Here is a 72,089-nt window from a genome sequence, read left to right as displayed (position 1 = left end):
TTTGAAGTGGATGAATATCCCTTATCCTTATAGGCATTTGGAACATCAATTTTATGTTTCCTCATTATGTTTAGCAACTCATCAATTTTCTTACCCTTACACTCATGTTCATTATGACCATTCTTCTTACAATAGGCACACGTTTTCTTCTCCCTTTTGTTGAAGTTTTTTCCCTTCTTATTGTTTTTGGAAAAAGAATTGCCTTGTTGTGTGGAAGATTATTGTGTGGAGGAAGATTGATGTGTAGAGGAAGATTGTTGTGTGTCATCTTATGGCTTAGCCTTCATTGCTTTTTCTTCTTTTTGGAAATTTTACCACCTTGATTCCCTTGATTCCCCTTATTAGTCACCAAGGCTTTGGACTTGGAAGATTGGAGAATTCCCATACTCACTAACTTTTCATGTTCTAAGACCAACATTCCTAAAAATGACTTGAATGAAGGCTTAGTGAAGGCACTTCCCATTGTTAACTTTTAAATATTATAACTTGAAACAAAAGCCGCATATTCAAGAGGTAGATGAGTCATCACATGTTTAATCAACTTTCCATCCTTGATGGGTTCACCACAATCCTTAAGTTTTTCCCTATGCATGTCTGCTTGGGTAAGATAATCTTTGATGGTGTCAAAATTCCTAGGATCCAATTTGAGAAGATTTTCCTCAATGGTGTAGGCCATATTTTCATCTACTATCCCATACAATGCTTCAAGTTTATCCCAAACTTCTATTGGATTGGTAATGTTCCTTATGTGATATTTAATAGGACCTAAGATATTATTTATCAAGGTTCCTAAAGCCATCTCTTATTTTGATTCCTAGTCTTCTTTACAAGACTCATTAGCATCACCATCAAGTTTCTTTGGTACACCAGTTACATAACATAGTAAACCTTTTTCAACTAATGGTTTCTTTATATTTTCTTTCCAAGTAGCATAATTATGTGGTGTTAACTTAGAAAAAGAACCCATAATGAAAAAGAAAGAGCACAATATCAAGGAGATGGAAGAACACAAGACACACCTCCCTTTTTCACTCAATCAAAGAATCCCCACCCCAAAAAAAAAAGATGATTTGGCACTTTATATTTAGTGTGGGTACAATAGCCACTTGCCAATTTTGGGCCAAAGTGGAACTTTGATTTTTGATATTTACAACTGAAAATAGGAAGCTATATATGACTCAACAAGATAAGGCACAAGACCTCTCAAGGATCTAATTAATTACAAGTGCCAAAACAGGCCAAAAATGACTAAATTCTAAAAGTACTATGTCTACTTAGAATTACTCCAAACTGATACTAGATCTGGAAAGTAGACAAAAAATCATGCACTTTTAAAAAAATAACACTTGAATATGTGTCCATATGAGCTTGAATGAAGCCTCTAAAGTTGCAAAAATTAGGATTGACATATTTTTTAGAAAAAATCAAGAATAGAGATCACAAACAACTTGTACCAATGTGTAGATCATAAAATTATACCCTAAAACAAAAAAAAATTGCTTGAAAAAAGGAGTCTATATGAGGGAGATATTGTTGTTTGAAAATCACCTCTGTAATTATTTTTTCTTGAATCACCACCATCACACCTTGAAAAATCAAATGACTCTAGATTTCACCTCATCTGTTTGATTTTTATGAAACAAAAGTTAATTTGGGGATTTTTTGACCTTCTAAATGTGATATCAACATCTGATTTGCACCAAAAAGTTCCAATCTTGACTTGCAAAAAAAAATTCTCCAATGGCTATGCAATGAAACTCCTATACTTTTGATACCATGTAAGAATTTTCCTAAGGCAATTATTCAATGCCAAGATCAAGAAGCTCAGTAGATAGTATAAGAGATACAAATGAGAATCAAATGAGAATGGATATCGAATGATTGGATTAATTAGATAATTGGATGAATACATCATTGAAGAGCCTTGTATATAAAGGCAATCAAGATGGCTAGGAGTCATGTGAAGAGATAAGCATACCAACTAAGCACATGTCCACCAAGAGTGGATTATTCTCTATTATGCACAAATGTACATATAATAATTAGAGGATAGGAATGAAAAGGTGTATCTCATAAAGAGATGTAGTACACAACATGTGCTCAATTGGAGTGCAAACTACTATATTGTCTACATGACAACTCATATGAATATGCAAACTCCTAGGTGTCTACATGACAACTACTATGAATATGCATTATCCTATGTAAATTTAAGTAAAGTGTAAATAGTAAATACTTATTTACACCAAAAAATGTAACATGTAAGCAATGCCATTTAGGAAAGATGGCTAAATCTAGTTTCAAAAGTAAGGCTCACTCTTCAAAAGGAATTCTTGAATTAGTTCATACTAATTTATGTGCACCAATAAATGTGAAAATCTAAAAAGGTGATAAGTACATTATCCTATTTGTTGATGATTATTATAGGATGATAACAATTATATTTTTGAAGAAAAAATATGATGCATTTCAAATGTTTAAGCAGTACTTGGCTAGAGTTAAAAAGGAAATTAGTAAGAGTTTGAAATGTCTGAGATCGGACAGAGGTGGAGAATTTACATCAAATGAGCTTGAGATGTTCTATAATGATAGAGGAATCAAAAGATAGACTTCTACACCTAGAACCCCTCCACAAAATGGGATTGTTGATTGGAGAAATATATCTATGATGGATTGTGCTATAACACTTAGAGAAGCTGTAAGTGTAACTGTCTATACCTTGGATAGAGTACAAGTCAAGAAAGGTACAAATTCCACACCTTTTAAACTTTGGTATGGATACTCACCTAATGTAAAATATTTTTAAGGTATTTGGAAGTAAGTGCTACATTCTTAAGGGTAATAGGAATGTAAAATTTGATGCTAAAAGTGAAGATGGTATATTCCTAGGATATTTTGCAAGAAGAAAATCTTATTAGTGTTTAAATACTAACACTAACAAAGTAGTGGAAAGTGCGAATGTGAATTTTGATGAATATACATAGGTACGTGAAGCTGAACCTATAAAAAAATCTAAAGATTACAAATCTTTTTTGTATTTTTATGATGACATGATCAATGATGAAGCTATGAATCAAGTTGTAAATCAATAGCAACAAGAGTCAGTGACTTTTCAGTCATATGCAATGAATGTCAAGTTGCATTTAGGATACGAGATGCATTCAAGAGCTGAGTCGTAATTATAAGCTAAGGTACATTCTAATAATGAGATTAGTGTAGATGAAAGAAATGTTGAATTACCTAATAGAGAAGCACACTATGATTCCAAAGTTGAAATATCTATTGAAGAAAATAGAACAAAACCAAGATTTTCAAAGTATGTCAGAAGACATCACCTTGCTACACAAATTATTAGAGATTAAGAGGCTGACCCTATGACAAGAAACAAGTTGAGAAGTGACACATGTCTACTAAGCATGCATGAGCCTAAGTTAGTGAAGGATGCATTAGAAATTGATGACTGGAGTCAACCTATGAGAGAATAGATTGAGCAAATTGAGAAGAGTAAAACTTGGTCACTTGTACCCAAACTAGAGAACAAGAATTTAATTAGAACCAATTGGGTTTACAAAATTAAATTGGATGAAAATGGTGAAGTGACAAAAATAAAGAAATATTAGTTTGCAAGGGGTATTCTCAAGAATAAGGAATTAACTATGGAGAAACATTTGCCCTTTGATGCATACAAAGACAAAACACATAACTGTCAAGTATCATTACTTAAGAGAGATGGTTCATGAAAAAGAAGTAAAGATGGAATATGTGAATATAAAAGAACAAGTAGCTGATATATTCACAAAAGCTTTACCTTAGGATGCTCATGATTATCTAAGAGGTAAACTAGGGGTGATACCCCTATTCAAAGATATTTAAGAAGCATGATAAGTGCCTTGCATCAATTCAATTGACTATCATATTTTACAATTTGATGCAGTAGATCCTACTTTAGGAGTTGCCTAAATTAATCAAAGAGCTAGAGAAAAAGATCAGTCACAAGTAATGTGTTAGCATGAATGCTAATGATACTACAATGTGGGAGTATCCTAAGCATCAAAGAGAATTGATATGTTGCATTCATGACTATCTTTGTCATTGATGTCAACATAGCATAGTTTTTGTAAAGACTCAAAGAATAAAATTTAGAGATCTTACTGGTACAAACAATGGTTTGATTTTCTAGTGATGCGCAATTGAGGACATGTTCTAGACTATGTCTTGATGATGTGGTTAAGTGCACATAGTCTAAGTTGATGGCATATGATAGTTGTACCTAATTTACTAAAAGTAGCAAAAAGATAAAGTATTGAAGAACAACATTATGACGTTTGATTGCTATCTTGCACATGAGATATAATTAATAAGTGTGTAGTCACATAGTGATAGAGAAAATGTCATATGGTGATGTCAGAGGGTGCACAAGCCTTGGTATCACATGTGTGAAGGTTTGTATAGACTTTGAGTTTATAGAGATATTGTAATTGTAATTTAATATATTATCTTATTATAATTAATTGGGAAAGCCTCAAGGCTGACTAAGGAATTATTATGAAGATATGGTATAAATGATAGTTGTTTTACTTGATTGTAAATTGTACTTGGATCAAGTGTTATCATTGTGAAGTGTGAAAAGGAGAAAAATGCTTACTGAATGTGAGTAAGAGATCCAAGGGATAGTTAGATGTGAGATCTAGTTACAAGATATGAAGGAGTAGAAGTCTTGTTGATAGGATAGAGATAAAGGAAGAAAGTACAATTATATTCTATTATTCTACAAGGAATAATAGAGAGATCATTTGGAGAGTGGGTTCATTGGTCTTAACCTTGAAGTTGTTTTGGTAGTGGGTCCAGCTATCTTCCACAAATCCTAATAGGGTTGGCACAACTCCTAATAGGGTTGGAATCTCCTAACAAGGATACAAAGTCTCCTAATAGGGACGCATATGTACTAAATGTTGTAATAGACTCCTAACAGGGTCTATTATATTAGTACATAATCTTGTGGGTATCATCCCCACCAAGGTTTTCCCTTTGATCAAGGGTTTCCCTAGTTAACACATCTGGTGTTAATTTTGTATGAGTATCTTGTTGTGGTTTTAATTTATATTACTCATATGGTTAAGTTTGTTTAGGGTTGAAGTTCATGATAATAGTTAGATAACTTATTCACACCCTCCCCCACCCCCCACTTCTTAGTTATATTTATGGACTGTATATTCTAAAAATTGATATCAGAGCATCATGTCTTTGAAAGATGAGCTTAACAACTTTTGGAGATTGATGGAGAATATGTTTAGGAAGGATAGTCCAAGATTAGATGGGGCCAACTATGATAGTTGGAAGAAAAAGATGAAGACTCATATGTTGTGCATGGGTCCAAGATATTGGCTTTTGGAAAAAGCTAACAAGACAGTTTTTGATGAAGGAAAATCCACTACAACATTCAGGGTCAAAGTGCAATGGCAATTTGCAATGACAGTCTAATTTGTGGTGATTTTCATGTTTTTTTTGCAATTTTCCTCGATGCCATCGTAATACCAATGTCCAAGTCATAATTGTGATGTCTTCATAAGTATAAACAAAAAAAAGAAAGCATGACATAAATCATTTCCAATTTGTTTTGATTATGGAGAGCTACACATAAAAGGAGGAGGAGAGCTCTGAATGAAAGAAGGTGGAGAGTTGCACACAAAAGAAGTTGGAGATTTCTAAATGTCATTGTTGTGCCTTTTGGTTGGTGCATTTTTTTCTTGTGATATCCCTGTATTTCATTTTTGTGCCTTTTCTCTGTGTTTCATTTCCATGCCCTTTCTCTATGGATTGGTTGTTGTGCCCTTTTCATATCTATAATTTTGGTGTCATGCCCTTTCTCTACAATTTTGGTGCCATGCACTTGCTCTGCAATTTTGGTGTTGTGCCTTGCTCTATGATTTTTTTCCATGTCATGCCCATGCTATATGATTTTGTTACCATGCTCTACCCTTGCTCTATGATTTCATTTCCACACCCTAGCTCTACAGTTTTCTTCAAGGGTTATGTAAATGTTGATCTCTTTTCCTTCAAAATAGGTATCTCTTTATATCTCCTTCTAAACATGTATATTTAGAGATCTTTTTTAACATGCTTATTACATCTTACACAATAGAAAAATTGATCCAACTGCATACATATTCTAAAATCTAAATAATAAAATAATAAACCTCACTCAACCTATGCTAAGTAACTTACCTCAAGATCCTCCACAAAAATAATGTAGACTAGGAAAAATGGGTAGAGGTCACAAGAAATTTTATAAAAACATATCATAGCAGATATTTTTAGAAAGAAACTAGCCATAACTTTTAAATGGATCTAGTTGCTGATTAGATAGGTTGATTATAACTTTCTATAGATATATCATCAAATTAGGTACAACAAAATGAACAATTAGTTGTTCCTAGCTAGTAGGATCAAATACAGTTTTCCAAGGTGATAAAATTGCATATGCAAGAAATTGAAGAATATGTTCAGTTAAGAGTTGAGTGTAAGGAGTTGAAGAAGCAAGTTCTGCTTTTATATAAATGTCATAACCATGAGGCTCATTCTCTTATAGAAGCCTCTACCATTATGACATTACCTCTAAATAATGCAAAGCATGTTGAAGTGGTTCCCAAACTTGAAACACTCTTATAAGAATTTTATATTTGGACTATAAATTCTCAATGACACTTGCAAGTGATTCCAATGTCATAGTACCTACCGTAACACTTTCCTAGATTATATCCAGTGGCTTCCATAATATCCTCTATGTTGCCTGCCTATTGTTTTTGTTGTGGAGTCTCTTTCTAAATTTTCTCCTTCTCCTTCTCTTTCTAAAGACTCTCCTCCTTCGCTATCATACCTTAAATTTTGATTATCAAACTTATGAACATCTACCTCTACCTTATCTAAAATCAACTTCACATTGTGTTGTAACTCTAGCATAGGTGTTTGATCATAGATAGCTTTCATTTCAGCATTCAAGTTTTCAAGATTGGTCAACACCCTCATGTTCAGACCTCTCATCTCAAGCACTTTCTATATTGTTTCAACACTATGTTCTTGCTTCTGAGCTAATAGTTCTTCAGATGTATTTTCTTGTAAAACATTAATTTTGTTGAACAATTGAAAACTCTTAGTAAGTGTATTGTTGTTTTCATGTATGTATGTATATATAATAATAAATAATAATAATTTTTTCATGTATTTAAAAATAATAACTAACATTACCATCGGATCATATAATAATGAAGTAATCAACCCAGTTAATCAACAACTACACCAATTTAACTAATGTTACCAATGTGATAGTACCTTCAGATGCATTTTCTTGTAGAACATTAATTTTGTTGAACAATTGTAAACTCTTAGAAAATACTCTTTTTTTTTCATGTATGTATTTATGTATGTATGTATGTATATAGAGAGATCTTATGGATCATGGATTATTGATTATAAACAAAAAAAGAAAAGAAAACATGACATTAATCATTCCCCATTTGTTTTGATTAATTGTTGAGAATTGTGCATGAAAGAGGGGGGAAAGTTGCAAATGAGGGTGGAGAGCTCTAAACGTTGGTGGAGATCAGTGGAGATCTAGGATTTTGTTGCAGTTCCCTTGTGATCTCCATGCCCTTACTCTACAATTTTCTTCAAGTAGAGAAGAGGTACCTATGTAAATGTTATTTTCTTTTTCTTCTAAACACATATCTCTTGTTCATATATAATAGCTTTGGTTAGATTCAATGATAACTAATTATGATGATTGTATGCATATGTGCATGTATGTAAATTAGTTCACTGTGTGAATTGCTTTACACGTGTGTGTGCATGTGCACACACACACACACACACACACACTTGAATAGTACTTTTGCTAAATTAAAAAAATCATTCATATCTTCAATTCGTATACAAGAAATTGTCCTTGCATTCAATTGAATTTATTCATATCAAATTAAGTATGCAAAAATCTATACTTATATTATCTCTTGGTGATTGAGTAAAGATCTCATGCATAATGTCATCTACGTAATGATTAGATGCATTCACATTAAGTCATAGTAGGATTGAGAAGATGAGCTATTTGTGTTACTTCATACTTGTTTATTGAACATTTTGTTTAGCATAGTACTATAATTATACAACTAGGGCTAGTACTCTCTTTTTTTTTATTTAATCATATATATATTTAAGACTATTATTTTTCTTAAAATTAGGCTGTATATTTGTTATCACTAAAATGAAAACATAGATCTCTGATAGTTATCTTTTTTAATTTCAAGATCTTCATATTTAACATGAAGAGTTTCCACTACTGGATAGTGGAATAGCCATAATGAGTAGCCACAAAGCTCATGGCTTTTTCCACCAAATTATATCTTTATTCTATTTTTTTCCTTCAAAAATATTATAGGTGAATGTTCTTTTGATTTTCCATATATTTAATAATTTCTTACTTGTCATTTGAGCTAATTTGCTATTATGAAATAGAGATATCTATCATAAGGATGGACATGTATTTTTTGTTCATCCCACTTTCAAATTTGATTCCCTTATCAAATTAATGAAACTAATTGCAAATGACACCCTATTTTATGCAACTTGCCTGGTTCGTGATTCAGACAACCATCTTCCTCCTACCCCACCATCTAATCTTTTATAAGTCTCTCTTCTCTAAAGACCCAATACATGGAGCCATTATCATCATGATTAGACTCACTCTCCTCAGAAAAATTCAATCAAAATTATTCATACCAAACTAAGTATGTAGAAATCTATACATATAAATTATATTATCTCTTATTGATTGAATAAAGATCAAATACAATTTTCCAAGGTGATAAAATTGCATATGCAGATGTATGTATGTTGTATGTGTTGACATTCCAATCATATTTTTTATTAGTGACATACACTTATTCAAAATGTGAGTTCATACTAAGCATATTGTATAGTTAATAGTGTTAACCAAGCATTTTAGTTGTTACTGACATCTGTAGTTGCTACCAAGTCCTTTGGATAGATTTTAGTTTGCACCAAGTAGTTACTATAGAGGTGATGATCAGCAGTGTAAACTGAGTGTCTTAGTTTATGTCAAGTTTATCGATGCAAACTGAGTTGTGCAGTGCTTACTAAGTTCACAATTGATGTGATGTGAGTCTAGTGTTAACCAAGCTACTAGTATTAACCAAGAGAATTGGTTTATACTAAGCTCAAGGTGACAATATTTAATGAGCTATATAGTGTGAATCAAGTGATTCAATTTATATGTTGAGTTTCATAGTATTTGTCAAGTCACCAGTGTAGACTGAGTTCAATACTACTTTGAATTGATTAGTATGGATTGAGCTTCTATGTCTACTGAGTGCACGATAATGTTGAGCATTAATAGTGGATGTTGAGTATCATAACCTCACCGAGTAAGTCTTTAGAGCCCAAGTTTCTACACTTTGGCTAACTTTGTAATATTTGTATAAACTTGTAATGTGGCCGACTTTATAATTATGTAATTGGATTGATATATATGTAATGTATTGTATCACATCCAAATAATAAGAATATATAGAATGGATATGTAATGTAATCATAATAGAAGAGTAGAAGAGAGAATTACAAAGGCTACAATAGTATAAGGATCAAAAAAGATACATCTATCACAACAAGGTGAGTTGTACAAGTAGAGGAATCACATTTAGCAAACCAAGTTATAGATCAAAGATCAGCTACTATTTCATCCTAGTAGGTGGATCTATCAAATCCTTTAACAAGGTAAACCTAATAGTCTTATGTAAATCACTTTACCAAGTGCATACTTCATTGTATGTTTGTAAATCCTTTAACAAGGTATACCTAGCAACCTTGATTGCTCCTAATAGGGTAGATCATCAAAAGTGATCATTGTAAACCCTAATAGGCCAACTTTATAGTGCAATACTAAACTTGTGGGTATCATATCTACCCTAGTTTTACTTTCTATTTGAAAGATTTTTGGTTCTATATGCTTTCATATTTTTAGTTTCTCATGCATGTAGTTGGATTAGAATTCACATAAAGGATTAATTGCTAAATTCAATTAAAGTTTTAGAAGTTACTGATTCACTGCTTCACTCTTAGTAACTTTGCTTATAGTATTTCCAACAATTGATATCAGAGCATTGTGATTCTTAGAGAAAATTTTAATAGCTTAAGAAAAGATCAAAGGCAAGGGAGGTGTTCAGACTTGACAAAGCTATTGAGAATGAGAAGTTAGATTTGGAATTGGCCATTGGATAACTCAATAAAGAAAAAGAGAAAATCTCCAAATCCCTAGAAAGAAGAAAATATATTGCAATCCAAATGAATGATTCACTCTACATTGAGGAAAGAATTGAATACATCTATTCAAGTAGTTCAAATGAAGTTGATTAAGAAATCAAAGAACTATTGGAGAAGAATAGTACTCTTCAAGAAGAAATAAGAAAACTAATAAGAGAGAAATAAATTTAGTCAATGAGATTGTGTGATGTCATGGAAGAGAAAAATAAGATAAGAGAAGAGATAGAAAGAAAGAACAATGATATTCAGCACCTATCCCTTCAACAAGAAAACTTCATTGATCAACTCACCGATGCAAATAAGGAAATCATGAACCTAAGATTAGAAAATGAAAGATTGTGGTATGATCTAAATGTTGAAAGGAAAACTAATTAAAGAATGATGAAATCCCAAGCAAACATGAATCAATTAAATCAACAAAGTCATTTCAAACAAAAAGAGAAAGCAGGAATTGGATATATAGAAGAAGGAGAATCATCTAAGCAAGGAGCTCAAAGGAACCAAAAATCCACTTGTAGTCACTATGGTAAGATAGGTCATACATCAAACAAATGTTGGAGCAATGGGAAAGCAAAATTCAATGGAAAATGTTACAATTGCAATCAGCATAGTCATAGAGCAAATGAATGCAATGCGAAACCAAAATTTGAAGGCAAATGTCATAAATGTAAGAAACATGGGCACAAGTCATCAAAATGCAAAACCAAGATATTGAATCCAATAGAACAAATTGTGAAAGCTATATCTAGTTGGTACTATAACACTTGGTGAAAATGTCATAACTATGGAGGATTGGGACACATTAGAATGAATTGCATAAAGCATCACATGAGGAAAAGAGATGCTACTAAAAGATGTTTCAATTTTACAGAACTTGATCATCTTACCAAGAACTATATGAATACTGATAGAATAGAAGATGAAAAGAACGAAAACGCTGATAACATTAGAAAACAAATGAGACAACAATGGGTTCCAAAGTATACCGAGAATGCAAGCCTAAGCAATGATGATAAAGTCACTCAAGCATTGGGTGACTCCACCATTTCCACTTGATTTCTTATAGAAGAACTGGAACTAGGCTAAAAAAGAAGACATCTAAATAAGCTCTAATTGATAGGACAAAAGATCAATATTAGTATTCAATATGCAAAGGGATCACTGAGTAAGAAATACTAGTTAGTACCGAGTTACCTTCCTTATCGAGTGATGTCAGGTCATAAACTCTACTGAGCAAGGTTGTTAGTAAATAAATCTTATGTAGCTACTAAATGATGGAAGACTCTACCAAGTAATCAATGCAAGAGAATTGGATGAAACTCTATCAATTTGATCTAACATTCATAGCAAGCATTTATGACAAAAATTGATAAAGGAATGAAATTGAAGTCATTTTTACCGTGAATTTTCAAGAGCTATTTGTGTAGAGTGATCTTCAAGAGGATTCAAGTCATTTGAGTGAATTTTTTCCAAAAAAAATTGAATTTGATGCAAGGAAGGATGGGAAAACTAGGGCTAATGGCACACTTAGCTCTCTAAACCACCTTGCAAGAGTTGACACAATGAAAGCAAACACAAAGAACAGAAACCAAAGGAGGAAGGAGAGTAAAATAATTTTATTGATTCTTAAAATATTCAACCTACATGCCTATCTATAAGGCCTTTTTGGTTATGAACAAATACAAATACATTCAAATCTATGATCCAACAACAAATTCACACTTTCCAGTTCTACTCTCAAATCATCTCTTAAAACTGCTAAAAAGACTGCCTAGCTCTAAGCCTAAACACTTTATTTATACTAGCCAAAATGGCTTATAGATCATTCTAGAACATAGAGAATCCATAAGTCAGCTCTTAGAAAATATTAAATGATAATAAACCTAACATTAAATACACAAGTTAGCCTGCATCAACAATTAGCTGTCCAAAAATTGATGTCTGAGAAAAATCGTGATATCTCCTAGCTTCAATTGAGATAGAACTTGTGCTTAAAAATGTGGCTAGATATCTAGGTCCTCTACAATTCTTTAAGTTTACAAAGTCCAATTTATCAAGAAAAAGTGTGCATCCATTCCAAAAGTTGAGCATAGAAAATTGTTGCACAAAACTACTAGAAATTGATACTCTGGGAGAATTTCCATATCTCCCAAAATATAAGGAGTTAGAACTTTTTCCTTGGATCATAGATATTAATCTAGGCCCTCTTGAATCCTTGAAGTGAAAAGATATTCATTCATTATGAAAAATTAGTTACATGGTTTGTAACAAGCACCCAAAAACCAAAAAATGCAATTTCAGCAAAACACAATTTCAGCAAAAAGATAAAACTGAAATCATGTAGGAAAATAGTGCAACCTAGGAAGCTCCTACATCAAAATTCTCTCAAACTCTACCAAATGAATATGGCAGCTACCAACAAAAAAGTGAAACAAGTTACAAATATGTTGGCTCTTGGTGTGGAATGGAAAGCACTAGATTTCAAGCTAACACCTACCGTCGCTAAAACCCTAGATCCAAGTGGAACACAGTCACAAATCCCTCCTAAGGTATTGTTGATCAATGATATCAATTCTCATTTTAAATGTGTAATTTAGGATATTGGTACACTAGAAATGGATGAATGTTTAAAAGAGTTATGTGTTGATGGTGTATTGAAACTTGAGCATCAACATCTTGAGGCTAAACATTTAACTCATATTCCTCACATGCCACAAGACTTCCAAGTGAAATGGATTAGGTTTATCCTCAATTGTGTTCACAATAGTCAGCTATGGCTGAAGAAAACAATTTTAATAACTAAGAAGATGATCCATAGGATCACTAGTCTCCCAATGTTATCTAAAGCCAAAATGACTAAAACCCTAGGTTGGGTCAAACTAGAGAAGAAAACCCTAGCCAAGTGGGATGGTAAGAGAATTAAGATTAGTAGTGTCACTAATATGGAATTGAATTTTAGCATTGATATTATTGCACACAAAATCTACAGTTCAAGTAGGTTGAATAGTGTGTTGTGTGAAGCCATGGACTTGGCATACAAGGTAGTCAAGAATAACCTATCTCTTGACCTTGCCAAGCTTTTGTTGAATCATTTCAACAAGAACATGGAGAGCATTAGGACATCAAAGAACAATCCATGTAAGTTTGGCTCTCTATTGACATATTTATTCTTTTATGTTTAGAAATTCTTTCCACCTAGAGGAAAGATGTGCTAATACTTTATTAGATTAATGAATACATTGCTAAGATGGGAGAAAATTACACTAGTATCATGGATAATTATTTTGATGCATTCAAGGAGAAAATGAATAAGAGATTCTAAATCCCCAAGAAACTAGTTGAGGACTATAAAGATGATGTTTGTTTTATGGTGGATAGTGATAAGGTATACATTTAGGTAGTTAGGCCTAGAATTGCATGGGTGAAACCTCTAGGATATGAGGTAAATATGTATGAGACAAAGGATATAATTAAGGCACTAATAGATGAGCCAATTGATCCCAAGGCTACATAGTTTTTCACACGTAATGAGGCTAAGGAAATAATAGAAATAGAGATTAAGGAAGAGGAGCCACTAAAGAAAAAGGGAAAGATAATAATTACTAAGCCTGCCAAGACATCTACTATAGTATTCACTAGGAGATCCTCCAGGAAGAAAGAAAAAGAAGAAGGGGGAGACATAATTTTCAAGAGGTCTCCACCCACATTTGAGGAGAGAATGAAGGAATTGTAATTAGGTTATGGAATAACAAACTTCAAGGCATTAAAATATGAGACCAGAACAACTGATGAGCAAAAATAGATTGAAGATATACTGATATCTAAGATGGGAAAATGGAAATACTCACCTGATCAGCTCACTTAGCAAATTCCCAATGCTTTAATGGAAAAAATAAAGCCAAGATGGGAATAGATAATGCAAACTACAAAAGATATTTATGAGAAAACATTGAGATAGCTCATGCCAAATCTTAATGACAAGGAAGTAAAAGAATCTTTAAATAAAAATGAAGAAACATTAACTTTAAGATTCAATACTTGTCTTATTTTGTTAAATGAAATAGAGCATGTTTTGAAGAATAAAAAAAATACTTGGAAGAATAACTATCTTCTTCATAGACTGAGTGATTTTTTAGTTAGTATAAGTGACAAAGATGATGATGATAATCAAGAAAAAGATGAAGAGAAAAATGATGAAGAAGTAACACATTTTGATAATGAGGATGATGAAAAGGAACAAGAGCAAGAGGCTAATGAGGAAGATGCACAAGATGTTGAGGAAATTGACCTAGTAAAGATTGTTGCAGTGGTTATAACCTCACTTCCTCACTCTCCAAGAAAAACATTGATAATATCAAGCACAGAGACAACCTCAGTAGCATTGATTGTGACAAGCACTACAAGCACAAGAATTCAATCAATATTTTCATAGTCCAAATCAGCACATCATTGACTAAAGTGTCAAGTAATTCATCTACCAAGCTACAAGTTCCACTATCTACATCAATTTTGTCTACAATAGGTATTTTCACTAGTATTTCAACAAGTATCAATTTTTGCATCCATTCTTACTATTTCTACTATTGTTCCCATTCTGAGTACACAAGTAATAAGTTCAAGGATAGTTGAGACCAAGCCTCAACTGAGCACAAAATTTTTGGGAAAAGGTAAAGAAAAGGAGGAAGATATAGATCTCGATGAGGAGATTGTCATTCCCAAATAGGACATTTCCAATCTAACTCTAGATTAGATGCAAACCTTTGGTGAACTTCTACAAAAGAAAGCCAAGCAGCAAAGGCTAAGAGAAGAAAGGGATAAGGAGTTCAAAATCATTGAGGATGCCAAGAACATTCTCATAGAGGCTATAGGCATAGAGGTTGATACTCCTCAACCAATTTTGTATCAATTGGAAAAAGTAGTTTAGAAATACAATGAAGATCTAAATGGTTAGGATAAACTATTGTAGAGAGTTGAGAAGAAGTTTGAGAATAAGGTCTTAGAACTCATTGCTCAATAGATTACCATTCACAAAGTAGAGTTATCTACTATTTTGGTCTCTTTGGAAACTTCTTGTATTAATGTATCATTAATTTTTGGATGTGACACATCAATTTTTACAAAAGAAATAAAAGATAAATTGTCAAAAATTGATGAAGATCAGAAGGCAAGTGCACATCAATTGCAGCTTGACCCAAGTTCTAGCTCTACTCACTTCAATAGAATTAGATTTTTGACAAATATGTAGGTAGAACTACTTAGTGAAGAGGCAAGAATTAGATCTACATTGATTGATATCTAGAATATGATTCTCCCTAACATGGATGCACTACAAAAGCATATTGCATTTTCAAAAACCCTCATTAATGTTAATAATTTCTCTATTGAAACCACATGATTGAACTATCAATAGAAGTGTAGGTGGCATTGCAAACATGTAGGGTCTTGCAATAGAACTGGGACAAGACTTTGGCACTCATACTAAAGGTACATTCAGACTTCTTGTCTCATTTTGGCATTACTATGTAAATACATATAGTATAAGTCTTTGGCATTAATGTCAAAAAGGGAGAGAAAGATGTAAAAAGGTTGGAAACAAAATGGGGGAGAAAGATGTAAAGAGATAGGGGGAGAAGATTGTAAGAAGAGTATAAAGCAAATGTATATAGTATGTATAGTATACTATATATTATACTATGGAGGAGCATTAACATGTACAAAAATGTATCCTTTACAAAACCAATTTTGAAAAATCTCAAAAATAGTATACTCTACCAAGTTAAAGACATAAGGTGATGGATAATTTAGTTTTGATTGATAAGTGTTTTTGTCACTAATGCAAAAGGGGGAGATTGTTGACATTGCAATCATATTTGTTATTAGTGACATACACTTATTCAAATTGTGAGTTCATACTAAGCATATTGTATAGTTAACAATGTTAACCAAGCATTTTAGTTGTTACTGAGTTCTACAGTTGCTACCAAGTCCTTTGGATAGATTTTAGTTTGCACCAAGCAGTTACTACAAAGGTGATGATCAGTAGTGTAAACTGAGCATCTCATGTATGTCAAGTTTACCTGTGCAAACTGATTTGTACAGTGCTTACCGAGTTCATAGTTTATGTGATGTGAGTCTAGTGTTAACCAAGCTACGTCTTAGTATTAACCAAGAGACTTAGTTTATACTAAGCTCAAGGTGACAGTGTTTTCCAAGCTATATAAAGTGAATCAAGTGATTTAGTTTATATATTGAGTTTCATAGAATTTTTTGAGTCACCAATTTAGACCGAGTTCAATACTACTTGGAATTGATTAGTATGGACTGTGCTTCTATGTCTACCAAGTGGATGATGATGTTGAGCATTGACAATGGATGTCGAGTATCAAAACCTCATCGATTCAGTCTTTAGAGCCTAAGTTTTTACACTTCAGGTGACTTTGTAATATTTGTGTAAACTTGGATTATGTCCAAATTTGTAATTGTGTAATTGGATTGATATATATGTAATTTATTATATCACATAAAAATAATAAAAATCAATAGAGTGAGGAAGTAATGTAATCATAATAGAAGAGCAAAAAAGAAAATTACAAAGGCTACAATAGTATAAGGAGAAAAAAAGATAAATCTATCATAGCAAGGTGATTTGTACAAGTAGAGGAATCTCATTCAACAAACCAAGTTGTAGATCAGAGATTAGCTACTATATCTTAATAGGTGAATTAGTCAAATCCTTTAACAAGGTAGACCTAACAGTTTTATGTAAATCTCTTTACCAAGTGCATACTTCATTGTATATTTGTAAATCCTTTAACAAGGTAGACCTACTAGTATTTACTACTTCTAAGAGGGAAGATCATTAGAAGTGATCATTGTAAGCCTTAATAGGCCAACTTTATAGTGCAATACTAAATCTTGTGGGTATCATCCCCACCCCAGTTTTACTTTCTATTTGGAAAGTTTCTGGGTCACCAAATATTGTGTTAAAGTGTTATGTATGCTTTCATGTTTTTAGTTTCTCATGCATGCAATTAGATCAGAATTCACATAAAGGATTAATTGCTAAATTGGACAAAAGTTTTAGAGGTTACTGATTCACCCCTCCCCTCTTGGTAACTTAGCTTGTCATAATATTTTCAATAGTATGTATGTATGTATGTATGTATGTATGTGTGTGTGTGTGTATGTATGTATGTATGCATGTATGTGTATGTGTATGTATGGATGTATGCATGTATCTTGGCATATCATTGTAATGCCCTTGTGATCAACTACTGGGGGAAATATAAAGAGATACATGTTTAGAAGGAAAAGAAAAGAATATTTACATTTACATGTTTTTGAAGAAAATCATAGACAAAGCACTACTACATTTGGGCCCAAACACCACGAATTACATCACCATTGCAAATGGCAATCGCAATTTGACCCCAAATGTTGTAGTGAGCTGAAAATGGCACAAAGATAACAAGGGCATGACATGAAAACAAAATCTTAGAGAAAGGGAAAGGAGATCACAAGGGTACAACAACAAAATGTAGAGATGACAAGGGCATGACAACAAAATCCTAGATCTCCACTAAACTCCACCAAGGGCATGACAATGAAATGCAAAGATCATAAGGTCATGAAAACCAAATGTAGTGATCACAAGGGCATGGAAATAAAATATCCACCAACATTTAGATCTCTCCACCCTTTTTCACATGAAAATCACCACAATCAAAACAAATGGGGTTGATTTTTGTCGTATTTTTTTTTTTTTTTTGTTTATATCTAAAATCAACTTTACATTGTGTTGTAACTCTACCATAGGTGCATGATCCTCAATAGCTTTCATCTCACCATTTCAACATTCAAGTTTTCAAGTTTCCTCTTCATTATATAGTCCTTTCCACCCTAGAAGCCACTTTTTTATTTCATTAAAACCAATACCTAAACAAAGCCAATGATAAAATAGAGCCCATATTCCAAAATCCAAATAATAAAACAATAAAACTCATTCAACCCTTGCTAAGTGACTTAACTCAAGATCCTACATAAGAATAATGTAGATTGGAAAAAAATGGGTAGAGTTTACAAGAAGTTTTAGAAAAATATATCATAGAAGTTATTTTAAGAAAGAAACAAGCCATAACCTAGTTAAATTGGTCTAGTTTCTGATTAGTTGGGTTAATTATAAATTCCTATAGAAGTGTCACCAGATTAGGTAAAATAAAATGAACAATCAACTATTCCCAGCTAGCAAGATCAAATACAATTTTCCAAGATGATAAAATTGCATATACAAATGTATGTATGTATGTATGTATGTATATATATGTATGTATGTATATATAGAGAGATCTTGTGGATTGTGGAGATTAGTGGAGATCTAGGATTTTTTTGGTTGCCCTTGTGATCTTTGCATCTCATTGCCATGCCCTTTTGACCTATGTATATGTATGTATGTATAGACATTCATATATATATATACATATATGCATATAAATATATATGTGTTGTATGTATGTATATAAACGAAGAGATCTTGGGACAATAGAAAAATAATAAAACTCACTCAACAGGTAGCATGGCCATGGGTATTTTCACCAGGGGTTTGAGTAAAGTACCTTGGCTAATAGGAATTTGTAGCATAGGTTTAGGGTAGTAACTCCTTACACTCAACTCTTCACTAAAGTTATTGTCATTGCCACAATGACTGGTCTATTTAGACCAATTGATTATTGTTGCAAGATTTCAAACATAACTAAATAAGTAGTGAGTTAGGACATACATAGGTTAACCTTACATTAACTATAAACTACAACACAAAGGTTGCACTAGGATATTACAATATTATAGTTATAGAAAACCACCTAATTTTCTTCAGTGGGTGTACGATGGTGAAGAGCTATATTAGGTGAGTAAAGCTCACCAGTGGTTATAATAATATAAATAGATCAAAATAATTAGAAACTAGAACTACATATTTGTTAGAGTGAGTAGTTCAAGGGTCTTGATCCCATGGCTACGGGTATGTAGGTAGCATGGTAGGCAGAGTATGCCTCCAATGTCCAGATGCCTAGGACATAGGTAGTTAGGTGCTAACTCATGATCCAAGAATAATTTTTCAAAACACATACTGACCAGTTCTCTACTCATTTAATCTAGATTAAAATTTATTAATTTAAACATTTTAGATCAAATGTTGTAAAAATTTTTTGTATACTTTCTTACTCAATTTTTAATTTAAACATTTTAGTAGTGCAAAACTTGATGTTTGAAAGTTAATGAGCTGATATACTTAATGAATGTCTGAGGAGCACAAGGGATAAAAAAAACTATGGCTTCAAACTAGATCCTACAAGTCCACATACATTCTTAAGTAGACATTTTTGAGCACTAGGTGTGCGAAGGATCCATGCAAAAAATTGTAGAAGCAAAAAAGGTCATGATGAACATTTTCAGTGACATCTTTTCCAAGAGCATACACAAGTTCCTCAAGGTGACTTGGAATTACTAAATTTTCATGTTTTCCAACACCACTACTCTTCCTCCATATCCTACACACAAAAATTTTTTTTTGCCTCCAACATTGCAACCATATGATAAATGGGAATAGCACATGCTCAAGCCATAACCTAGTTAAATTAGCCTAGTTGTTAGTTAGCTAGTTTGATTACAAATTCTTGTAGAACTGTCATTAGATTAGGTATAATAAAATGAATAATTGATTGTTCCTAGCTAACAGGATCAAATATAGTTTTCCAAGGTGATAAAATTACATATATAGGTTCATCACTTGAATGCCAAGCATGAAGTGCATTCCCCAATATATAATGAATGGTTGGACATAGAGGCTCCACACACTAGCCAAACAATGGAAGCCAAGGATGTAACCATGCATGTATTGGCAGAGTTAATGTCATTGTTAATGAGCATTATATATATATATATATATATATATATATATATATATATATATATATATATATATATCCCATTAACTTTGCATTAGTTTTGTGCAAGATCTTGAGCTAAGTCATTTAGCATGGGTTGAGTGAGTTTTATTGTTCAATTATTTGGATTCTAGAATATCTATGCAGCTGGATCAATTTTTATATTGTGCTAAGATGTATTAAGAACCTTAAAAAATATTTCTCTATATCCATACATAAATACATCTATATGTATGTATGTATATATGTATGTATCATGTGAAGATCTAGGATTTCATCACCATGCCCTTGTGATCACTGCATTTCATTGTTGTGCCCTTGTGACCTTTGCATCTCATTTTTATGCCCTTCTAATCTTTGCATCTTATCCATTTTAATGTACCTAATATAATGATAGTTCTATAGGAATATGTTGTCATGCCTGTATGCATGAAAATGTGGCCTATGCTAACACACACACTTCAACACAGTCGTTGTTTGTAGATTCATCCTAGAATGAACATTGCATTATTCATCCGAGAATCAGCCTGCAAGGTGACCTGTTGCCTTCTATCTAAAGGGAATTTCTTGTTAGATATCCTCAGATTTGAGGTGTTAAGAAACTAGACCCTCTAAGAATGAAGGATTTAAGAAATGAAATTAATTTATATGATTGTGCAGATTAATCTAGAATGAGAAATGCATTCTAATCTAAGAACAATTGAAACAAAACTAGATTAACCTATGCATATTAAGCTTAATGAATTTAAACTAAGAATGCAAGATGTATGCAAAAATGTGAGAAAATGTGAGCAAATGTGAGTATGAATTTCAACAGCAATTCAATGCAAATTCTAATTCATCCTCTTTTAAAATGAAGAGATGAGGGTCTCTTAAATAGACTTTCCTGGAATCCATCAATGGTTGAGATCGATTTCAATCAACGGTCAGGATTAAAGGTGAAGTTCAGTCATAAAGGAAGATTCCCAAATTAAAGGGAGTTAATTGATTTAATTTGAGTAGAATAAGGAGTTAACTAATTTAATTCCTTTTTTATCAATAGTGAACTAGGAATTTCCTTTTTTGAACTGAAGAGAGATTTTGGTGAGATATTTAATTTAATAAAATGAGATATACTCTCATAATTACCTTTTCTATTTAATTAAATAATTCTATTTAATTAATTAGAGACACTTTTCTTATTTAATTAAATAACTTCATTTAATTAATTAGGAATGGCTTCCCATTTAATTAAATAACTTTGTTTAATTAGTTAGAAGTAAGTTCTCCATTTAATTAAATAATTTCATTTAATTAATTAAAATAGGCACATTTATTAAATTAAATAAATTTAATTCCATAGTAAATTAGCCTTAGGATATAATTTAATTTAATTAAAGTATAAATACTTAATAATTAAATTAAATATTAATCAATAGGTTTAATGTGACTAATATGAGTAAATACTATAGAAATTAAATAATAAGCATGATGAATGTAGATTAGGGTTTTCTGCATTTGAAATTTAGTCAAGTAGCGAGTAGCTGAATAAGAATTTGCCTAATGGAATAGGACTTTAGGATTGGTCAGAAATAGACCAGAATTGGTATCATGGCAATGTGCCAATTTTGGGGTATTACATTTTGCCCCTCTTTGAATGAATGTGCGAGTAGCACGTTCAATTCAAAGAAAATCAGAAAGCATGATGCGAGGATCAAGAAATGAGATTGGTTCTAAAATTGATGACATGGAGACCAATTGATAAGCTTTTAAGGACTATCTCTAGAACAAAGCTTAATCCCAAGGAATCCAAGTAGAGCACCTAGATACCTAAGATTGATAAGCATTTAGAAGATTATCTCCAAAATGGAGCTTAACCTTCAAGGATCCAGGTAGAACACCTAGATACCTGAGATTGAAAGCATTTAGAAGATTATCTCCAGAATGGAGCTTAACCTTCAAGGAACTAGATAGAACACCTAAATACCCAAGATTGAAAAAAAGATAACAAGGTCCAATCATGAGTCATAGAATCATCCCCAGAATGAGGCTTGATCCTTAGGAGTCGGGGTTTAGACTATCCCAATACCTATCCATCAAACTCTGAGAAGAGATGTTATAAGGTTGATCAATTGATGAAAAGATAAGATAGATGGCAAAGATGCCAGATAGAAGGGAACAAGATGCCCCAGGTGATGAGATGCCCCAAGTGACGAGGACATAAGATGGGAACAAGATGCCCTGAGCAATAAGTATTTAATGATTTAATCATCCTACCCCCTCGAGAGTGAAATCAAAAGATGACACACCAGAAATATGATGTGAAGTAGTATATCAAATTTGAGGTTCAACAGAATGTAGAAGAGATCAAAACAATCTAAAGAAAAGATGAAGAGATCAGAATGATCTGAAGAAATATAAAGAGATCTGAATGATCTGAAGAAATATAAAGGGATCAGAATGATTAGAAGAAATTTGGAGAGATCAGAGTGAACAGAAGAAATTTGGAGAGATCAAAGTGATTAGAAGAAATTTGGAGAGATTAGAGTGATCTGAAGAAATGTAAAAGTTGATCCGAAGTGATTTCAAGATCCAAAAGACCAAGTTTGAGTTGAAAAGATTCCAAGAATCGTAAAGTATCAGAAAAATTTGGACTGCACAAGCATTCGATTGCATTGGTCCCAAAATTGTAAAATGCATTTTTGAGCAACTTAAGTGTGTCAGATTTTGAATTCGATCCCGAAAATGGGTTTAGAACAACCAAAGTAGCCAAAAGAGTCATTAATCAATTATTTGTGTAGTCATGAAGAACATGATGCTTTGAAGAGATCTGCAGTCCCTCATCAGAAAAGGTGAAAGGAGATTTGCAATTGAATCACATGCATATGCAAGTGAAGTATGTAATGCAAGACTATATTAAATGCAACCCTAGGTCTGGTTACCAAGCCTCAATATTTAATCATCACCGGATATAGAACAAAGCTCGTAGGTCATACAATTCCCACTAACATTGCAATCATGGAAATATGAATATAACATGCGTTATTGGTTTGTCGGGATTAAATGTAAGCATTCGAGGCACAAGAAGCCAGAATGACCAGAACATTTGTTCCTTTTAATGTAGCAAGTTAACATAAGAATCAAAGCATAAACACTAGGATGACTAGAATGTTGCTTGCATGACAGGCACACCAAAAACATGAGAGATCCCTCTCATGCTACGAATTCAGTATTCATTCTGTCCGCAATGGACCTTGTGTTCGTAACCTGAGATAGAAGTGTGCTAGACATACTCACAATGACCTGTACATTCACTTAGCAGGATGAGTATTAGTATTTACTATAGCATGAAGAGTTCACTCCAACAAACAAGGAGAAGCACCAACATTATTGATGTATTCTTATAAAAGGAGTTGAGGTACACCCGGCCATCCAATACAAGATGGAGGCTCTTATAGTGGACACCCCTTTTATAGGAATGTATCAACTAATTGGAACTAAACCAAAAACAGAAAGCAAAGAAAAAGATCATGCCCCCAATCATTGCTTCTCTAGTCAAAGATGACATCATCGAGTTGCTCGAGGAGATATGATAAAGCAAAAAAAAAGCAAACAAAGAAAAATCTCAGCATATCTAAACAAGTATATCATTTTTGAGTTCAATGTTTCGAGATTGATGTCAAGTGTCAGCGTCCAGAACATGTTTGAAAGAAATCCCTTCAGTAGGGTGATGACAGTAGGCAAACACAGCCAGAACAACTGGTGACTGAGGTCAAATAGGAATCTTCATGATGAAGAACCTAGGAATGACTGAGTGATAGTAGACAGACATAGCCAAGATGACTGGTGACTAATGCTAGAGAGATTTTCTAAAAGGAATCTGGAGACATGACCTTAGCAATAGTAGGCAGGCACAACTGAAACAACTGGTGACTATTGTAAAAGAGATCGTATGAGAAGGATCTTGAAATGAGTGACACTAATGATAGTAGGTAGATGCAGTGAGGACCATTGGTGACTGTTGTGAAGGAGATTCTATGAGGAGAATCTCAAAAATAGTGACACTAGCGATAGTAGGCAGACATAGTGAGGACCACTGGTGACTGTCACGAAGGAGATTTTATGAGGAGAATCTTGAAAAGAGTGACACTAGTGATAGTAGGTAGATGTAGTGAGGACCACTAATGATTGTTGCGAAGGAGATTCTATGAGGAGAATCTCAAAAAAAGTGACACTAAGGGGGAATGCTTCCAAGTTGTGACAAGACTCAATCCATGGATACATGAGCAGAAAGCAGGAAAAGTAGGAAAGTGAAAGCATGAAAGCGACTGTATAGAATAGCCAGAAGATGCACTACAAGATGGAGCATTGGGAATAAGAGGTGCTTGTTTACCAAGTTTTTACCTTCTTGGCAGGATTTTCTTTTTTTTCTACCGTGATGCCTGTTTCCAGGTTTTCACCAATGGCACTTTTCTTGTTTTTCAATTTTTTTGTTTTTTTCTCTTTTTGATTTTTTTCTTGTATTTTTGAGATTTTTCAATTTTTTTGGTGTTACCAAGGCACCTATTGCTAATTTTTCACCAGGGGAACAATTTTTTTCAGGACTTTTTCCAATTTTTAGATATTTTTCAGGACATAAGATATGTACAAAGAGCTTGCTAAGATTAAATCAACTGTAAAACCGCTACAGGTGGAGAGTGTTGATAGGTTCTTTAAGCACTTCTCCTTCAGTTGTGGAAAGTTGATAGGTGCTAGATCCATATACTGCAGTAATGATGTAAGGACCCAACCAATTTGGTTCAAACTTTCCCTTTTGTACTCGTTGTTGTTGATTCTTGGGGTTCTCTCTTAGGACAAGATCACCCAACTGGAAGTCACGTGGCCTGACCCTTTGATTGTAGCTTCTTGCCATTCTTTGTTGATATGCTCATAGATGATCACATGCCACTTGTTGTCATTCATCTAGTAATACAAGCTCTTGAAGCTGAGCTATCCTATAGTCATCATCAGTGATAAGGCCCTTCATAGAGATTCTCAAGGTAGGAATCTCGACCTCTATTGGAAGTACAGCATCCGCCCCATACACCAACGCAAAGGGAGTTGTGCCCGTTGGAGTTCTAATGCTTGTCCTATATGCCCATAGGGCTAGGTTGATCTAGATATGTCAGTCTCTCCCTAACTTACTGACTGTGCAATGAAGAATTTTGAGGATCGCCTTATTGGATGCCTTAGCTTGGCCATTACCCTAGGGGTAATAAATGGATGACCAATGTTGTGTGATCTTGAATTTCTTATACAGTTCCTTGAGGTCTTTATTCTTGAATTTTCCTCCATTGTCAGTGATGATTGAGGATGGTACATCATACCTACAAATGATATAGTTTGTGATGAAAAGTGCTACAGTTTTACCATTAGCAACTGTGAGAGGTACTGACTCTACCCATTTCATGAAATAATCTATAGCCGTGATAATGAACTTATGTCCATTGGAAGAGGTTGGGTGAATCTGCCCCACCAAGTCAAAGGCCCATTTTTGAAATGGCCATGTTGTAGTAGAGGGAATCAGCTCTCTGGCTAGAGCGTGAATGAGATTCCCGTGTACCTGACACTGCTTGTAAGACCTAGCATACTTAATAGCTTCTTGCTCCATTTTAGGCCAGTAGTAACCAGCACGAAGGAGTTTGTGAGCTAGTGTCAGGCCATTGGAATGAGATCCACAAATGCCTTCGTGAAAGTCAATTAGTGCACGTTTGGACTCATCAGGTTCTAAACACCTAAGGAGTGTTCTGTCAAGACCTCTCCTATATAGATCGTCAGCAATAATGACATAATGTGAAGCATTACAGATTAGGTAACGTTTCTTATTTCGGGTCAGGCCTTCCAAAATGGTTTGATTATGAAGGTAGGAATATATGTGATGGTAGCAAGATAATTCTTGTCCTATAATAGAATAGATCATCTTGGAATTAGGTGTGTCATAGGTTGGGTAGTGTAATGCTTCCACCAAGAACTTGTGTCAGAGATCATTTTCTGGCATTTGTAGAAGGGAGGCCAGAGTGGCCATGGCATTAGCCACTTTATTATCTACTCATGGAACTTGCTGGAAGGTGATGTGTGCAAAATACTTCATCAAGTCATCAACCATGCACTTATGAGGAATTAGTTTCTCATCCTTTGTTTGATACACATCATTTACTTGGTTGATAACAAGCTGAGAGTCACCAAAGATGTCCAACTGATCTACTCTCCATTTAGCTACAATTTTCATACCATTGATCAAAGCTTCATATTCAGCAATGTTATTTGTACAAGGAAACATAATCTTGTATGCTTCGGGCAATGAGTATCTTTGTGGTGTAATGAAGAGTAATCTAGCACCTGATCCTTGTTGTGTGAAGGATCCATTGAAGAACATAACCCATGTATGGTGTGTGAGTGTTAGAATTGACTCATCTAGGAAATCAATGTTCATTGGTAGAAGAATCTCTATGGGTGCCTCAATGAGTTGGTCTACAATTTCCTATCCCTTTATAGCTTTGCGTTCAACATATTGGATGTCAAACTCACTTAGTATCATGACCCATTTATCCAATCTTCCTATGAGAGCTGCCTTACTAAGTAAGTACTTTAATGGATCTATTTTAGCCACAAGCCATGTAGTGTGGGAAAGCATGTAGTGTCTCAACTTATGGGAAGCAAAGACAACTGCCAAGCAAGCTTTCTCAATAATTCTATAATTCTTCTCATAAGAAACCAGTGTTTGGCTCAAGTAGTAAATATCTCTTTCTTTGTTGTCTTTATCTTCTTGAGCCAATAGGATTCCAAAAGATGTTTGAGTGGCTGAAATTTATAAAAGAAAAGGCTTTCCATGAATAGGAGGCATAAGGATTGGAGGATTGACAAGATATTGTTTGATCTGTGTTAAGCTTTGCTCACAATCCTGGCTCCAATTGAATTTCACACCCTTATGTAAGGTCTTTGTGAAGGGTTGTGATCTATCTGCCAATTGTGAAATAAACCTATGAATAGATTGAAGTCTTCCCTATAGTCCTCTCATTTGACTGATGTTCCAAGCTGGTGGCATGTCCTTTATTGCTTGTACTTTTTTTGGATCTACTTCAATTCCTTTTGCAGAAAAAATATATCCCAACAATTTCCCTGATGTGACACCAAATATGCATTTCTTAGGATTGAGTCGAAGACTGGATTTTTCCATGTGATCTAGGATGGATCCCAAATCTTGCAAATGAGTATTGCGTTTATCACTTTTGACCAAGGTATCATCAATGTAATCCTCCATGGTTATGTGCATCATGTCATGGAAAATTGTAGTAACAACCTGTTGATATGTAGCACCAGCATTCTTTAAACCAAATGGCATCACATTCCAACAAAAGGTTCCCCATGCACATGTGAAAGCCATTTTCTCTTGATCTTTTGGTACAATTTTTATCTGATTGTATCCATAAAAACCATCCATAAGTGAGTACATCTCATAGTCAACCATCATGTCCACGATCATATCAATATTAGGGAGTGAAAAGTCATCTTTAGGACATGCCAAGTTAAGATCACAGAAGTCTGTACAAACTCTGATAGATTTATCATGCTTGGAAATAGGAACAATATTGGATATCCATTCAGCATAATCAATTGCACAGATGAAACCAGCCTTTAGAAGTTTCTCCAATTCGGCTTTGACGAGCAATGCAACGTGAGGGTGCATTTTCTAAGGCTTCTGTTTAACTGGTTTGATGCCTGGTGCTATGAACAAGTGATGTATGATAAGGTCAGGATCCAATCCTAGCATGTCAGAATATGTCCAAGAAAAATTTATTTTATTTTCCTTTAAAAAGGCAATGAATTGTTCCTTCGCTTTAGGTGATAATGACTGCTCCAAATGTATCACATGTTGATGTTCTTCTGTGCCCAGGTTAATTGGCTGCATTGGCTCTATTAACACTGATGATCTCTCCTGAAAGTGACTAGGAAGGACATCAATATCTCATCTGCGGGAACCTCAGAGAGATTTTCACCCTTGGATACATCTTTTTTTTTTACTTTTTTGGGACCTGACACTACCACAATGTGGTTTTCACCATTGGACCTCTTGCATTTTTTCCTTTTAATTATGTGACTGAGATATTTGATGTTAGCCTCAGTCATGTTGACACTTTGCTCATTGGTGGAAGAAGTTATAGGTTCGATAGGGTTTAGGTAACAGGCAAGAGCATAGTCATTCTAGAATGTGGGGACTTCATTAGATGCATTGGGGTTCTAGTCTATAAGCTCGAGATGTGCAAGTGAGAGAGTAGTGGCTGGTTCAATTGTGTTCATAGTATAGTCATTAAGTGCATGGACCAGCAATTTGAGACCTACGACGACCTCATCCATAGGTGTGTTCAAATGCCTCAGAATACTAATGTCAGGAATTGACGACTCTAGGACACTAGTTGGATCAAACCCTCGTGATCTAACCCTAGATGTTTCACCCACTTCGATTTGATTTTCATAGACATGCACTTGGTCAATGTCTTTATCAATAGTAGCTTCTAAAAGATTATCAAACTCATATTCATGAGAATCGGTGCTACATGATGAGAGACTATAGAACTCCCCAATAGTGATAGGGACATACTCTCCTTTAGCCTCTGGATTCTTACACAAATACTCAATACGGCATGACTGACTAGATTCTCCCTTTTTTGAATGATATTTGAGTTGCTCAGTATTGTCCTCAGAAGAATCACTAGTATCATCCACAGTGCTAACACGTGGCACAAAGTCATCTGGCTCAGCCAAGAATTTAGCGACATCATAAGGAATAGGATGAGGGTAGGAATCCTCATCATCCGATTCTTCCTCTTGAGTATCTAACTCAACTTGTGACTCATTTTTAGATGAACTGTCAGGTTTGGGAACAAATTTATTTGATCCCAAATGGAAAGGGACCTTCTTAAACCCTAGGCCAGTTGTATCGCTATTTCTTTGAGCTGTTTCTTTGATAGGATCTATTAGGCCATTGTTATTTCACCCAATAGAGCTAGTTCCCTTGTAACCAAAACACTTCATAAGCCTAAGACTAGGTCCATATTTCTTAGGAGTGATTTGTCAAGCTTGTTCTATTAGGTCCACTGGAGCCTCTTCTTTGTAAAGCCATGTAGCAATGGCTCTATTTTCACTTTCATCTTCTAAGGGAACTATAGCCTTAACAAAAGAGCCATTAAACTTGGTCTGAGGTGTCAGCACGAATGTCTTCTTTGCTTCTGAGGGCCTCCCATAATGTCGAGGGGACTCTGGAAGAGATGTTAATGACAGCACTGGTTCCATGTGGTACTCTCTCATACTAGTTTCTTTCAGTTTAAATGACTACTCAATTTGTTTCAGCTTATTGTTGTGACAATCAATAGACTCACGGTTAGCAGGGATGAAAGTTTCAGCAGCTTTGAGCATATTGTAGGTGTAGCTAGTAGTGGTAGGAATAGTAACTTTGAAACCATGAAATGGGAATTTAATGCATTGGTGGTATGTGGATGGCACAGCGCGCATCTCATGTATCCATGGCCATCCCAATAGAATGTTGTAGGCTAAGGGAATGTCAAGCACCTAACAGGTGACATCCCTTTCGACAGGACCGACACAAATTGGTAAAATCACAAGACCTAGTGACTTTCGTTCCACTTCATCATATGCTATAATAGTGATCTTTCGTCGAGGATCAACAGAGTCCTCAGAATAATCCAATTGTCTAAGAAGAGTAGTAGAGACAATATTTAGGCTAGCGCCATTGTTAATGAGTACCCGATGAACACGTGTCTGGTGGATCATAACCTCAATGTGTAGATGATTCAGCAAGTTATCATCCTCCTCGAAGAAGGTCATAAGATAAGGTGAGGTTAGATGACCTACCATGGATTGAAATCACTCAAGATCAAGATCTTGAGGAACATTTGCCTCAGTGAGGGCTTTGTCCAAAATTTACCTGTGAGTAGGTGAGATTTTAAGCAGCTCAAAGATGGAAATCTAAGCCTTAGTTCATTTTAGCTAATCGAGAACACTATAACTGGTTGTAGTCAAGTTCATTGTGTGTTTTGCACCTTTATCAGATGGACCAACAAGGGCTTTGTCTTTGTTTTGTTCAAGATTTGAAGTAGGAGGTGCAGGGCCTTTGAGCACCAACTTCGCATGAGAGTGAGTAATAGCATTAGCACAGTGTTGTGAAGATGCGTTATCCATCTTATTAGAAGTAGGGCCTCTCAAGACAAATGGTGTCTTGGGTTTGTCATTATCTTGCTTGCCCTTTATGGTAATAACGTCGCAGTATTGAGAATCTACAGGTTCAACCATGTGAATGACATTGTCATCATTGGAACATGTATAGTTGACCTTATTGTAGGGTTCTAGTTTTGAAGTCTCTCCTTTTTCATAATCTGGGAAAGGCTCTTTAAAAGCCTTTTGGTTCGAGTTTTTGTTATGTCCATCTACCACAAGATCACCAGCATCAATCATGTCCTAGACTTTATGATGCAAGTTTATACAGTTGCTAGTTTTGTGTCCCTTGTTTTGGTGATACTCACAAAATGATGTCTCATTCCACCATGGTGGATGTGGTTGTGGATCATAGGGATGAGGGTTATCCATTGGTGAGATAAGCTTGTGTTTTAGCAATGTTTTGTAAACCACATCCAAAGGTTCTCCCAAAGGTGTATACTCTCACTTGGGTCATGTTTTCCATAAGTTTCTTAGTTTGTTCCCAAATGTTTTATTGTCAGGGGGAGGCTTCTCAACATTTTTTGACACTTTGAGGTAGTCTATGAGATTAAATGTTGTTTTAGCAGGTTTGGGTGTGATATTGTCAATAACCCCATCATGTACAATTTCTCGGTTCTTGTTGACATGTTTGGTTTTATCCCTGTTGGAAGTGGAACCTTGTTTTGTGTGTCTCTGAAGAGTGAGCTTACCTTTCTTGACCATAAATTCTTCGATATAGATAGCCTATGTAATCATGTCTTCAAAGGTATGTGGACCTTGTAGTTGGACTCTATACCCGAAATCAGGTAAGAGGTTATCAGTGAAAATGTCAAGCTTCTCTATTTTTGGGATTTTACATGAATACTTAGTGTATATTTGTCTCCACCATTGGAGGAAAGTGAGAAAAGGCTCACCAACCCTCTGTTTAAGGTTGCATAGATCTCGAATATTGATAGGGTTTTGAATGTTATGAGAATATTGCTGAACAAATGAAATGGCAATTTTGTCAAACGTCTTGATACCAGGAGGTAAATGTGAGAACCACTCCAAAGCCTAACTACCTAGGCTTCTAGGGAATAAATGCATGAGGTATGTGTGATCATGCATAAACTCCATGGACAAAGCACCAAACTCCCCCAAGTGATCTTGGGGATCAGTAGTACCAAAGTACTTGTCATATTTGGGTAGCTCTATGCCTCATGGGAAAGGTGGCATGTTTATGCTTTTGTCAAATGGAAATGGACAAAGAGTGTCCAATGTGTATGTCTTTGTGGGTTTCTCTTTCTCATGCATCATCTGAGCCAATTGGTCTTGCATAATTTTAAGTTATTTTTGGAGTTTAGAAGTCTCAGTTTCTTCTTTAGGCATAATAATAGTTTCCACATTGAAATGAGAAGGCAGTTTAGCTCCCTCTTGGGAAATTTTGAGAAAGTAATTTTCTTTCTCTTCGTTGAGTAGGATTTCCATGACCTTTTGAAAGTTTTTGTCTCTTTGACATTTTGCTAGGTGTTCAGGGAGTATTTCCACCTCTTCCTATTCCTCATCATTGTCATAGTCTTTTTCTTTCTCTTTGTCATTCCTAGGTGGTTCTTGATGTCGACTATGACCACCATGTTCGGGTTCACGATTACTCATTATAGGAATGTGATCAATTTCAGTGTGTTGTGCATCAAAAGGTCCTCTGAAAAAGGAATCAGACATCATGTTTGGTAATGCAGGACCTCTTCCTGTCTCAGTATCCTCTTGGTATAAAGGATTCCTAACTTGTTGCAAGTTTATGGAAAATGTTCGCTGAACTCAAGATGACCTGGCAGGTGAGGGAGATTGTGAAGATGCCTCACTAGCCAAACTAGATATAGACTATGTAACAAAATGTAGGTGACCTCTACCATGATTATGACCCTTGGCACAACCGCATCTAAGTCTAAGAGGATAAAACATGTTGTCGCTTCTAGTTGCGACAATCATAGACAAGGACAAGAGGCTAGAACCTAAACAAGGACTACACTAAGACTAAGTCTCAAAAAGGATGAGATAATAACAAGAATGCTGTCCACCTAGGCACAAATGGTCTAATTTAAAGGCTAGAACAGCCAGAGATTATGACCAATGTGACACAAGGTATGACAAACATTAAGAAATGAAGACCAAAGATAACTTAAGAGATGAGACCAGTCAAAGTACAAGACACAAGTCTTCAGCTAAGTGAAGTGTCACTATTTTGGGACTGTTTGCAGATAGAGGGCGATAAGAGGATGCATAAAAGATAGCGTGTAGGCTGCAGATAGCTAAAATAGACCCAAATTGGTAATGCTGACACAAAGTCTCATGCGAGAAAGTTTACAAGTCGCACGAAGAAGTTTTACAGCCACGCGAAGATGTTTATGTCTCGCGCGAAGATCAATGATAGTGTTTAATTTTGCACGAGGACAAAATGACTCCGCACGAAGATGCACAATAGCAGTTTAATTTGCACAAGGACAAAATGACTTCGCACAAGTATCATATGACTTTGTGCGAGACCCAAATGATTTTGTGCAAGAAGGCAGAATAGTTTCACAACAGCGGTTGATTTTGACAAAGTTTTTGAACTTTAAATTCAATCATTTTAGTAAGCAAGCAGATAAACAAGCACGTAGAACAACAAGCAAGTGATTTAAAGCACGTCTGAAAATAATGAGCAAGGGAAAAAGCAACCTTGCACATAAACAATCAAGTGACTTAGTTTGTGCTAATCCCTAAGAGAGCTATTTATGTAGGTTTTCAAAGAGTTTTGCAGTCACACATACATCCCTAGGAAATAAAAGTTGGCCTCTCTAAGGTTTTTAGTAATGGTTTGACTCTGCAACTTTTATGACTCACAGGGGCGACCTCCAATTCTGGTACACTAAAGTTTCAACACAATTCGAGAACTTAATCTTCAAGAGTTGCTAGGGAGATCTGACAACCCACAATGAACCACACCCATGGATATTTCTTCCACAAGGACATTTATATAGCGATTGTCACTACCATGGCGAAAATGGCTATTACCGCTCGAGGTTCCGTTAATGCAATTTTCCCTATAGAGGGATTGTCTACTACGGTTAACCCTCTCTAAAGGTGATCGACTCACAATAGTGTACCACAAGGGGACTTAGCTTCCAAATTCAAGGTTTTGACACCTTTTTACTTTTAGCCCAATCAAAGCAGATAGATTAATCTGACACACTAAACTAAGAGTATCTCTTAAAGATCTATGATATCAACTCCCAGTGATCTATCAACCTTTCTGGAGAAAGGATGCCTCAATAAAAAAGTTGAAGATTCATCTATCTACGAGATGCTCAAAGGATCCTCCCCACCTACAAGGAATTCGTAGAGAGGAGTTTCACTAGGAACCCACTCTCTCAAGATCCATGAATAGTCTTCATGGGGCCTAATTACTATGTGTGTACAGATATTAATTCTCGAAAGCAAATCTATCCAAAAGTGATCAAAGAGCACAAGGTGGTACACTTAATGCTTTAACTAATGCGAGGTGAGTCCAAAGATGTGGAACATTTAACCCCTCACACAAGCCAAAACGAGTCCACAACTTAGAAACCAGTGAGTTCTAGAAAGCACAAAAGGGTTTCCTAGTGGAGCATTTAATGCTTCTTTCCTGTAGACCCCTCCCCTTTAATGTGGTGTTGATCTTGCAACCACAGGGTGAAATGAGGAGCCGATAGATTAGCGAGTCCAATAACCCAAGACAGCTAACTAGATCTATCACTAGTAACTAAGCCTGCTAGATGAAAACTAATAAATATCACAACCTAGTATCAAATTATGCATGTGTTTTAAAATGAGAACATGAAAGGAAACAAACAAGCTTGACATAAGAGATGTTCATTTTAACTCCAAATGAAGTGTTATCAGTCAAAGAGAATTACCTAGTAATCCTTGCAACACACTTAGTAGATGTTTTACCTATTTTTAGCAACTTTATCATGATTTTCCAATTGTCCCGCAAATCGATGTTATGCTGTTCCAAAAAATTAGTAAACACAGAAAAACTAGAAATAGTGAGCAGTTAGCAAAAATATAGAAAACACAAAAATTGATGCAAAAATAGCCTCTATTTGTAGAGTCTCGCATGAAATTCCTGACAGTCCGCACGAAGAAGTTTTATGACCTGCGTGAAGAAATAGGTACCATGCAAAGTTTTGCATGCTCAATAACTTTCTCGTGCGATACAAAAAGAATCTTTGCGCAAAGATTTTGGATCCTCGAGCAAAAATGAACAATTTTGCGTGAAGATTCCCGAATCTGTACAGAATAGTACAGACAAAGAACAAAAAAAATTATTAAAAAAATGTAGAAAGAGGCCAGAAAATTCAATTCTTTTCTGCCCCACAGTGGGCGCCAGAAATGTATGCGTGAAAATGCGGCCTATGCTAACACTCACACTTCAACATGGTCATTGTTTGCAGATTCATCCCGGAATGAACATTGGATTGTTCATCCAAAAATCAGCCGGCAAGGTGACCTGTTGCCTTCTATCTAAAGGGAATTGCTTGTTAGATATCCTCAGATTTGAGGTGTTAAGCAACCAGACCCTCTAAGAATGAAGGATTTAAGAAATGAAATTAATCTATATGATTATGCAGATTAATCTAGAATGAGAAATGCATTCTAATCTAAGAATAAGTAAAGGAAACTAGATTAATCATATGCATATTATGATAAATGAAATTAAGCTAAGGATGCAAATGTATGTAAAATATGAGCAAATGTGAGTATGAACTCCAGCGGCAATTCAATGCAAATTCCAAATTCATCCTCTCCTAAAATGAAGAGATGAGGGTCTCTTAAATAGACTTTCTTGGAATCCATCAACGGTTGAGATCGATTTCGATCAATGGTTAGGATTAAAGGTGAAGTTCAGTCATAAAGGAAGATTCCCAAATTAGAGGAAGTTAACTGATTTAATTTGAGTAGAATAAGGAGTTAACTGATTTAATTCCTTTTTGATCAACAGTGAACTAGAAATTTCCCTTTTTGAACTGAAGAGAGATTTTGGTGAGATATTTAATTTAATAAAATGAGATATGCTCTCATAATTACCTTTTCTATTTAATTAAATAATTCTATTTAATTAATTAGAGACACTTTTCTTATTTAATTAAATAACTTCATTTAATTAATTAGGAATGGCTTCCCATTTAATTAAATAACTTTGTTTAATTAGTTAGAAGTAAGTTCTCCATTTAATTAAATAATTTCATTTAATTAATTAAAATAGGCACATTTATTAAATTAAATTAATTTAATTCCATAGTACATTAGCCTTAGGATATAATTTAATTTAATTAAAGTGTAAATACTTTAAATTAAATTAAATCATAATCAATAGGTTTAATGTGACTAATATGAGTCAATACTTTAGGAATTAAATAAATAGTATGATTAATGCATATTTAGGTTTTCTACATTTGACAATTAAGTCAAGTAGCGAGTAGCCGAATAACAATTGCTTATTAGAATAGGACTTTAGGATTGATCAGAAATAGACCAGAATTGGTATCATGGCAATGAGCCAATTTTGGGGTATTACAATGCCCTTGTGATCTCTACATCCCAAGTATCTACTAAAGTTATTAATTCAGGCATCACTATATGATGTAGAATGTAATATTGCACTAAAGTTGGTAGTAACTTCTCCCATGTCTCTAGAAAATGTCACATAGGTTCAGGGTCTCTTAGCTCCCAAGAATTTGTAGTAGCTATTCTCACTATTGAAATGGCTTTTTCTTTCTAAAAATATCTACTATGATATGTTTTTGTAAAATTTCTTATGAACTCTACCCACTTTTCCTAGTCTTCATTATTTTTGTGGAGGATCTTGAGGTAAGCCATCACTTAGCATCTTAAAAAAGATCTCTCTATATATACATACATGCATCCATGTATGTATGCATATATGTATATATCATGTAGAGATCTAGGATTCCATTGCCATACCCTTGTGATGACTGCATTTTGTTGTCATGTCCTTGTAATCATTACATCTCATTGTCGTGCACTTGTGATATCTGCATCATTCATTCTCCAAGTAATGTTTATACCCAAAGTTGAATTTTAGAAATAGATTTGTTAGGAAAGTGCACTTTCCGATGTCATACATGCTATATTTTTTTGCTACAATGTAGTCGTCAGAACTCTGATGGCTAGCCATCAGTTCCAGGGTGTTGCTGCCACATATCCATCACTATTGTGATGGACACATATACCAACTAGTCATCAAATCCATAGCATTTCCATTGCCTAGATTTTTCAAATGAGACAAGGCCTCGAACACTGTATTGCCCCCTATGGATTCAATTTACAATTGCTTGGGGCATCATAATTGTAATGGGAGACCTTGTCATAACAACTTCCAATGGAAAAAGTACGACACCTATTCGAAAGAAGTCAATTCCTATTAGAGTCTCTTGGGTGATGGGTGGCCATCACCATTGTGACATCTTATCATTTCAATTCAAGCCCAAATGTAGTAGTGATCAATGAATGCAACGAGGAAGAAAGAGAGATATTCATGTGTAACATGAGAGCTAGAGAAGCCCTACTACCAGCTCTTTTAGAGAATGAATACAATTAGGTAAAATCCCTTCAAACATCTCATCAGATTTGGAAAGTATTATAAATTACTTTTGAAGGTGATGATCATGCCAAAAAATGATATTACAAAATTGGATTTGTGCAATTCAAGATGCTAAGATGATGGAATATGACTCTGTGAGAATTTATGTTGGTAGAATATCAAAAATTGTAGGAATTTGGTCTCTTAGTGGAACTAAAGAAGATGATGTAGTCATATGGAAGATCATGAAAATCTTGATTCCACCATTCAAGAAAATAGCTTAGATGATTTAGCTAGTAATTCCTTGCACTAAATATATCACAAAGGAAATGTTGCTTGCAAGATTATAGTCTACAAAGGTAGAACTAAGATAATCTCAAGAACTAGCCAGAGTTGAGACAACTTTCACTACTTTGAACATTCGACCTAATATGTCAAGAAGTGCAAGAATAAGAGGAGATTTTGATGGTAGTAGGAGATATGATGAAGATAAGAAGATTGAGGAAGGAATAGCCCTTCTGGTAAGAAGAGTGAAAGATGGTAAGAAAATCATTAAATGTTGAACTTGTGATGAATTTGATCATTATGCATCTAAATGTCCTAAAAGAGAGAAAAAGTATAAGGGAAAGTTTAAGCCTAGAAGAGATAGAGATAGAATTTTTTTTTATGCTAATGAGGATGAAGAATCTAATGAAAGAGGTTAGAGTGAAAGTGATGATGAATTAGGATTTGTGGCTATCAGGGAAAATGATTTGGATAGAGAAATTAGAGAAGAAAGAGCTTTAGTTTCCCAAGTTGAAAATAAGTTAGATTGGATAATTGATAGTGGTTGTTCACATCACATTACTGGTGATATGAATAAATTTTTTAAGTTCAAAAACTATGATGAAGATATTGTAAGGGTTGGTAACAATGCATCTTGTCATATTATGGGGATTAGATCCATTACTTTAGATGGAAGGACTAACATTGACAATTTTTATTTTGTTGATGGATTGAAACATAATTTTAAGGTTTTGGATAGTTGGTGGATAGGAAATATCAATTTCCATTCATGGAAAAGACCTGCATCATCAAGGATAAGCATGGTAAGATGATTGGAATTGGAACTAGATTCAAAAGTAATGTATTTAAATTGAATCCTACTGAAATGACATGTTTAGTTGTAAATGTTTATAAAAATTGGTTATGGCATAGGAGTTTTCTCATATAAACTTTAACAATATTGTGAAGTTTATTATCCCATTTGCAGTTAGAGACTTGCCTAAGATAACAAATTCTACTAATGTTGTGTGGAAAGAATGTATTTTGGCTAAGCAAAAGAAAGTGTCTTTTCCTAGCAAGAAGCTCACTACTATAAAGAAGCTGGAGATCATTCACATAGATCTAAGTGGTCCTTCAAGAATAAGAGGATTCTATAGTGAAAGGTACTTTATGATTTCGGTTAATGATTTCACTAGAATTATGTGGGTAGCATTTCTTAAAGAGAAATTTGAAGCTTTTGAGAAGTTTAAGGTATTGAAGAATAGAGTTGAGGATAAATCTAGTGCTAAGATAAAGTGTTAGAGATTAGATGGACGAGGAGAATTTACCTCTAAAGAGTTTAACATCTTTTGTGAGGAGAATAGAATCAAAAGACAACTGTTTGCACCTAGAACACCTGAGTAGAATGGGATTGTTGAAAGGAGAAATAAATCAATAATAAAGGTAGCTAGAGAAATGTTATTTGAGAATGATTTCTCAAAGAAATTTTGGAGAGAAGTAGTTAATACAATGGTGTACACTCTAAATAGAGTGTAGATTAGACAAGGTATGACTAAGACATCTTATGAGTTATGGTTTGATCATTCAGTATTAGTCAAATATTTTAGAATATTTGGGAGAAAATGTTACATAAAGAGAGATGATGACATTGGTAAGTTGGATCCTAGAAGTGATGAAGGTATGTTTCTTGGCTAGTCATTAAAGAGAAAGGCCTTCATATGTTTCAACTATAGAACTAAAACAATAGTTGAATGCACAAATGTAAGAATTAATGAAAAGTTTGGTATTAAAGTAAAGATGGTAGATTATAATTCTAATGAACAAGAGGATAATTTTGGATTTGTTAGATAGAATGATAAAGTTTTCTTTGAGAATAACAATGACTTATAGAATGATGTACTATCTATTAAGCATAGAAAAGAGTTGAGGTCTAAACCTAGAGATGAGATAAGATTTGAAATGTCAACTCCTACCTCTAATAGAAATATGACAAAGAATTGTTAGAAATAGTAGTTCACTAGTATAACTAAGAGGAAGGGGGTGAATCAGTTATACAGATATCTGAAATATTAAACTTCTTAAACAATTCTTAATCATTCAACCAAAGTAAATAGCAACCATAAAGAAATGTACATACACAATTACACCAGACATGTTGACTAGGGAAATCCTTTATCAGAGGGAAAACCCCAGTGGGAATGATGCCAACAAGATAACGTACTAATCTGAATATTCCTTGTTAGAGGATGGACCCTATTAGGAGTCTATTATAATGCTTAGTACAAAGAATCCCTATTAGGAGATTCCAACCCTGTTAGGAGTTGTAGAAGGTAGTTGAACCCACTTTCCAGATAGCTTCAAGATTAGATCAATGAACACACTATCCAATTGACCTCGCTACTATTCCTTTCAGAATAATAGATGTGTGAGCATCTTTTGCTTCTTCCTCTATCCACTATGTCAGACTACTCTACCTTTAGATCATGCAATCAAATTTTGAACTATGTATCCATTAACAATAACCCTTGAGGTCACTTACATGCATTAGCAAATTGTTTTACTCCTCTACTTTGCAATTTGCAAGTCTTCTCTACTTCTTAATCTCTAAATCCTTATCACTAAAACTCAGAAAAACATCTTTCCTTTATACCATACTCAATATTAATTCCTTGAGTCAGCTCCATACTTTATCATAAGTTAATTAAATGAAATACAAATTTAATTAGTGCTATCAGCTCATAGTTATACACAACCTTCCACACATGCGACTTCCATACCTACACACTTGCTGATGTCATCAATAGTTAGTGTGCTACCTTTAGCTAATTGCAAAATCCTTCATTCCAAACACAATGTTGTATATCGATCATACAATAGAAACTATTTTCCCAATGCTTTGTTCCCCTATGGTTCTTTGTAAATCATTAATATCTTTCACATGCTATCGATTTAGGTTTTGCACACTTGCCCACATGTCACATACATGTTCTAGTGTATGCTACTAATTGCCCAAGTAGATATTCAATATATTGCCCTCAATACAAAAATCTCAATGTGTTGCTCTATCACTATTTTGAAAACTTATTACTATGTTGTCATCAATGACAATCACAGTCATAACATTGTTCTATAATGCCCCCCCATGGCATTAGAATTCATGTTAACAATTTCCCCCTTTGGCATTGATGGCAACATAGATGAAAAATATCTAGTTACAAAAATACCAACAAGTTTTTTCATCACTCAAATCTTACTTCATGCAAATCCTTTATTGCAACACTTCACCCCCATCGTACAAAACTCTCTCTAATGTTTTTCATGTCACTTTCTCTCCCCCATTGACATCAATGTTAAAGGTAGTCTAGAAAATAGAATATTCAACAATCTAACAACACAACCAAAGTTGGTCTATTGCATATAATTCTATAAACAACACAAGTGTCTAAGAAAACAATTGTACACCAATTATCATTCACCAAGAGTCCTTTTTAACTCTATTCATCATAGATACTCCCCCATTGAGGAAGCATCAACATTCAGTCTAGTCTAAAAATGGTGCTACATACCTTGGACTGATGCACTTTTGCATCTTCTACTTTGAGCTAGGTAGGGGTATAACCCCAAGCATACCTCTCAAGTACTCAAATGTATCTTTTGGTAAGGCTTTTCTGAAAATTTTTGCAATCTATTCCTTAGTGTTAATGTACTCTAGTTTGATTTCTTTCTCTGTGACTTTCTCTTTTAGCACATGATACTTTACTGCTATGTGCTTGGTTTTGGAGTACAAAATAGGATTCTTAGACATATTAATAGTACTTGTGTTATCACAGTAAAATAAAATAGGTTATGTGAATGTAATTCCAATATCCTTCATCATCTACTTCATCCATATGAATTTATTGTACTTGTTTGTTGCTGCAACATATTTTGCTCCTGCAGTACTTTGTGAGCTACAATCTTGTTTCTTGTTTACCAAGAAACTAGTCTTCCTCTAAGGAAAAATGCTCCTCCACTAGTGTTTTTTCTATCATCCCTATCTCTAGCCCAATCAACATCTATATAAGTACAAAGAGTAAATTCATTGCTTCTATCATACCAAATTCCATAATCTAATGTTCCTTTTAGATATCTGAATATCCTCTTTACTACTGCATAGTGATATTCTTTAGGATCAACATGAAACCTTTCCACCATTCCAACTACATTACCTATATCTAGTCTTCTATGAGTTAGATACTACAATCCTCCAATCATGGATCTATACTTCTTTTGTTCAATAGTAGGGGTCTCATCTTTGCTTGATAACTTATGACTAGTTAGCATAGGAGTTTCAACATGTTTAAAATTTTCTAAACCAAAACTTTTTAGAAAATCTTTTCAGTGCTTGGTCTGAGAGATAAATATACCTTCTTTGTTCTAAACAATCTATTGTCCTAAGAATAATTTCATTTCTCCTATCATGCTCATCCCAAACTCGTTCTTCATGCTTTCTAAGAATTTTTTACTAGCTTCATCATTTCCACCAAAAATGATGTCATCAACCAATACAATGATTATTAGCAAATCATCTCCTATTTTCTTCAAGTACAAGTTATTATCTATTGTTCCTTTAGAAAATCCAAGCTTTACTAAGTATTTGTCCAACCATTCATATGAGGTTCTTGGTGCTTTTTTTAATCCATACAATTCTTTCTTTAGTTTACAAACAATATCCTTCTCTTCTGTTAAAGGAAAACCCTCTGGTTGTTCAATGTATACTTCTTCTTCCAATTCTCTATTCAAGAATTTTGACTTAACATCCATCAAATATACCTTAAAATTCTTATTTTCCGCATATGCCAAGAAAATTTTGACTACTTCCATCCTTGCTATAGGTGCATATGTTTCTTCATAATCAATTCTTTCTTGCTAAGAGTAGCCTTTGCATACAAGTCTTGCTTTGTTTCTTATCATTTCTCCAGGTTAATTCATTTTATTTCTGAATACCCATTTTGTGCCAATCATATTTTTATCCTTAGGTTTAGGAACTAATTCCCATGTGTCATTTTTAATTATCTGATAAAGTTCTTCCTTCATTACTCTTATGTAATGATCATCTTTGATTGCTTCATTTGTGCTTCTTGGTTCTACTTGAGATATCGAACATAGTTCTTCATTAATTCTGCCCCTTATCATTACACCCTTTTCTTTACTTCCTATTATCTAATCGGTAGGATGATTTATTATCAAGTTCCTATTTGGGGTAGGAGTTGTTGCTTTAACTCTTATCTTAGGTGCTATGCTCTGTTCTTCTCTTCCATCTTCAATTTGCACACTATTCTGCAAATCATTGTTAGTCTTGAGAAATAACTCATTACTTTTTTTGGTCATTCCAGAGTAATCATCTCCATCAGAGTTATAATTTACTATCTTTTCTTTGGTGCCAAAATTTTTATCAATTTTGACATTTGTGCACTCTAATATAGTTTTTGTTCTATAGTTGAAACATCTATAGGCTTTACTTTTTAATGAATAAACAAGAAACATATCTTCATCGATCCTTGGATTAAACTTACTAATATCATCATCTCTCTTGATGTAACATTTTCTTCCAAATATCCTAAAGTACTTGACAGATGTTGAGTGACCAAACCATAATTCATAGGGTGTTTTGTCCATACCTTTCCTAATCTATACTTTGTTTAGTGTGTATACTATTTTATTGACTACTTCTCTCCAAAAAGTCTTTGATACATCATTCTCAAATAACATAGCTCTTGCTACTTCAACAATTGATTTATATCTTCTTTCAACAATCCCATTCTGCTCAGGTGTATGGGGTAAAGATAGCTATCTTTGATGTCATGCTCTTCACAATAGATATTGAATTCTCTAGAGGTGAATTCTCCTCCTCTATCTAATCTTAAACTCTTGATTTTGACTCTAGATTCATTCTCAACTTTTTTCTTAACTATCTTGAATTTCTCAAATGCCTCTAATTTTTCTCTAAGTAAAGCTGCCCACATCATTCTAGTGAAATCATAAAAAAAAATCATAAAGTACCTTTCTCCATAGAATCCTCTTGTTCTTGTAGGACCACTCAGATCTATATGAACCAATTCCAACTTTTGTGTAGTGCAAAACTGCTTGCTTAGAAATAAGACTCTCTTCTACTTAGCTAAAATACATTCCTTACAAATAGTATTAGTTGGCTTAGTGATCTTAGGTAAATCTCTTACAGCAAGTGTATTACTAGCCTTCACAATTTTATCAAAGTTAATATGACAAAATCTTCTATGCCATAACCAACTATTGTCAATTTGTGCTACCAAACATGTTATTTCAGTGGATTTTAACTGAAATACATTACCTCTAGTATTAATGCTAGTACCAAGTAGTTTTCCTTCCTTGTTCTTGATAATTCATGTGTTATTACCAAACTGCAGTTGGTATCCTTTGTCCATAAGTTTTCCAATGCTCAACAAGTTATGCTTCAGTCTATCAACAAAGTAAACATCATCTATGTTTGTTTTACCATCAAGTGTGATAGATCCAATTCCTATAATATGATAGGCTACATTATTTCCTACTATGACAATTCCTCCATCATGGCTTCTAAATTTGACAAACTTGCTCATATCACCAGTAATGTGATGTGAAAAACCATTATCAATGATCCAATCTTTCTTTTGAACTTGTGAGATCAGCACACTTTCTTCTCTGATTTCTCTATCAAGATAATCCTCCTTTATAGCTACAAACCCTAATTCATCTTCACTCATGTTTTGATCAGATTCCTCTTCTCCTTCTTCATTAGCATATAAACAATTTCTAGATCTTCTAGACTTAAACCTTCCCTTAAACTTTCTTTCTCTTTTAGGACACTTAGATGCATAATGACCATATTCATTACATGTCCAACATTCGAAGATATTCTTACCATATTTTTCTCTTTACACAATAAGAGCTACTCCCTCTTGGATTTTTTCTTCAATGGACTTGCTATTGCTGGCAATGTCTCCTTGCACTTTTATGTTCCTTGCTAAAATAGGTTTGATGTTTAGTACATTGAATGCTATCTCAAATTTTTTCCAATTCTCTAGATTATTTTAGATTAAATTCTATAGGTTCCAATCTACCAAGCAATGTCTCTTTGGTGAAATTAGTAGTACAGGGTATCATTAGCTGAATCATTTGTGCCACTGTCTCAAAAGGTGGTGTTAGACTTTTCAAAATCTTCCATATCACTTCATCATCAGATTTCTTTCCATCATGAGATATGATTCCTAGAACAATATTAGATATTCTTCCTATGTAGCTTCTTATAGATTCATCTTCCATCATTCTAGCATCTTGGAATCCACAACACAAATTTTGCAATCTAACCCTATTTGCATGTGTATCACCCTCATAATTAGCTTCTAAATTTTTCTAATTTTTTTGAGATGTTTTGAGTAGTTTTAACTAACTGTACTAACTTTTAGGCAATGCTGATAGTATTGCTTCTCTTTCCCTTATGTTGTACATAAACACTTCTCTTTGTTCCTTAGTACAAGTTTCAAGATTTTCTTCTTCTGGAATGTTCTTTGATGTCTTGGTTACAAGCCAATATCCTGGACCCATGCACAAGAGATGAGTCTTCATTTTATCCTTCCAACTATCATAGTTTGTGCCATTGAATCTAGGACTTTCCTTCATGAATAGATTTTCCATGGATCTCCCAAAGTTGTTAAACTTCCCTTCAAGGACCTGATGCTCTAATACCAATTGTCAAAAATAGTAGTTCACCTATATAAAAGAGAGGGGGGGGTGGTGGTGAATCAATTATACAACAATCTAAAATATAAAACTTCTTAAACAATTCTTAATCATTCAACCAAAGAAAATAACAACCATAAAGAAATATGCATACATAATTACACCAAATATGTTGACTAGGGAAACCCTTGATCAGAGGGAAAACCCCAATGGGAATGATGCCCACAAGATAATGTACTAATCTAAATATTCCTTGTTAAAGGATGGACCTTGTTAGGAGTTTATTACAATGCTTAGTACAAAGAGTCCCTATTAGGAGACTTTGAATCCCTATTAGGATATTCCAACCCCATTAGGAGTTGTAGAAGGTAGTTGAACCCACTTTCTAAATAGCTTCAGGATTAGATCAATGAACACACTGTCCAATTGACCTTGGTACTATTTCTTTTAGAATAATAGATATGTGATAGTCTTTTAATTCTTCCTCTATCTAGTACATCAAAATACTCCACCTTCAAATCATGCAATCAAATTTGGAACTATGTATCTACCAATAGTAACCCTTGAGGTCACTTACACGCATTAGCAGATTGCTTTGCTCTTCTACGTTGCAATTTGTAAGTCTTCTCTACTTCTTAATATCCAAATCCTTATCACTAAAACTCAGAAAACATCTTTCTTTTATACCATACTCAATATTAGTTCCTTGATTCAGCTCCATACTTTATCATAAGTTAATTAAATGAAATACACATTTAATTAGTGTTGTCAGCTCACAGTTATATACAACCTTCCACATGTGGAACTTCCATACCTGTGCACTTGCTAATGTCATTAGTACTTAGTGTGCTACCTCTAGTTAATTGCACAACCCTTCTTTCCAAACACAATGTGCTATATTTATCATACAATAGAAACTATTTTCCCAATGCTTTGTTTCCCTATGGTTCTCTATAAATCATTAATATCTTCTGTATGTTGTCAATTCAAGTTCTGTACACTTGCCCACATGTCACATACATGTTGTAATGTATTCAGGTAACTACACATGAGTAGATACATAATGTATTGCCCTCAATACAAAAATCTCAGTTTGCTACTCTATTAGTGTTTTGTAAACTTGTTACTATGTTGTCATCAATGACAAACATAGTCATAAAATTGTTCTGTAATGCTCCCCCATAGCATTAGCATTCATGCTAACAAGAATCACCCTCCAAAGTAGATAATTGGAAGTAAACATAAAGCTGTGATGACAAGGAACATAGTGAATGAGGAATTGTGTCTAATTTTTCAAATGGAACCTAAAAGTGCAAATGAAGTTTGTAAGGATGATCATTGGATTCAAGAAATGGAAGAAGAATTGGATCAAATTAAAAAGAATGAGACATGGGAGTTACTTCCTAGACCTAAAGACAATAATGTGATAGGAACCAATTGGCTATTTAGGAATAAGATGAATGAACAAGAAGAAGTTGTGAGAAACAAGGTCATACTTGTTTGCAAAAAGAAGACATAGATTATGAGGAAACATATGCACCTATAGCCAAAATGAAAGCAACAATGATGTTCTTGGATTATGCCATGAGTAAGAATTTCAAGGTTTATCAGATGGATGTCAAGTCATCTTTTCTACATGAAAAATTTGAAGAAGATGTCTACATTGATCATCCTAATGGATTCCCCCTAACAGAAGATAAAGAGATGGTATATAGACTAAAGAACACATTATATAGTCTAAAGCAAGCACCTAGAACTTGGTATGCAAGGTTGGATAGGTATTTGACTAAGCATGGATTTGCTAAAGGTACAATAGATGGTAATCTATATTTGAGACAAGTTGATAATGGTTTATTTATTATTGTAATATTTGTAGATGACATAATAATTGGAGGAAATGATAAAGAAAGTGATAATTTTGTTAAAGTGATGAAAAATGAGTTTGAGATGAGCATGATAAGAGAGATGAAGTTTTTCCTAGGATTGCAAATTGTGTAGAACTGAGATGTGCTATTCATTTCACAAGCCAAGTATTTGAAAGAATTGTTCAAAAGACTTGGATTAGAGAGATACAAACATGTTGGTACACACATGATAACTAGTCATAAGTTATCTAGCAAAGATGAGACACCTATATTTGATTAGAAGAAGTATAGATCTATGATTGGAGGATTGTAAATCTAACTCATAGAAGACCAAATATAGAAAATCTAGTTGTAATTATAGCTAGGTTTCAAGAAGATCCCGAAGAGTATCATTATGCATTAGTGAAGAGGATATTCAGATATTTGAGAGGAACATCTAATTATGGGATTTTGTATGATAGATCAAGTGATTTCACTTTATGCACATATACTAATGTAGATTGGGAAGGCCATATGGATGATAGAAAGAACACCAGTGGTGGAGCATTCTTTCTTGGAGGAAGATTGGTTTCTTGGCTGAGCAAGAAACAAAACTGTATTTCTCAGAGCATAGCTGAGGAAGAGTATGTTGTAGCAACAAATAACTATAATCAAGTTATGTAGATGAAGAAGATGTTGAAGAATATTGGAATTAAGTTTATAGATCTTGTTATCATTTAGTTTGATAACACAATTTTAATTATTATATCTAAGAATCATGTATTACATTTTAAGACAAAGCATATATCTATCAATGATCATGTTTCGAGAGAGAAGGCAATAGCAAAGGAGATTAGATCAAAGTATGTAAGAACTAAAGATAATATTGAAAATAAATTTAGGAAGCCTCTACCTAAAGATTCTTTTGAATACCTAAGAGGTATGCTTGGGGTTATGCCCCTACCTACTTTTGAGTAGATGATATAGAGAGTGCATTAGTCTAGTGGTACAAAGCACTATGGTTAGACTGGACTGAATGCTGATGCTTCCTATATGGGGGAGTATCTAGTATGTACTAATTCATTGAAGACTATTGGTATTTGATATTTTATATTGAATAATTTCTTTGGACACTTGAGCTGATTGAAGAATTGAAGAAGCAGTTGTAACAATTGGTATGTAACAATTAGTATTTTGTGTTTTTTTTGAGGCCTTTGACATTGATGTAAATGGAGGAGAGAATTTACATCAAAAATATCTCCTAAGATATGGGGGAGAAGAAATCATATGTATGAAAAAGAGATATCTCTTTAGGGAGATTTAGAAAGATTTTTGTAAAAGAAGCAAGAGTATGCACCTAATGTGCATCTAATGTATTTTGAATTGTTTAGTGTGAAGTGAACAATTGATGTCCATCAAAAAGAGGATTTGAATCTATTTTGTTGAGATATTTTAGTGTGTATACAACTGATGCCAATTCTAGCATCCAAAGGAGTTCAGATTGATGAAGAGGATTTGAGATGATAGCAGCAATAGAGTACAGTTTTGTATTCTTGGAACTTAGATATTTTTCATCTAAGTTTCCATCAATGCCAAAGGGGAAGATTTTTAGAATGAATGGTTATGATAATAAATTGGGGGATTATGAGTATCCTAAGCATTGGAGAGTATTGATATGCTGAATTCATGACTGTGTTTGTCATTGATGTCAACATAGCATGGTTTCTGTAAAGATTGGGAGAACATTAGCCATAGATCTTATTGATACAGATAGTGATTTGATTCTCTAGTGATACATAATTGAGGACATGTTCCAAAATATTTCCTGATGATGTGATTAAGTTCATAGAGTGTAAGATGATGGTGTATGATAGTTGTACCTAATTTACCGAAAGTAGTACAGAAATAGAGTATTGAAGCATAAAGTTCTGATAGTTTATTTCTATCTTACATCTGAGATTTAATGAAGAAGTGTGCAATCACATAGTGATAGAGGACAATCATGTGGTGAACTCAAAGAGTGCACAAGCCCTAGTATCATATGTGTGAATTTTGTATAGATTGTGTGATGACAATGCTATTGTAATTGTTAATTATCTTATTAAAATTAATTGGGAAAGCCTCAAGGTCAACTCAAGGAATTATTATGAAGATATGGTATAAAGGAAAGTTTTTTTCCTTGATTGTAAAATGTAATTGGATCAAGTATGATCATTGTAAAGTGTGAAGTGTGAAAAGGAGTATAATGCTTACTGAATGTGAGTAAGTGATCCAAGGGATTATTGGATGTGAGATCTAGTTACAAGATCTAAAGGAGCAGAAGTTTGGTCGATAGGACAAAGATAGAGGAAGAAAGTACAATTAAGTTCTATTATTCTACAAGGAATAATATAGAGATCATTTGGATAGTGGGTTCATTGGTCTTAACCTTGAAGCTATTTAGGCAGCAAGTCCATTTGTCTTCCACAAATCCTAATAGGGTTATCACAACTCCTAACAAGGATTCAAAGTCTTCTAATAGGGACTCATATGTATTGAATGTTGTAAAAAACTCCTAATAGGGTCTATCCTCTAATAATGAATATTTATATTAGTACATCATCTTGGGGCTATCACCCCCATTAGGGTTTTCCCTCTAATTAAGAGTTTCCCTAGTTAACATATCTGGTGTTAGTTGTGTATGAGTATCTTGTAGTGGTTTCAGTTTATGTTACTCATATGGTTAAGTTTGTTTAAGGTTGAATTTTATTGTAATATTTAGATAATTGATTCACCCCCCCTTCTCAGTTATATCAGTAGACTATATATTCTAACATAAGGTGATAGAGGGAAAACATGAATTGTTAGCATCTATATGTTGAGATGACAAGTCATTGGCATTATTGTCAAAGAGGGATATAGGGATAGAATACCCAAAAAAGTAAGGGAGAAATATCCAAGAGGGAGAGAATACCTAAATATCTAACTTTACCTTGAAGGAGGGAGAAATAACTTGGAAAGAAAAGAGGGAGATATAGTCAGATATAGTCAATAAGTTAGAAGTTAGAGGGAGATAGTAAAGGGGGGATCAGAAAGATACTATGAGGGAGATATGAAAGAAAGAAGGAGATTGACAAAGATCATATTACCCTACATAGAGGAAGGGCACATACAAATAGAGGGAGAGATTGTAACACAAATTATTAATTTTCTTTTTTGGTACTATTGTTGGTATTGGTTTGTCATCAATGCCAAAGAGGGAGATTGTTGAAATCAAGATTATTTGTATGGAATCTATAACAATCTTTATATTATCAATGATGTCAAACCTACTACTTTCTAATGAGACACTTTCTTGTTTGGTCTGAACATTATCATTTGTTTGATTGATGAAGAGGATTTGATCAAGTGTGATAACAAGAGAACCTAGAGGAAAGGTTGAGTTATTTGGTACAGAAAGGGAGTACTAAGCCCAAGTAAGACATGGATGATTTGTTGTATTGTTTATCTACTTAATGATGAAGTTGATGGATACACTAGCTAAGTCTAGAAGAATAAAGAAACAAAAATTATTTTGCTAAGCTTGACCAAGTGATCAATTGGTGGTGAGAAACTTAGTTCAAGCTGAGAAAAAAAATAGTTAGTGCCAAGCAAAGTGAAGATCTAGTGTACGCCAAGTGAATTTAGTATGTGCTAAGTAAATTCTAGTGTGTAAAGTGATAATAAAGGATAGTATGAGTTGAGTGACTGTTAGTGGATGCCAAGCATTATAGTATGTGCTGAGCATCCAAGTTTAGTTGATGTCAAGTGACAACCTTATGATTTAGATTGTGGATTTATTGAATTTGAGCCAACAATGTTGATTTCTTGGATCGTGTGAAGCATGTGGAAGATAAGCTTGATGAGATTAAGACACAAAATTCAAGATAAAATATTTTGAGGAAAATTCAAAGAGGATTGTAGAAGAAGTTTCTAGAGGGAAAAAATGGAAAAGAGGGAAGGTTCAATGAATCTATCCTAAACCTAAAATGGATGATTATTATTGAGTGAAAAAAGACCTAAATCCTCTTTATAAGGGGATACAAGGCTTGAAGCAATAGTTGACATGTGTGAGAACCTAAGGAAGACAAGGAGTCTAGTGTGTTGCTTCATATGGTGGCCAAATAAGAGTCTATAATTAGCAAGAAAAGAAAGAAGGCTTAAGAGGATGAATGATTGAATGGTGACCAAGCTATCAAAGCTAAAGTGAATGAAGCAAAGCAGAATGGGGGATTAAAATAGAGATCTATAATCTATAAGTGATTTGTGATTTATTATTAGATCAAGTCCTACTATTACTTTCTAATCATTGTATCAATTTAGGATAAACCTTTTGGATTAAGGTTGACCTAATAGTCATTTGTAGATCCTTTAGCTGGGTGAAATTCTAATGGAATGTTATAAAGTCCTCTAACAAGGATAACTCCTAATAGGGTGATTAACATCCTTTAACTAGGTCACATTTAACAATGTGTATTGTAACCTTTAATAGGGTTGGCCTTTCATAGGGCATCACTTTAGAAGAGTGAGAATTAGTAGCATGTTACTAGTAGTTTTCCCCAAATTGGGTTTCCACATAAAATGTGTTATTGATTCTATTATGTTTCATATATACATTTCTATGAAGTTATTTTGACCTCAGATAGTAACCTACAAGTTTAAGTAATGGATGATCTAATGGATGCATGCAAGATACATGATACAGATATATATGTATGAGTTTTGTTAAGTGCTAAAAAGTTTTATTGGGAGATTTGGACCTTGGATAAATGAGTCAACCCCCCCCCCCCACCTTTATTAGTTACTCTAAAATATTCCAACATCAATGACAATCAGACATTAAATTATCAACAACCAAGCATCATATCAACCTCAAATGATCTAATGGATGTTTGCAAGATACATGATACAATTATATATTGATGAAAGGAGGGAATGGAAACTAGGGCCAAATGCACACCCAGTAATCCAAACCAAACTTGTAGAGTTAACACAATAGAAGAAAACACACAAAGAGAACAACACTAGAGAGAAAGAACAATATTATTTATTGATTCATCAAGTGATCAGCATACATACCCAACTATAAGGCCTTCTAACTTACACCCAGATATAAAATATATTCAAGATCAAAGATCCAACACCAAATTCCCAACATTTCATGTTTTTTTCTAAACTCCCCAAACACTTCCAATCTCTACCAATTTTCCCTAACTCTAAGCCCAAATACTCCATTTATACTTGCCAAAATTTCTTACAAAACATTCTAGATCATTACAAAATAGCAAGGCAGACCCAACAATGGTCTAGACACATCCCACAAAAAGATCTCCTCATAAATCTCATGTCAAAATAAATCTTACAAGTCAGCTCACACCAAAAACACAAAAATCACATCCAAAATACTAATACTTTCCAAGTTTCCATCAATAGGATAACTCAACACATGAAGAGTCACTCAGCATACACTAGCTAACTCAGCACATGAAGGATAGCTTGGCACACACTATGGAACTCAGCACACATTGTAGAGTGAGATGGGATAACATGTGAACCTGATTGTTAACATGATGTGGGATAACCTCAACTCAGCTTAAACTACAAAATTACTAGAACTAAACAATTATCGCAACTCGAAAATGACTAAAACTTGATAAAAACTAGTAGAATAAACACAAATAAGTAGGATAACATGTCAACCTAGGATTCTCCTACATCAAACAACCAAGGTAGAAAGAAATGATTCTCCTAAATCATGCAAGTGTTACAATCTAAGCTAAATCCAGCTCAAATTAATAAATTGATGTAGCATCTTCAACTAGTTTATTTTTCCACTTTACTAAATATTCATAGTAGTCCTTTCCCCTTATGCTTTTACCAACTCTCTAATCCAATATCTATTCAACCTCTTTAATCTACTTCTTAGGATAATCATCAGGTACAAAAACTTCACAATCTTACTCATGATACTTATACAAATCAACAACATTGAATATATGAGATATATCTATGTCATTAGCCAACTCAACTTCATAAGCATTTCCACTATCAAATTTCTTAGGGATCTTACAAGGTCCAAAATTCTTCATCTTTAGCTTACTATATATTCTAACTAGAAGTCTTCCTTTCTTCAAATTAGCCATCACCTCATCACTAACATCAAAAATATGATGTCTTCTAGACTTATCATCATTATCCTTGTACTTTTGATTACTTTGTTCCAACTTTAGCTTCACTTCCTTATGCAAAGACTCCATGAAATCAGAAAATTCTTCTCCTGCAACACTTCTCTTCTCTTCACCAACAAAATTCCTTAAATTTGATACTCCTCTAGGCTTCATTCTAGTAACAATCTCAAAAGGTATCTTCCTTGTACTCCTATTCAAAAAATTATTATATGCAAACTCAACTTGTGCCAATACCATCTCCCAATTATGTGTTTCATCTCCAACTAAGCATCTTAGCAAATTACCCAAGCTTCTATTCACAACCTCTATCTGCCCATCAATCTATAGATGGAATGTAGAACTAAACTTCAATTCAGTACCCATCTTCTTCCACAAAGTTCTCCAAAAATAACCAAAAAACTTACTATCTCTGTCAAAAATAATACTTCTTGGTAATCAATGCAATATAACAACCTCTTTAAAGAAAAGTTCAACAACATGCGCAACATTTGATGTCTGCTCACATGGTATAAACTGAATCATTTTAGAAAATCTATCCACAACAACAAGTATAGAATCATACCCCTTTTCTGTTTCAGGAAATCCAAGAACAAAATCCATACTAATGTCACTCCAAGGTTTCTCAGGAATAAAAATAGGTGTATACAATCTAGTATTCTGACTTGCTCCTTTTGCAACATGACAAACTCCACAACTCTTCACCAATTTCTAAACATCCTTATTCATCTGTGGCCAATATTATATACTTCTCCTTCAACAAACTCAATGTCTTTTCAATGTCAAAATGCCCAGCCAATCTACCACTATGGTTTTCCTTAATTAGATTCAACCTCATAGAACTTCTAGGGATACACAATTGAATACCTTTGAACAACATACCTTCTTGAATGAAATATTTATCATACTTACTCATGTGATCTATTAGATTTGGTGCTTTTCACTCTCTCCATGCCTCAAAAAAATTAGGATCAACATCATACAACTCTTTCATTTCATTAAAACTGAGAAATTCAACCTTCATTTCAATCAACAAAGAAAATCTTCTACTCAATGCATTAGCAACTCTATTAGTAACTATTGTCACAGAGGTTTTCACCCTTTTCCAAAGTTTTTTCCTAATGACAACCTTGTGAAACATGGAAAAAACCTCCAAGCTATGGGACTTGAACTATGAGGTTGAATCTCTGGAGAAGGTTGGCTTCCTTTACTATTAGGGTGCACCTAATTGCTCTTGGAGAGGAAAAGAGAGAAGGAATGCATGAAAGCAAATATACCTACTCTAACCTAGGGAGGTGATGCACCAAAATAGAGTGTTCAAACCAATCTCTACCCATACATGCACTATTGAACCATCATGACACCAAAAGATATACACATTTAGACTTTCTTTAATCTAACAATCATATGCAAATTAGGAAACCAAAATGAATGACACAAGGAAAGAGAAGATTCACTTATATATCATTCACAAGCCAAAAGAGATATAGTCATGAAGATTGCAGATCTCTACAAAACACCAATGAGAGGCAAATAGTTCTTGCACTTTCACATTAATGGCTGAAGGAGATAAGGTAGAATGCCATATAGTTCAGAGGCAAAGAGAATTTACACTAAAATTGCAGAGCAATATCAGAGAAGTCAAAGAAGAGTCGACCTTGAAAAATTTTACCAAAATTGCCTTTGTAGCTCAGGCATAAATGAGATATTTTCCCAATTGAAATTACTCTACAACCACTGCCATTAAGTCCTACCAAGAATAATCATGGAGATTTGAAGAAAATCTGATCTAAGCATAGATCTAGATGCAATGATATCTAATCTTTGTTGGAATAGGGCCTTGAGAAGACAAAAATGGCGCCATTAAACTATCCTAGCTAGGTAGATGGATCAACTAAGGAAATGGGGTGTTTTCTCGCATTCATTAAGTTCAACATTCATCCAAGAGTGGTTGGCATTGATCACAAGGATCAGATCGCAAATCATGCAACAAAACTCGATTTCCCCTATTTCTAACTTAGTGAATCAACAAAGTCAACAAGTCAACCTAACTCTATCACTAGGATGAGCCACATGGGAAAATGATTTTCTTTTATTTTTCCACCCATAGAGTCTCCACATGGTTGATCATATATTTTAACTAATTGTGCCACCTCCTCAAACCCTGACTACGATGTAACTGCCAACTGTCAACCCTAACTACATTTCCTTAACCATAATGTATTTCCTTGAGCTCTGAAAGGACACATGTCCTTTAGGTTCTTTCCTACATTTCTTAGAGTCCTCACATCTCCATATGGCAAGAAAGCCCTAATCATTGATCTCTGTGAGATCAACGATCAGGAAAGATCCCCATATTACTGCACCTACCTTTCAAAATTATGGGGCCCATGAGACACTTAGCATCTGACCCAGCCTGACCTAGCCCCAACTGGCATCACCCAGGTGACCCACACAAGAAATAGGTCCCATAGAGACACGCGGCATCAAGGTGCTTTCTCACATTCCTTAACATCTCTGCACCTTCATAATGTGGGAAAGCACTAGCCCTCGATCTCATTGCATTAGACGGTGGATCAAAGATCTCATACGACTGTATACCTTTAGCAAGATAGACCAATGAGATACCTCCTCTACATTACACCTCACCTAACAACTACCATAGAAGACAAGCTATCATCACCCTCAAGAAAAGTAGGCCCATGACATCACACTAGCCACGTGTCGCAAGGGCGCATACTCGCATTGCTTAATTACCTCGCATATTCAAATTGTGGAGATGCACCAACCCTCGATCTCATCACATCAGATGGTGCACATAATCTGTACCTTCTAAACCCACATGAATATCCTCTGTGATGTCATCGGGACATGTGTCACCAGGGCACTTGTCTACATTGTTAGAAGGTCTGATTAAAGGAAAAATGTGGGAAAGCGGGCACCAATAGAATTGCCAGCTGGACTAACCCTCCTCCTTTTTGTAGCCCACACAAAATGAAGGGACCCATAGATCCACATGTCACAAAGGGGCTTCCTTGCATTATGTAAAGGTAGTGCATTTTAAAAATGTGGGAAAGTGCCCACTGTAGATCAGCAGAGATATGACAGCGTGAAAAGTTGCAGACCGATAGAAATAAATTTAGGGAAGAAAACAAAATGCCATAAGGTTTTAAATATTTATTTTTTCATATTTTAGGGCATTTAAAATTTTTAAATATGGAGAGTGACCGTTGGGTGGGGCGGGGTATTCAAATTCAAATTTTGGCAGGAGGCAAAATAGGCAAAATTTTTGGCAACTCAGAGGGGGTGCAAGCCTTCTATGCATAAGATCAATGGCCTGAAACATCTATTGGGCTATAGATTCATGAAAGATGTGGATCAGTGCATTGTAAAACCCTAACCCTACCTCTGCAGTAGAAAAACACTAAAAGAAAACTTTGAAAAATTGGCTGCCTCATAGAGGGACAGCCTGTGCTCATGCACTTCTTGGAAAATAGGAAACTACAGGAAACAAAACTAAGCTACATATGTACATGAAACTTCAATCCCTATCATAGACATGGCTTGAAATAAATCCCATTGACTGGGATAGGAAAACTTTGACCACCAAGCTTGCTTACTTGAAAAGCATTGGCCTGCTTGCAACTGACGATCAGATATGGACCACTCCATAGTGCATCAAATTTTGAGTGTCTTCCTAGTTTTTCCCTATCTGCATCCCACTTCAAAACTAAATTACCCTCTCTAAAGGTTCTAATATTAGCCTTCTTGTCAAAACTCTTTTTTACCTACTGCTGATGTGTTTCTAGGGTCTGTATGGCCTGACATCTTTTCTCTTCTAGCTCCATCAGCTCTGCCATTCTCACTGTCATGGCATCATTTTCAATTAGCTCCAGCTAATGAGCTAGTTCTAGAGATGGGAATTCTAATGAAATTGGAAGCCTTGTTTCTCTACCATATACCAACATAAATGTTGAGTTCCCTATTGACCTCTTAGGTGTTATTTTGTTAGCCCACAGTGCAGTCCTCAACTTTTGATGCCAACACCTCTGGTTATCCTCTATAGTTCTTTTCATAATCCTAATCAATTTTTTGTTGGAAGATTCAGCCAAACCATTACCCTAAGGATAGTAGTTTGAGGATGTGCTCAAGTAGATATTATGGTCAACTACCCGTGCACAAATATGAGCTCCTACAAAAGATTTTGCATTGTCTAAAATAATGGTTGAAGGGGCACCAAACTTGGTTACAATTTCGTCAAGGAACTCAACAACTAAAGATTTTGTGGCATCCTTCAATGTAACTACCTATGTCCATCTAGTGAAGTAATATATAGCAGGTAAAATCCATTTGTGACCAAAACTAGAAGAAAGATTGATAGGGCCTATGAAATTCAATCTCCATTGAGCAAAAGGCTGGTCCACCTGAATGGGATGAAGAAGAAGAGCTGCAAGCCTTTGCTTGCCAGAGAAGAAGGCACATTTTTCACACTTCCTCACATACTTATGACAATTGTGGAATAGGGATGGCCAGTAGTAACCAACTCTCATGATCTTCATTGCAGTTTCCCTTACTAAGAAGTGACCACCATTAGGACCATCATGAAACTCTTTGATCATTCTTTCAGCTTGGTCTATGTCAATGCATCTTAATAGGGCTCCATTAAAATATCTCCTAAAAAGGATACCATCAATTATGACATAAGGGATTGACTATAATCTATACTATCTTCTTTTAGCTCTATCTAACCGTTCAGGATATCCATTGCCTAATAAGAAATTCTTCATATCATCCATCCAGTTCCTTGGGCTATCATTTCTTGCTTCTTGTTACTCTGTTAGTATCATAGCAACTTTTTCATCAGGCTCTTAATATGATATCATCTGTTTACACAACCCCTTCCCTCTTACTAGCTTGGTGATCTAGATGTCAACATCATATTCCATTACTCTAGTAATCCAGCCAGCTCTCTTCTCACCAATATCTTTTCTCAAAAGGAAATCCTTCACACTGGCATGGGGTACTAATAGATGAATTTTATTATGAGATAGGAGGTGTCTAAATTTCTTTAAAGCTCTGATGACTGCAAGGGCTTGCTTCTCTAAATAGTTGTATTTGTCTTCATACTCTTTAAGCCCTTCACTAAGAAAGCTATGGGCTACTCTTCATCTTTATCATTTGTTTGAGTCAAGGCAGAAGAAATGCCTGACTCACCACCTAGGGTATAAAGGATGAAATCCTTTTCAAAGTTTGGATTAGTGAGAGTAGGGGCTGAGGCTATGGCTACCTTGATCTCTTCAAAACTTTCCTTCCCTTCCTTGGTCCATGCAAAGACCATACTTTTCTTGAGTATAGCTGTAAGGGGTTTTACCATGGTAGCAAGATTAGGGATAAATCTTCTCACAAAATTTATCCTACCAAGGAAACTTTACAACCCCTTCTTATGTTTAGGAAGAAGGAGAGAAAGTATTGCTTTTGTTCTTTCTAGATCAATAGTCAAGCCATCCTCAAATACAATGTGTCCCAATAGTTTTCCTTGATTGGTAGCAAAGACACACTTGCTTAGGTTAAGGGATACCCCAAAATATCTACACCTTGATAACACCTATCTTAAATGATCAAAATGATGTTCTACATTCTTTGAATACACTGTGATATCATCAAGGTAAACTAATACAAACTTTCCAATCAAATTTTTGAAGGCCATCTCTATTGCCTTTTGAAATGTATCACCATGTTGGTTAGCCCAAATGGAATCTTACAATAAGCATAGGTACCCCACTTGGTGGTAAATGTAGTCTTGTACCTATCAGACTCTTTGACTAGTACTTGATTGTAGCCAGAAAATCCATGAAGAAATGAAAACCTCTTTGAACCACTGACCTTGGACAAAATCTGCTCCATGGAAGGGAGGGGATGGTGATCCTTAAGGGAAGCTTGGTTAAGGTCCCTAAAGTCCACACATAATCTAATTTCTTCATTCTTCTTCCTAATAGGGACAAGGTTTGCTACCCATGATGAGTGCTTGATGGGGAAAATTATATTGGATTCAATCAATTTGGATAGCTCTTTTCTCATTAAGGGTTCAATTTTGGGATTCACTAGCCTCTATTTTTGTCTTACTGGTTTGAGATTATCAATTAAATCTATGGTATGCTAAAACAACCTTGGGTCAAAACCCTTTAAATCATCATATGTCCAGGAAAATATATCATTAAATTATTGACATAGATGAATAAAACTTTCTTGCTCAATCTTAGAACATACCTTCCCCATGTTTAAGGATTTTCCATTAGCAACCATGACTGGGGTGTCATCATCTTCATCAGTAGCTAGGTTCATGACTCTGCCTCTTTCTTGGTCATCAAGATTGAAAACACTTTCTAAGGTAATGAGACCCTTAGGCAATTTTTTGGAACTGAGATTAATGATTAGATCACCATACTGGTCTTGTGCTCTTGATTGATTTCTATCTGAAAACTCTACTTCATTTTGCAAGAAGCTTACAATTTGTTGATCAGATTCAAACACTTTCCAATGGATTTTTTTGTCAAGGATGGTAGGCCTTACTACCATCCTAATTTGTTGCTTCTTCTCCTCATCAAGATTCCTTGGCACATCATAAGATGCACCTATTGTTCCAAGTCTATCAGCATGTCTATTTTCTTTTCTAGGGATGCTTTGAATATTAAATGCATTGAAACCTTCAAGCGAATTCCATACCCTATGTTTATAAGACTTGAAAAAACCGTTCTTGGTGGTATTCTAATTTCTCACTTGATTAACCACCAACTCACTATCTCCATATACACTTAAGGCTTGAATTCCTCTTTTCTAAGAAAGTAGGAGACCCTGAATCAAGGATTCATACTCGGCCACATTATTAGTGCAAATGAATTGGAGCCTAAAGGAGAAGTAGTACCTTATTTGTGTAGGAGAAATCAACATCATGCCAACCCCTGATCCATTCTTATTCCTTGAGCCGTCAAAGTACATACTCCATATCCCACTCATATCTTCTTTATTCTCCCCAAGATTGGGAACTAGAGCATCCTTTTCTAATATAGAATATGTATTAAGGCCTATTTCAAGGGTTTTTGACATAGGATCAAATTGATATGCATTATCCCATTCATCTAAAAGAAAATTAGGTATCTTTGCTAGGGGAGTAGTAGACTCATTTACTATGTCATTCTCATCCATTTCTAGGATAGTGCAATTCATGTTGATGAGATTAGGGGTGTAGGGTTCAGTATGATGGAGGGCTAGAGGCTCTGCTCTTATCAAAGCTTTGGCCCCATATCTTGTCCTAAAAAACATATATGACCAATTAGAAGATATGTAACCACCTATTTGGGCAGTGAAATCTCTTGATAGATAGATGGCAAAATGTGGCTTGACTTCAGCAATGGATATATCTTGAGTTATAGTACAACCAAAGCATGCATGTAGGGCCATTTCCACATTCCTAAGGATCCCTATAGTCTTGATGGTACTACCATCCAACTGTAACACATCCCTAACAATGGGTTCATATTTCATTCCCAAAGCATCAGCAACACACCTAGGCATCACTGAACTATTAGCCCCTAAATCAATCATGCAATTGTGGACTAGTCTATCCCCTATAATTAAAGAAACATAAAATGGAGGGGGTCTAGCCTTTTTACTTGTTTCTTCCTCCCTTGATGGTTGTACTAGGCTTTTGGCACTCTCCATGCTGGTTGGCTAACCCTTTGGTTCAATACTTTCCAATTCTTGCTGCAACAACCTCTTTTGCATGGGTATAGTAGCAACAACATCCCACATGGAAATATTCACATTTTTTTCTTCATTATTTCTACCACACTGAATGGCGTAGTAGGTGCTTTTGTAGAAACCTTGGGAGCTACATTTGTAGGAGGTTGAGGTGGAACAACCTGAGGATCACTTACATTCTTTCTACCATTATTTTTCCTTTGTTGTTGAAAGGTATTTGATTGATCATGAGATATTACATTTGAAGTTGAGGCCTAATTGGGAAGAGGAGGGGTAGCATCTTCAATAGCTCTTCTTTTTCTCCTAGTGTTGTGAGCCATGGAGTCCTAGTTTACATTACAATGTTCCTCCATTTGATGATTCATTAAGGAGCAATCACCCCATCCTTGCATATATGAGGCCTCTTTAAATTGGTCCTCCTTGTATGATTGTCCTACTACAAGCCCTTGGGTGGTCAAAGAAAAATAATATTCAGCCTTCTGACACATGCAACAAGCATAGGAGTAGTTAAAGGAGGGACAAAAATCCTGATCTTGGCCATGTTGTTTTGAGGGACTATGGCCCTGCTTTGGTTTACATTTGAGGTTGAAGCATGACTACTCTGCCTATTTTGATCAAAAGAATTGTTCCCATAATTCTAATTTGGACGCCTACCACTATTCATAGTTTGATGTTGCAATTGATGAGCCTTACTACCTTGAGCTTGCTATCTTTCTAAAGTCACCACCTTATTGCTCATTTTCTGCATCATAGAGAAGCTATCTTCTAGTTTCTTCTCTTGACTTTGCAATCTTTTATCTATGTTCAGCATCATAGACTGCATCATCACCTTGATTTCATCTATTCGATTTGAAGATGTGGAAGGTTGAGGGACCAGAGCAAGGGATTGTGATGTGGAAGTTGTGGGAAGAGGAGCCATTGCTGGTTGGTGATTTGGAACATCAGGAAAGAAAGGCATGGGAGGCCTTGGAGCTAGCTTGCCTCCTTGTATTAGGATGTTTTCTAACTTTATTTCTATGTCATAGGCATTAGGCAAGGTATTTCCTCCCATAGTTTGGATTGTAGTGGCAATGTCACTATTAAAAGCTCTGAGGTAATGCAAGAAGGCATTACTAGGGGTAGGTTTTACCGAAGCAGGTATTCTATCCAATGTCTTTTGAAATCTATAGTTAAAGTCAGTCATACATTCATGGGGGGCTCTTTATATAGTAGTCAACTGTTCCAAAAGTGACAAATGGTCACTTTTTTCTTCAAAGTGTTTGCATAATTCTACTCCTAATGCATCCCAATATATTATAGAACCATGAGCCAAACCTCTATACCATTGTAGTTCTTTTCCTTTCAAGGATGAGGCCAAAAGCCTAACTACAACATAATCCCCTATAATACCATGGATATTACAGATATTTGCAACAACTTGAATGTGTTCTAAGGGAGGGATAGAAGTTTCACCAGTAAACTCTAGTATACTCTTAAGTGCAACTATTGGTATGTCATGTCTTTGAGCCAATAAAAGAGGACTTCCACCATTAAAGGTGGCAAAAGTATGGGCTCTAGGCTGTGCCATATAGATAAGTGATCTATGGATATGTGCTAATGGAAATCTAGGTTGAGATCTGGTAGTAGGAGGAGTAGAGATAGACCTTGGAAGTGTATTTGCTGCTATTGCACTCCTAACTAGTGATAAAGATATTCTAGTCCTCCTTCTTCTAGGATTTCAAAATGAAAGCTCTTGGTACTAAAACGTACCTCTAGAAGAAGCCCTTATTTTGGCTTTGGGCATGAATTACTGCAACTTTGGTCTAGAACCAGATGTATTTGAAGCTCAGAGTCACCAAGTACTTGAAGAATGAGCCTCTTGAAAGCTTGAACACCAAAGCCAGTACTATCTCTTCAGTATTAATCTTGAAATCTTCCTTTTGACACTAGTAGACTTGAAATTTTTTTAATAGAGTCCCACCGGGCGTGCCAAAAATTATTGTCATAGAGGTTTGCACCCTTGTCCAAAGTTTTTACCTGAGGACAACCTTGTGAAACATGAAAACAACCTCCAAGCTATGGGACTTGAACTATGAGGTTGAGTCTCTGGAGAAGGCCGGATTTTACTATCAGGGTGCACCTAACTACTCTTGGAGAGGAAAAGGGAGAAGGAATGCATGAAAGCAAATCTACCTACTCTAACCTAGGGAGGTGATGCACCAAAATAGAGATTGGTTCGAACACTCTATTTTGGTGCATCACCTCCCTAGGTTAGAGTAGGTAGATTTTCTTTCATGCATTCCTTCTCCCTTTTCCTCTCCAAGAATAGTTAGGTGCACCCTGATAGTAAAGGAAGTCAACCTTCTCTGGAGAATCAACCTCATAGTTCAAGTCCCATAGCTTGGAGGTTGTTTCCATGTTTCACAAGGTTGTCCTTAGGTAAAAACTTTGGACAAGGGTGCAAACCTCTATGACAACAGTAACTCCACTCTTATGCTTAATCACAGGTGTAAAAATTTGCAAATACTCAACCCATTTCATATGGTTTTGGTTCAATTTATGTTGACTTCCCAAGTACTATAAAGCTTTATGATCAGTAAACAACACAAACTCCTTAGGAATAAAATAATGTCTTCACTTCTTTAAAGCTTGAACAATAGCATAAAACTCTTGATCATAAACAAAATACTTCCTTTTAGCATCATTCAACTTCTCACTAAAGAAAGCAATAAGCTTACATTCTTGACTTAATACAACTCTAATTGCACTGCCACTTGCATCACATTCAACTTGAAATACCTTATTGAAATTAGGTAAAGCCAATATGGGAAACTTAGAAAACTTTTGTTTCAAAGTCTCAAAACTCTTATCAGCTCCATGTGTCCACTTGAATTCCTTTTTATCTCCTCTCATTGTCTTAGTCATAGCATTACAAACAACACTAAAATTATTTATAAACCTTTTGTAAAAATTAGCCAAACCATGAAATGATCTTACCTCACCCAAATTCTCAAGTGTAGGCCATTCCAAAATTGCTTTAACCTTCTCTAGATTGATTCTCAAACCATCAGTTGTAATCACAAATCCCAAATACATAATCTCCTCTTGCATAAAAGAACACTTTTTCAGATTAATCATCAACTTCTCTTTCAACCGTTGTAATACTTTTCTAACATGCTCAAGATGTTCTTCCTTAGTCTTGCTAAATATCAAAATATCATCCAAATCAAAACTCACAAACTTACCTAGAAATCTTTTCAGAACTTTATTCATTAACCTCATGAAAGTACTAGTTGTATTAGTCAAACCAAAAGGCATAAACAACCATTCATACAAACCATCTTTTTTCTTGAAAATAGTCTTCCATTCATCACCTTCTCTAATTATGATCTAATGATAGCTACTCTTCAAATCAATCTTGATAAAATACTTTTCTCCACTTAAACAATCCATTATGTCATCCATCCATTCTCCATTCTTCTTAGGTGCTAATATAGTAGGTACAACACATGGAGTCAAACTTTCTCTAATTAATCGCTTTTTCAGAAACTCATGCATGCACCTATTAAGTTCTTAATTCTCTATAGGTGTCAATCTATATGGTGTTTTGTTTGGAAAACTAGCTCTAGGAATCAGATCCATACAATGACTTATACTTTGTACTGGTGGTAAACCATCAGGAATATCCTCAACAACAATATCTTTATACTCATTAAGCAATTTTGTAATTTCTTCAAGTACTTGGCTACCACTATCTACTATCACTCAGTCATTACCAGCTTCTATTGTCAATTGGCCATTACTACCAACACTTAGTCCTCTAGGAACTATAGCAAAACAAACTTGATTCTTCTTCACTTCTTTTTCAAATTGCTTTCTAGTAACCATGCAAATTTTTAATATAGTAAAATTAACCTTATGTGGATTTTTAATCAAAGGTAGCAATATTTGTTTCTTCCCATTCACCCAAAGAGTATATTGATTCAATCTTTCATCATGTATAGCATATCTATCATATTGCCAAGGTCTACCCAATTGACAACAATCCATAGGCATAATATCACACAACACTTCATCAAAGTAATTTTCAATCTTGAACTTCACAACACATTGCTCACTTACCAATATCTTATGCTCATCTTTGATCCATGTAACATTATAGGGTTTATGATGCTTCAACCTCTACAACTATAACTCTGTAACCAACTCTCTTGATGCCAAATTTTTAGAACGTCCACTATCAATGATCACCTTGCAGCATTTTCCATCCATCTTACGTTTGGTCTTGAAAATACTTCTTCTTAAAATAGGTTCCTCGTCACTTCCCTTATTAGATAAGGTTCTTCTCACCGTTAGATTTTCTCCAACCTCATGTCCACTTCATGAACTCTTAATATCTCCTTGAATGAAAACATTTCTATTATTCTACCTACTTTCAAAAGATCTACATTCAAAATATCTATGCCCTTCTTTACCACATTTGAAACAATTACCATAAAAACTACCTCTTCCTTAGTAAGAACCAATACCTCTTTAGTAAGAACTACCACCTTTCCACTTGGTCTTGTCTTTGTCATCATTCTTCCATTCATATTTTCCTTTATCATGCATAGAACTATCAGATCTACCACCTTCACCATAAGATCTACCTCTGCCCCTCTAAAATCTACCACCTCTACCTCTTTTTCTTTGTCAAGATCTCCTTAGTTTTCAAGGCATATTAATATGCTTCTTCTACACTTTCCAATTCCACAAAACTTATTTTATCTTGAATTCAAGATCTCAATCCATTTATTTACCTTGTAATTTTCTCAACATCATCATCCACATGTCTAGATATGATGTCCAATCTATAGAATTCCTCAGTATACTCTTTCACAGTCATGTCTTTTTGTCTCATATTTTGCATGTTTCTCAACAAGCTAACTTGGTAATCAGTAGGAAGGAATTTGTTCTTTACTTTGTTCACCATCTTTGGCCAAGTCTTGATATTCTCTTTTCCTCTCCTTTGTCTATCAGTTTGCAAATGCTCCCACCATAGTGAAGAATGACCTTTCAGCCTACTAACTACGATCTTCACCTTCCTATTATTAGGAGTGTTTTGATACTCAAATAACTTCTCCATATTAGAGATACAATCCAACACAACATTGATGTCCAAATTTCCATCATAAGGAAAAAATTCTATAGTAGGCTTTGAATGTTCCCTAGACAATACTCTTAGCAATCTTTCCTCATCTTGATCTTCTTCTAGTTTTGGATTAGGGTTTGGTGCTACCACTTCATCATCAGTCACATCCTCAAGATGTGCTCCTCTCCTATAGGCTATCTCCACAACATCTAATCTAGTTGTAATTTGTCTAAATGCATCTAACATGACATTATCAATATTTCCTCTACCACAAACCATCTTAACAAATTAGGTTCCTACAAGATCATAACCCTCTACAAGTTATAGGTCAAATTTGTAGATTTTCAACCCTACAAACAAATCCAAATTAGGGTTCTACATGATCCAAAAGTCCTAGTACAAACTGCCTCACACATTGGTGATTTGCTTTTACCCTTAGGAACAACTACACTCTGATACCACCTAGCGTAAGGAGGGAAAGGAAACCAATGTAGAAGGCACACCCAACAATCCAACCCAACCTTGTAAAGTTAAAACAATAGAAGAAAACACACAAAGATAACAACATAGAGAGAGAGAGAGAGAGAGAGAGAGAGAGAGAGAGAGAGAGAGAGAGAGAGAGAGAAATATTCTTTATTCATTCATCAAGTGATTAGCATAGATGCCCAGCTGTAAGGCCTTCTAGGTTATGGCTAGATACAAAATACATTCAAGATCAAAGATCCAACACCAAATTCAAAAACTTTCATGTTTTGCTCTAAACTCCCCAAAAAATTTCAATCTTTACCAATCTACCCTAACTCTAAGCCAAAATACTCTATTTATACTTGCTAAAATAGCTTACACAACATTCTAGATCATTACATAATAGTAAGACCAAACCAACAATGGTCTAGACACATCCCAAGAAAAGATCTCCTCATAAATTTCATGATCAAAATAAATCTCATAAGTCATATCACACCAAAAATGTAGAAATCATTTCCAAAATACTAATGCTTGGCATCAATAGGATAACTCATCACATGAAGAGTTGCTCATCATACACTAGGTAACTCAGCACATGAAGGATAGCTTAGCACACACTATGGAACTCGGAACACACTATAGAGTGAGATGGGATAACATGAAAACCTAAGTGTTATCATGATATTAGATAACCTCAGCTTAGCTTAAATTGTAAAATTACTAGCACTCGACAATTATTGCAACTTGGTAATGACTAAAACTTGGCAACAACTGGTAGAATGAACACAAATGAGTAGGATAACACATCAACCCAGGATGCTCCTACATCATATATGTATGAGTTTTGTTAAGTGCTAAAAAGTTTTATTGGGAAATTTGGACCTTGGATAATTGATTCACCCTATTGGTGTTTTGAAAAATCACAGTTCAAAATTACCCCAATGAGAAGAGAATACATCTAGGGGCAACTACTTTCCATCTACAACATATCCTTTTAGACACTAGGCTAACTATAAGGCTAGACTCTTCTTCCACTCCAGGCTCTACATAACCTAGGTGCGTGGACCTATAGATTCTTCATATGTACCAGTATTCAAAGCATAGACTGAATCTAAATAAATTAGATAAAAACCCTTATATTTTCTATACTCATGCAAAGATCATAGACATGAGATAGCTAATGACATGACCTAAGAAATTGATAAGCTAAGTGAGGGCATCCTTTTAGCTCTTGAATGTAAAGGGAAATGGATGATTATGATATTGATTTCAGTAGATCCCCAAATATGCAACAATAAAAACAAGTTGATCCTGTAGCTAATCAGTGCCTTATCTATTGGGCAATTCCATGAATCACACACATGCATCTATGATATCACTAGCATATTCCATGCATCAAGATATCTAATCTATCTTATTACTTTGTGAATAAGAATCGATGATCATAAAGACCTCATTCTCACGAAGTATCCTTCTCAAACAACTAGAAACCCTATCAAATACATCCAGCACTTACTTGGCTTTTCATTCCAAAAACAAAACATACCAGACATACAACCTTAACGGGGTGCAAAATGGTCTAAGTTGTTTGTTCCTAAACTTCAAAACATTGCAAATTATAGAGAGAGGAGATGAGAATCAGAATGATTCTAAGAAGTTTTTTTCCCATGGTATTCATTTCTTTGAAAATATACATTCAAGATGCATGTAAACAATTCATAAAACCACTAAATAGATTAGAAATATCTATGTTAGCTTTATTCACTATTGTTCATACAATAGAGAAGACTATAGAATGTGGAAATATAGTTCTAGATCCAACCTTGTGGCATCACAGACTCACTACAACCGACATGGTATCTCAAGTAATGGAACATATCAAAAATTGGAACCCTTAAAATGGATGAGAAAGAGAAAGATATAGGAAAGGATTGTAACCCCAAATCTGATCTAGAAGTGACATGTCTCCACTTGAATTTTCATTCCCTATTGTTGCAATGCATCTCTCATCTTTCTACAACTGAAATCTGATATGATTCACATCATTGTTATGTAACAAACTTGTAAATATCTCTTTCTTAATGATGAAAACCCTTGTTTTGCCACAATATCTGAAATGCATCTAAAATGATAATAATACCTTCATCAAACTAACTTGGAGGTGAGAAAATCTACCCCTAACTGCATCCCCATTGCCTTTGATTTTCATCAAGTTTACCATTTCATTGAGAATCAAATCTAAACTATCCTAACTGAATGAAATTGAAGAATGGGTATCTTAGACAAAACCTTGCATAACTTGATCTAGTGGCTGTAGACACCTAAAAACCTTTAGAAAATAAAGTATTTTTATTTTCTGAAAAAGTCCTGATGACATCATCATTTATTAGTTAATTATTTATTTAATTAATTAATTAATTAATTTTTATGCCATTAAATCCCTTTATCTTAATTAAAAATATTTAATTAAGGAATCCCTCCCAAAAATGTTTAAATCTTATTTAAACATTATTTCCTTATTTATTAATTATCTAATTAATATATTGACCAAAAAACCCAAAATAAATAAAAAATTTATTTTTTGCCCAAAACTTGGCCAATTTCCTTAAGACCACTAACCTCTTCCAAAATCTTCTAATCCTTCTTTAATTTTAATTAAAGGCTAATCCCATCATTTCCTACCCCTAATCCCAACTCAAAATATTTAATTAAGATTAAATATTAATCCTCATGTTTATTTAAAAAGTTTTAATAAATATCTCCTCAACCCAACCCTTGAAATAAATAAAACTTTATTTATTTCCTAAAAATCTAATTTATCCTCATCCTAAGAAGTTCTAGACTCTTCTAGAAAGTCTTCATCCTCATCCTAGGAAATTCTAGACTATTCTAGAAAGTCTTTATCCTCATCCAAAGTCTAGACTCTTCTAGAAGATGTCTTTAAACCTAATCCTAATCCCCTCCTAACCTTGTCACATTCCCTAAACATGGGTTAAGAATTACTAACCCAAGCCAAAGTTAACAAATATCTCCTCCTTCACCCACCCTCATTAAATGCCATCCACTTGCCTATCCCTAAGCTAATCCTAAACCATCCTAATCCATCATCTAATCATTTGCACAAGCCTAAGCAAGCTTAAAACCCTCCTAATCAAGTCCAAGTCAAAATTGCTCTCATCACCCTCAAAATATCTCAACCATAAAACTTTATGAAGCCCACTAGGCCATAAATGACTCTTCCAAGCCCTTTTATTTCTCTTACAAGTCATTATGAGGGTCTTTATGAAGATTTTATCCCTTGAGCCTCCTTTGTTGACTCATCATTCCCCTTTCCTCCATCTTCTCACCATGTGACATGTGTCACTCCTTGATTGACCATAACGAAACACAATCCATGTGCTCTCCTCTCATGCAATCTGAGCCTTTTATAAGCTTTTTCACATCCTTGCATCCTAGCCCTTGATCCCTCAAGCCCTTTGCCTATTTAAGGAATCCTCTCCCAAGTCATTTTAACACAATCCATGAAGTAAAGTCATAATGCCATTTTAAGAAGCCATTTTACATCAAAACCATACACTCACACCCAAATTCCAACTCCATTTGAAGCCATTTTTGAAGCATAAGCTTGAGCATACATCCTATCTATTTAGACAAAGCCACTCAACAAGAGAGCTTCTCATTGAGAGAGCCCATTAATGGCTCATATTCTCAATTGAGAGCTCATCTTAGTCTATCTTGAAGTTTATGAATTTTATTTAGTTTGTAGAAGCTTTATTTAAATTTAGTTTCTATTAGCATACTAACATTGCTCATATACATTTTGGCACGCCCGGTGGGACCCTGCATGGGTCATCTTTTTTAGCTTTTTTAGTCAAGTTTTGTATGGCATTTGCTGATTTTGGCTAATTTTGCTTGTTTTTGTGATTGGTAGGATTGTATAAATTGGTTTTGTAGGTCCACATGAGCATGAAGAAGACAAAGGAACTCATAGTCTATCTCATAGTATTTGCAGATTTTTTAAGCTTATAGGTGGACAAAGCACTTGGAATTATTCTTCCTCTTCTTGTCTATATTCTTCTTATTCCATCTACTTCTTCTTCTTCTTCTTGTGGGAGATCTTGGCCTTTTTTTTTTTAAGGAAGCAAAATCATACACACTTCTTTTTAGTGCTTAAAATCCATTAAAAAATTAAAAAATTTGCAAAAAAGAAAAAATCTTTTAACAAGTGAAACTAAACCAATCTAATCATTTGAATCCTTGCAACATCAAGGTTTTAGATGCATTCATGAAAAGTTAGGAACACTTCATTTTTGAGAATTTAAAAAGAACTTCAAGTTTCCATTTCAAAAGTTTCAAAATCAACACTAAGTGCACACTAAAATCTAAATCAAACTCAAAGCATCAATCAAGGATAAAATGAACCTCATTTGAAAATATTTTAAAGTTCTTTTAAAAATCTCATGAAAACTAAGAGTCCTAAAACTTTTGTTATTTTTTCCAAACAAATGTCTTGTTGCAAAATCTTGAATGTTTCTTAGGTTTTTCATGCATCAAAACAATCTAGGAATATCATTTTTGGGCTTAAAACATGCAAACTAGAACACAAAATCTTGAATGAAAAGCAAAGTCCAAAGAGTCATTTTCACTTTTGAGTCCAAAAACAATCTTGAATGATCTAAGGTTAAAACAAAGCACTTCAAAGTTCTTAAAACAACACACAAAATCTCAATCTTGAATGCGCAAAGGAAAAAACTTGAATGTTTAATCACTTGTCTTTGAATGCATGTTGCTAAAATCACTCTTGAGTGCCATGGATTAAAATCAAAGTTTGTTTTTTTTATGAATGCATGATTAAAACAACAAATCCAATCTTGAATGCCATAGATCAAATAATCATCTTTTGGAGCATAAAAAGAATCTACATTTTTGTAATCTTTTAAGTTATAAAAATAAATAAAAATGGTTTGAGTGAGTTTGTCGTTGGACTCACCCTCTTTAATCACCCATCACTTTAACCATTGGTTGCAATCTCAGTGCCATCTATGGGGATGGGTCCACCTACGAGGGTGTTAAGTTCTCCACATAAATCAAACTCCACTCACTTGGGTTTTTAGTGGTTTTTCTAAGTTAGAAAATTCCTTGAATGCGCATTAATCTCGCTCACACTTTATTTGGGCATAAAAATTGGACAAATCTTGACGTGGAGGGCCTCCGGGCGCGCGCTTGAAATTGAATCTCACACACCTTTGTTTTTTGCTTAAAATAAACTCACACTCAATCTTGAATGCCTTAAAGAAAAATCAATCGATACTTGACGTGGAGGGCCTCCGAGCGCACGGGTTTACCTTCTTGTTGACCCTAACTCTTCTTCTTGTTCACATTCTTTGATCAATTTTATTTTTGTCGACACTTCAAATTTGGAATAAAAATTGTATCTTAAACATGAGTGCTTGCAAAGTCTAGATCAGAAAACTTAAGCTTCAGTTGGTAAAAGAACAAGCATGTTTTTTAGCCCAAGATCATCCAAGTCTTCTCTCCCCTTGTCGTCTTTCGAGGCCATCTTGGGTGCATAAGATTAGGATCCAAAATCTTGTCTTA

Source organism: Cupressus sempervirens, chromosome 2 (genome assembly GCF_028749045.1).
Source record: "Cupressus sempervirens isolate cs-2001-9-10 chromosome 2, ASM2874904v1, whole genome shotgun sequence".
NCBI classification, from domain to species: domain Eukaryota; kingdom Viridiplantae; phylum Streptophyta; class Pinopsida; order Cupressales; family Cupressaceae; genus Cupressus; species Cupressus sempervirens.
Note: the sequence above shows the minus strand (reverse complement) of the source record.